Genomic DNA, 72,089 nt, shown 5'->3' with positions numbered 1-72,089 from the left:
GTGTTCGATAACTGGTGGCAGAAGGAAGGACAATATTTGGCCGAATGTCCCTGTTGGTCACATAGTTGACATTTTCCCCTATAATTACCAAGTCTTCTGAAGTGTGTGGGTTGACCAAAGAAGTGGTGTCTCGAATTGGTGGGAGAACCAAAGAAGGTTTGTCTTGGATTGATAGTGGAGCCAGACAACTGTGTGGTTGGTCTTGTGTTGGAGAGAAAAAATTTTCTTTGTTGTTTCCCTGTGCGATTGGCCATGTGTGCTGTGATAGAGGTGTCATCAGTTGAAAACTCAGATCAACGCAAATATGTGGCATGCTCTACTAGTTGTTCATATAATTCGGCAAAAGTGATTGAAGTGTCTCGGGTGCGAAACGCTGCAGAGACATCCTTTAGATCAGAGGATAAACCATTGATAATATATAAAATTACTTCATCATTATCAATTGGACTCCCAAGAAGTGCATATTCATCAGCTGCTCCTTTAATATACTGTAGATATTCAGTGACAGATCGTGTCCCTTGTGGGCGAATCAAACGTTCACGAAGCCTAAGCATACGAGAACGTGAGGGTCTAGCAAATGAGACAGCCAGTGTTGACCATGCGTCCCTTGAAGTTTTGCAGGTTGCAACTAGATGAGAAACATCATTGGAAAGAGAGGCCAAAATTGCTCCAAGTATGAGCTTGTCTTGCCGTACCCAGTATTGATATTCAAGATTTGTTGAGTTATAAGGATGTGTTGTTTGAGGACAAGGGTTCGTACCATCAATGAAGCCATAAAGATCATAGCCAATAAGAACAGCATCAAATTGAGCCTTCCAAGGAAAATACGTGTTTTCTATGAGTTTGAGAGGCACTTGCGTTGCTACATTGATCACAACTAGTGTTCTTGTTGAAAAAGATGGTTCGGTCATGATTGGAATAGTTGTTGAGGAAGAAGACGAAATAGAGGTTGAGGTGGATGAGAAAGATGAGGCCATGACTCGTGAGAGTTTGGTGCTCTGGTAACATAAAACACTTAAGAAAATTGAAAAGTACTGCTTGATTATTATTCAATAAAAGCTGAGTATAAATATTCTATTACGGACAAGAAAGGAGCTACAGCAGATAGAAACAAAATAATATTTAAAATACATGATAAAGCCTAAATACACGTGATAAGGATATACAAGACAAACAACACGAAAATGTTTAGTTAACTACACAGCTGTACATGAGAATCACTAATACCACCAACGAAGAGATGGCAAAAATTTCAAAAGCTGTATGTTCTTGCAGTTTTGGTTTGCCAGTCATCTCATCGATACCGCCTGGGATGGAAGCAGAGGTAGCAAAAGCAACAGCGGCAATAAGAGCAGCCACAACGGAGCGCGACTCTGAGGTTTTGACAAGCCATTCCGCACCTGCTTTCACCAGGCTTGTGTGGGTTTCAGTGAAGATCTCCTCTGCACTTTTTTCTTTATTGTTGCGTCGAAAGGAGACGCGAGGCATGGAGTATTTCACATACTAAAATGTAACGACACAATATGTTAAAATAACACATCAAAAAATATACACCTTAATGAAATTTTGATGTAAATTCACGCTTTTATTTTATTTTTTTAAATATTATGAAAACAACTTCTATCCTTAAAGAATACATGTGACTCCGCACCAAAAAATTCTATTAAGATATCCTGATAATGAGCGATTAACCGTAAAAGAACATGTATTTGTACTATATATATATATGATATTTTGTTATAAATTAATGAATTAATTACCTCGAACCATTTGATTTCCCACTGCATTTGTGCTGCAGCACCAGGAATTGGCCAGAGTTTATATTTAGAATAGACTGCGGCTACGTGCAAAGCACTGTTCCCTTCATCATCTATTTTCCGAACGGTGCTTTCTCGCAGGAAATTTTTCCTTCTCAAGAAGTTAAATAAATTCACATGCCTATTCGCCGCTGCCAACATTATTATATTCTTCCTAGATGCATCCCTGTCATTAATGGCCACCGGATATTCTTTAAGGATTTCCTCCACTATTTCTATTATCCCATGTTTGGCTGCAACTATTATTGCTGATTCACTTGCTGCTGATTTCCTCCGTTTGAGCTGAATCACCTCCCCTCCTCTGTGTCAAACTTTTTTTTGGATTTCACCTCCTCCTCTTCTATGAGGACTGCATATATAATATTATCATTATCAAAGCCAAAAGTTATTGGTGTATATATATATATATATATATATATTGATCAGCAGTAATTGTGAATTTTAATTACCACCTTTTTGAATAGCTTCAAATGTGATGCCTTCGTTTTCATCGAGTACTTGTTCGGGGTCCCGATTTGGACCTGCAGTGTCTACGTACTCATAGATAGTAGCCTTACTTAGGATCTTTTTCATGATTTCAACACTCCATTTATGCTTCTTTTTAATTTCTCGCATGTCTTCAATGTAATCATTTATCATTGTATATGTAGTTCCTACTCAGACACTAATTAACAAAGTAAAATCAGGAAGATTGTTTATATGTTCTAGTTATATTTATAGTTATTTATATTAATATAAAAATGCTTATAAGGCGCATCTATATCCTTACCTAGTCCAATAAGGTTCAATGTTGATTTGGTACAAAGATCGATAAAGTCGCAAACGATGGAAGTCTGTGCCTTGAGTTTAGAAATATCTGTGCACAGAAGATACATCATAATTTCTACTAGTTTCATGTTAATAAAATACCAAATTCTAAACAGAGGACTGGAATTGTTGAAACATTGTTGAGCTTTACCATGTTTACCGCTTCCATTATCGGATTCTTGGAACCTCTTTACATCATCTGTGCAAACAGATAATCAATTAATATGAGTAAAAAATCATCTCTAAAAGCATCTCCAACCATGCAAATAAAGAGCATAATTTTCAAAATAAAGATTATCTTCAAAAAAATTTAAAAATAAAGAATAATATTTTTTTATTCAACTTTAATAGCACTTTCTATAATTACTTTTTGTTTTGCATTTACCATAAACAATTATGATTTACATTTTCTCCTTTTTTTTCCCTCAGTATTTAAGGAAAATTAAATAAATAATTACTATTAATAAATATGATTATAATTGTGTATAGAAAATTGTAGATTAATAAAAAAATATATGTTAAATGATTTATATAGAGAGTTTGTTTGGCTCTTTAAATATAAAGAGCCAAATCCCATTATTTAGTTTAATTTATTTAATTTAAAGAGTTATCAAAATAATGCATGATTTTCTGAAATATAGAATATAAGGGTTTTAAAGAGTTTGTTGGGTGTATATTCTGATCACATTATATAGTTTTTTTTTTTTTTTGGACAATAAATCACATTATATAGTTAAAATGATCCTCATTTTTCTTTTATTATTTTTATAAAAAAAGGCCAGAAGTTACATCCAAAAATAGATAAATAAATAAATTATTCTATGATCTCTCACACGTTTGGACTGTTATTTATTTATTTATTTATTTTGTGAAAGCATTGTTAATTTAATTGTTCCCTGAGATTATTTTTTTCTTTTATTATTATCAAGGTGAGAGATTATTATTTTGGAAAAACAGTGCCTCTCGCACTAAAATATGTCTAATTATTTTTTGGACATGACTGTTTATAACTATTTGTGAGCATTTCTTATAAAAAAAAAAAAAAAAACTATTTCTTGGTCGTTGTGAGATTAATGTGTGAAATTTAATATAACTCTAGCACCATTAAAAAGATTATGTTCAACTATCATATTTACATTCCTAATTCAGGGAAAAAAAAAAAAATCATATTTACCTTCGTAAGATCTGATCTCCACCTGTAGTTCCAGCTCATCCGCCGAAAGAACTTTCAAATAATCATAAAAAATTATGATGTGATATAGGTGTAAAAATTAAAAATGTTAATTGTATAAAGCCTGCCAAATAGTGTGTAGAGATGGCTAAAATTACAATAATGTATGACCCACAAGTTTTATACTTGTTAGCTAGTTTTCATATGTACTTTTTATAATGCTCTTACATCTCTCAGTTGGCAAAGATACAAATCAATTGGGAATAATCATTGATGATTTGAAAAAAAAAAATCTCAAAAAAATAATATTCTTAAAAGAAGCACATATTCGTCTTATTAAATTTGAATTTTTATGCATTTACCCATTTCCGTTGTTCAAATTACCATCATTACTTTTTGGTGTGTTGATTATTTTTCAAAACCACAAATTACTGTTCATGTTTGTGTATTTTCAAAAATTTTACGATATTGGAAATCAAATATCATGTGGTATTTTTTTAATCACAAACAAATCTTTCAATATAGTAATAAGTTTGTAATTTAGCGAAAATAAAGGTTAAATTGATAATATTGTATTGGAATTGGAAAACTAAAAAAATTTAAGAGTTTGGTTAATTGTTTTGACTTTTGACTTTGATTGACCAAAGGATATCAAATATTCAAAAGAAAATTTCAAAATGTTTTAAATATAATTGTATCCTTCAATTTAAGACATAAAGTAGGCAAAATTGATTCAGATCATGAGTCATTAATTACTTACAGCAATAAATAAATCTGTTCAACTATCCAAGTTTGTTACCACTTGGGAAAGCAGCAGGCTTAGTGGCCAGAATATGGAGGGGAGTATAACCTTTCTCATTTACAGCTCCAACAAGCTCTTCATAATTATCAATTATCTTATCTACCAAATCTGCATTTCAACATTAGTATGCTTTCAACTTATCATATGTAGTTTTCCAAAATTTTGCTATGTATAAAGGACAACCTTGGTGGAAATCTAACTAATAACGGATTACATGTGATTGATTTATATTATATATCTTATAAATTATACGTAATTGGATATCAAATGCAGACCATGCATATAAATAATTATATTCTAAGTTGAATAATGTAATTAATTCGTCCGTTATAATAGAATTATATATATATATATATATAATAACAGATAGCGATTTAAATTAGATTAAATTAAACGGTGCTAGAGTCATTACCCAGATGTTCCCCTGCTATTGCAGCGTGCAGAAAAGTGTCACCATCTTTCCTTCTGGCATAGGAATAGCCATAACTAGTGCCACAGATAGAGTGTAAGTAGAGAAAAATGCTAGCTTTTCCATGTAAAGCGGCCAAGAAGAGAGGGGTTTCTCCTTTCTTGTTCCGAACACCGATTAGAGAAGGGTCAGCGTTCACCATCAAACGGCAAATAACCTCATTTCCCGTCGATGCTGCCACATGGAGAGGCGCATAGCCTGCGTCGTTTTGAATTGTGAGCACTTCTTTTGGTAAATTCTTTTCGGTAATCAGCTGCACAAGTTCTTTAACAGTGTAAACTTGATTTTCACCGACCGCTACATGCAGCGCTGTGGCACCTGATTTTGTGATCTTCAATTTTAGACGTCGGATATCTTCCTTGCAAAGATTCTCGACGTCTTTCCATTCACCTTTCATGGCAATTGTGAACAGATTTTTGTTGTTGCTGCTCGTCTCCTTCTTCTTACTCTCATTGGAAGGTGCTGCCATTATTGTTTTTTCCATCTATTCTATTCTTTGCTAATAGTGCATTAATCTGTAATATTTATAAGCGATTTTTTTTCTGCTGGTACACTTTGAAAGTGAAACCCTAGCTATTTATTGTTGAGGACATTCGACTATGCATGCTTGCTAATTAAATCATTTGATTTAATTTTCAGGTGCCATTGCCTAATTTCTCGCTAAATGTAATTTATATTTTTAGCAATTTTTGTTCACTAAATTTATATGACCTTATTTATTTCCCCAAAAAAGAAAAGAAAAAAAGAAAATTAGAGAGGCTTTGATTTATATATAAAATTAATTTATGTCGTTTTTTTCATTTAAAATATGTGATAAAGTTTCACAAATTTAAATCCTACTCCAAAGTCGTTCTATGCTTAGAGTAGATGACAATTATTCGATTTTAAACTCCACATGTTTGACGACCATATATATTCCTATAAAAATAAAAAGAAGAAAAAAAAAAAAAACTAGGAGAGGGTATATCTTTTATTTTAATTTTTCTAAGAAAAAGATAGCAAGCGCATGCAACATTGACTTTGCTTAATGGTTGATATAAGCATATTGCAATCATTACTTTTTTATTATTATTTTTTTCCATTTGATTTATTTTTTGATTACTATTTTATTATTTTTTTTCCATTTGATTTGTTTTTAAATTATTTGTTCCTTTCCTCCAGCATGTGAAAAGTTAATGAAAATCAGACTATTTGGGAATGTAATCAATATTAGGTTAATTAAGAGGGAAAAGAATAATTACTATGCATGGAACATATATATGGAACTTTTGGGTTGAAGGGGAAAGGGATAATTTTGCACTCTAATAACAAAGAATTAATTATTGTTGCATATGTACAAATGAGTTGTCATTCATTAATTAATTAGTGGATGGAGACGGGGCCATGGAGACAAGAGGATCCCCATTCTTTATTAAGTTTTTATTTTAGTGTTTTTAATACTTTAATTTGTTTAACATTTTGTTTTTGGGTGGCCTTATTGTCACGGCATTTTGTCTTTTGCCACGGTATTTTACTTTGCAATCTCAATTTGACCCTTTTAAAAGTTAAATAATAATAACAAAACGATAAAACTTTATTGGTCACTGTCTCTGTTGCCTATCGGGACAGAGCTTTTTATAAAAGAAAATTTGAGATCTGATACTCTTCCATGCCAAAGTTTTGGCGATCTGTATGCGATTTATTGGGTTTTTCATCTCATCTCCTCTCCTCGTCTTTTTGTTTTTCTTTCTCAGTTATCTCTACTGGCATGCAACCACCTCTCTATTTATTTTTACCCGGTGATAAAGCTGACATGAAATAGAAAGAGAAAAAAAATAAATAAATAAAAGTTAAATGTTAGAGATGAAGATGAAGGTACGATTTGATTTATGTGGGTTGGGGTATTTTTGGTATGTGAAGAAACAGTCGCGTATTTGGTTTTATTTGATTATTATACTTGTGTTTGACTTCGTATTGTTTTTCTTTCGTGTTTTTGGTATTTGGCTGGCTATGGCTACTGAAAAATGGGAAAGTTCAGAAGTTGGATAAATCAGTTTTTGGCCTTTCAGAATTCAGTTGGATGGGTCATGGGGTGGTAAGTTTGAAAAAAAGAAAAAGAAACAAGGTAAAATTGTGATTGCAAAATAAAATACCGAGGCAACAGACAAAATCCGCGCCAACTGTTTTTTAATCAAACTTCGGGGTCATAGACCTAAAACAGAACAACGTTATTATATTCATTGCAAATTAACTAATGCGGCCTCATCGAATAATCATCTGATAATCCTTTTTCAAGCACCTGCGTACAGGGAGACATTAATTACTATTATAATTTGGCCAACATTTTTGTTTTAATCAAATTTGGAGATAAAAGATCCAAAAACAAAAAATATTATTATATTCAATACAAATAACTAACTAATGTCCTATATATTTTTTTTTTTGGTAACTAATGCCCTACATCTTATTACTAATAACTGATGGATAGAGATTTACTGTCCCGGTTCAATTATTATTATTTTTTTCAAAATTTAAATTAGTAGAGGTGAACTATCGTATTATATATATATATATATATATTTTTTTTTTTTCTAATACTCTTAATACCACGTAAACTCGCCTCTTTTCAGATTTTTTTTTTTTTTTCTTTATATGTGATTTAAATATTTTTTTTTCATTGTTAGTCCCCTTACCTGTCTAGCAATGAGAGCAGTGCTAGCAACACTTGCTCTCACACTCGCTTGTGCACTCTCTTCTCGTTACGTATTACACGTGTCCTTTTACTTCCCCCAAAATCAATACATATACCATATGAAATATAGCCCACATTTCTTCATTTTAATTACACTAGTGCCCTTGACAGTTTTCTCTTTTTAAATGAATTTTTTTTTTTTAAGTTTATTTAAAGTTTTAAAGTTTTTGATAATATCATATGAACGAAATTGCCTTGGATGGAATTAAAGTTGGTGAGGCCACGTGTCTCTTGACTAGTAGAGATTTTAACATACACACTTATATTTTTTCAAAAAACATTCAAGATGATTTAGTATTAAAATTTTTATTTTTGTTAATAGTAGAATTATTAAATTTATTTTTGTTTTAATAACATTATTATCATTAAAAACTTTATTTATTAAATAGTGGATATCCAATATCCTAAGTGAATATCGTTATTTCTATTGGTAAAAGATGCAAGAAGAGGGAAATAATAAAACAACAGAAAAAAAAAAAAAAGATTTGAGAAAGTAAAGAATATATGAAAAAAGTTAGTTAAAAAAGAGAAAAATGAAAACCAATAAGTTTTTAAATGGTTGCTAAATGACGATCCAAACAGAAAATGGTTACCAAAAATTTTAATTTTGTTAAATTAATTTTCAAAACCAAAATGTAAAATTGTTAGTTATACTTTTATAATCAATTTTTCAAAAATTAAAAATCACAAATTTGGAGAACATTGTTATATTTTTTTATTTTTAAAAAAATATTGTAAAGACAAGAGTTGAAAAATTTTAATTTAGTAGATATGCAACTGATAATTTTTGAGATTTAGTTTTAAAAATTTGAAAATTTAATGATTTTAGTACTAATTCTTTTGAATTTTTTTAAAAAAATATAAATGTTTATATTAAAATCTCTAATAGGCAAGAGACCCGTGGCCCTTATCAACTTTAATCTCATCCAAGGCAATTTCGTGCATATGATATTATCAGAAAAACTGTAAAAGCCAAAAAAAAAAAAAAAGAAAAAAAAAGAAAAAAAAAGAGAAAACTGTCCGTATTTAAAAAAACAAAAAAACAAAAAGAGAGAGAGAAGAGAGAACTGTCAATAAGGGTACTTGTGTAATTAAGACGAAAAAATGTGGACTATATTTTATATGAAATATGTATTGATTTTAGCAAAAAGCAAAGGACACAAGAGAGTGCACAAGGGAGTGTTAGAGCAAGTGTTGCTAGCACTGCTCCTAGTAATGAATACTTGCCTCGTAATTTAAAATTTTTTACTTTGACTTAACGGTCGTTTCCTCTCTCTTCTCTTTCAATCCTCTTTTCACTTTCCCTGTTGATCCTGGCATCGATAATTAACTTGCGTTCTTAAGTTTAGTCTAGGCAGCTGAAGGGCGGTGAGTCCTAAGGGATCTAACGGATGAGGAAGGATTAGAACCAAGCTCAGTTGAAAAATAAATCAAACGATCCATACATATTTGAATTTCTTGTTATAGATTCAACTAAGATCTGTGACGGTTACAGCCACTTTTGCCTTTTCCTTCTTAATGAAGCATTTGACTCGGTCAAAGGAGGTGATAGCATGATTTCAACTGTAAACAGCTTGTGGCGGCAAAGCTTCCTCTTCCTTTTACATAATGCGGTTAAGGCTTATTATTATTTAAAAAAAAAAAAAAAAAGGCAACCAAATCATGGCAGCTTGCAGGAGAGTACAATTTCAATTAAATCACTTCACCATTTCTACTGCCATATTACACCGCTACTTTTACCACCTCCAACATCTATACATATTTACCATCCCTTTTTGTTAAAAAAAAGCCCGATCCCATTTATTGTAAGCCAATTTTATTTTTGGTGTGAGAAATATAAGAACAGAGAGAAAGAATTAGAGAGAGAATTAAGAAAAAGGTTTTTCCTAATTATACATGTTTTTCCTTTGTAAAGAAGATAATATGGTTTTTTTTTATTATAAAAAAAAAAATTGTAAATTATGCTTTTTTTTATTTTAAAGAGACTTTTGCTATAATAAAATATTTTTATAGTTCTCAATTATTTTGTATATATTTTATTTGAATATTTCTACATATAAATTTTTTATTTTTATAATTTCTATTTTAGTTGTAATTGTGTGTTTCATAATTTTCTAACAAGATTCGTTGCTTTTGACAGAAAAAACAAAAAAGTAAAAAAAGCACCCAGAACTATGGCAATTTAAAAAAATATATAATTTTTTTACTATAAAAATGTGACAAAATACGTATGTTTCAAAATGTAAAAATACAGCTTGTGAATGATAGAACACTTATCATCTAGTGATAAAATATTGTCCTAATAATATTAGTTGTTGTATGTATATCTTATTTTACGTGTAACTTATCTGCTGTTAAGATTGTGTATAGCAAGTTGTTAGGAGTTGTCTGTTTATCTCTTGTAACTGCACCTCATGTAAATTGAATTTAAACACCAATTTTTGTCATTAATAATATGGAGATTTTTTTTTGTTTTTGTTTTTTTGGTTTTTTCCAAAGTATCACATATGTTATATCTAGGTTGTTTCATTTTGATTTTCTCACTACAAAAATATATATGTGTGTGTATATATATATATTGGATAGATATAAAATTGGAGTACTATAATATAAAAATGGAGTTACAAAATTATCAGGCCTTACCAAGTTAACAATATTGGACCTATCACATATAAAATTGTCACATAAAGAAGTTCTAGTTGAATATTCAAAATTTTTAAAATTTATCATGTGATAAATAATTCTCAATTATATCTTGTTAATTCAAATGATAAAATTAATTACTTATGTGTCAATATTAATTTTATTTTAAGTAGTATAAACTTAGAAGCAAACATGTAATAATCCAAATGAAAAATTGTTACAAAAGGACTTCTTACCTATATTTTATTTATTTTAGAAAGGATGAGGCTAACATGTAACAGTCCAGACCACCAGCATGCGATATTGTCCGCTTTGGGCCCAGCTCGCACGGTTTTGCTCTTCCTGATCCCAGAACAACGGTAGATCACAAGAAAAAGCCTCGCAAGGAAAAGGTATCCACACCCACTTATATGGCATGCTTCGTTCCCTTTTCCAACCGATGTGGGATGTTACAATCCTCCCTCCTTAGGACCCAGCGTCCTCGCTGGCACACCGATCCGGGTACTGGCTCTAATACCACTATAACAGCCCAGACCACCCGCATGCGATATTGTCCGCTTTGGGCCCAGCCCGCACGGTTTTGTTCTTCCTGACCCCAGAACAATAGTGGGTCACAGGAAAAGGCCTCGCAATGGAAAGGTATCCATACCCACTTATATGGCATGCTTCATTCCCCTTTCAAACCGATGTGGGATGTTACAATCCTCCCTCCTTAGGGCCCAGCGTCCTCGCTGGCACACCGATCTGGGTACTGACTCTGATACCACTGTAACAGCCCAGACCACCTGCATGCGATATTGTCCGCTTTGGGCCCAGCCCGCACGATTTTTCTCTTCCCGACTTGAGAACAACGGTGGGTCACAGGAAAAGGCCTCGTAAGGGAAAGGTATCCACACACACTTATATGGCATGCTTCGTTCCCCTTTCCAACCGATGTGGGATGTTACAATTCTCCCTCCTCAAGGCCCAGCGTCCTCGCTGGCACACCGATCCGGGTACTGGCTCTGATACCACTGTAACAGCCCAGACCACCCGCATGCGATATTGTTCGCTTTGGGCCCAGCCTGCACAGTTTTGCTCTTCCCGACCCTAGAACAACGGTGGGTCACAGGAAAAGGCCTCGGAAGGGAAAGGTATCCACACCCACTTATATGGCTTGCTTCGTTCCCCTTTCCAACCGATGTGGGATGTTACAATCCTCCTTCCTTAGGGCCCAGCGTCCTCGCTGGCACACCGATTCGAGTACTGGCTCTGATACCACTGTAACAGCCCAGACCACCCGCATGCGATATGGTCCACTTTGGGCCTAGCCCGCACAGTTTTGCTCTTCCCGACCCCAGAACAACGGTGGGTCACAGGAAAAGGCCTCGCAATGGAAAGGTATCCACACCCACTTATTTGGCATGCTTCGTTCCCCTTTCCAACCGATGTGGGATGTTACAATCCTCCCTCCTTAGGGCCCAGCGTCCTCGCTGGCACACCGATCCGGGTCCGGCTCTGATACCACTGTAACAACCCAAACCACCAGCATGCGATATTGTCCGCTTTGGGCCCAGCCCGCATTGTTTTGCTCTTCCCGACCCCAGAACAACGGTGGGTCATAGGAAAAGGCCTTGCAAGGGAAAGGTATCATACCCACTTATATGGCATGCTTCGTTCCCCTTTCCAACTGATGTGGGATGTTACAATCCTCCCTCCTTAGGGCCCAGCGTCCTCGCTGGCACACCGATCCGGATACTGGCTCTGATACCACTGTAACAGCCGAAACCACCCGCATGCGATATTATCCACTTTGGGCCGAGACCACACAGTTTGGCTCTACCCGACCTCAGAACAACGGTGGGTCACAGGAAAAGGCCTCGTAAGGAAAAGGTATCCACACCCACTTATATGGCATGTTTCGATCCTCTTTCTAACCGATGTGGGATGTTACAGTCCTCCCTCTTTAGGGCCCAGCGTCCTCACTGGCACACCGATCCGGGTATTGGCTCTGATACCACTGTAACAGCACAGGCCACCCGCACGCGATATTATCCGCTTTGGGCCCAGCCCGCACAGTTTTGCTCATCCCGACCCTAGAACAACGGTGGGTCACAGGAAAAGCCCTCACAAGGGAAAGGTATCCACACCCATTTATATGGCTTGCTTCGTTCCCCTTTCCAACCGATGTGGGGTGTTACAATCCTCTTTCCTTAGGGCCCAGCGTCCTCGCTGGCACACCGATTCGGGTACTAGCTCTGATACCACTGTAACAGCCCAGACCACCCGCATGCGATATGGTCCGCTTTGGGCCTAGCCCGCACGGTTTTGCTCTTCCCGACCCCAGAACAACGGTGGGTCACAGGAAAATGCCTCGCAAGGGAAAGGTATCCACACCCAATTATTTGGCTTTCTTCGTTCCCCTTTCCAACCGATCTGGGATGTTACAATCCTCCCTCCTTAGGGCCCAACGTCCTCGCTGGCACACCGATCCAGGTCCGGCTCTGATACCACTGTAACAACCCAGACCACCCGCATGCGATATTGTCCGCGTTGGGCCCAGCCCGCACTATTTTGCTCTTCCCGACCCCAGAACAACGGTGGGTTACAGGAAAAGGCCTCGCAAAGGAAATGTATCCACACCCACTTATATGGCATGCTTCGTTCCCCTTTCCAACTGATGTGGGATGTTACAATCCTCCCTGCATAGGGCCCAGCGTCCTCGCTGGCACACCGATCCGGGTGCTGGCTCTGATACCATTGCAACAACCCAGACCACCCGCATGTGATATTGTCCGCTTTGGGCCCAGCCCACACGGGTTTGCTTTTCCTTACCCCAGAACAACGGTGGGTCACAGCAAAAGTCCTCGCAAGGGAAAGATATCCACACCCACTTATATGGCATGCTTCGTTCCGCTATCCAACCGATGTGGGATGTTACAATCCTCCCCCCTTAGGGCCTAGCGTCCTCGCTGGTACACCGATCCGGGTCTGGCTCTGATACCACTGTAACAGCCCAGACCACCCGCATGCGATATTGTCCGCTTTGGGCCCAGCCCGCACGGTTTTGCTCTTCCCGACCCGAGAACAATGGTGGGTCACAGGAAAAGGCCTCGCAAGGGAAAAGTATCCACACCCACTTATATGGCATGCTTCGTTCCCCTTTCCAACCGATGTGGGATGTTACAATCCTCCCTCCTTAGGGCCCAGCGTCCCCGCTGGCACACCGATCCAGATACTGGCTCTGATACCACTGTAACAGCCCAGACCACCCGCATGCGATATTGTCCGCTTTGGACCCAGCCTGCACTGTTTCGCTCTTCCCTACCCCAGATCAACAGTGGGTCACAGGAAAAAGCCTCGCAAGGGAAATGTATCCACACCCACTTATATGGCATGCTTCGTTCACCTTTCCAACCGATGTGGGATGTTACAATCCTCCCTCCTTAGGGCCCAGCGTCCTCGCTGGCACACCGATCCGGGTGCTGGCTCTGATACCATTGCAACAACCCAGACCACCCGCATGTGATATTGTCCGCTTTGGGCCCAGCCCACACGGTTTTGCTTTTCCTTACCCTAGAACAACGGTGGGTCACAGGAAAAGGCCTCGCAAGAGAAAGGTATCCACACCCACTTATATGGCATGCTTCGTTCCCCTTTCCAACTGATGTGAGATGTTTCAATCCTCCCCCCTTAGGGCCCAGCGTTCTCGTTGGCACACCGATCCGGGTCTGGCTCTGATACCACTGTAACAGCCCAGACCACCCGCATGCGATATTGTCCGCTTTGGGCCCAGCCCGCACGGTTTTGCTCTTCCCGACCCTAGAACAACGGTGGGTCACAGCAAAAGTCCTCGCAAGGGAAAGGTATCCACACCCACTTATATGGCATGCTTCGTTCCGCTTTCCAACCGATGTGGGATGTTACAATCCTCCCCCCTTAGGGCCTAGCGTCCTCGCTGGCACACCGATCCGGGTACTGGCTCTGATACCACTGTAACAGCTCAGACCACCCGCATGCGATATTGTCCGCTTTGGGCCCAGCCCGCACAGTTTTGCTCTTCCCGACCCCAAAACAACGGTGGGTCACAGGAAAAGGCCTCGCAGGGGAAAGGTATCCACACCCGCTTATATGGCATGCTTCGTTCCCCTTTCCAACCGATGTGGGATGTTACAAACAATTTTATGATAAGAACATTATTCTCAAAGATATAAACTTCGACATAAGATAATATTATTTTGTAGAGGTGTTCAATAAGATGTGGAAATGGGATGTCAATAACCAAATGACTTGGACTTGGACGTATTCAAATGGCAATAAAACTGCAATATATATAAATATATATATATATATATATATAGAAATATTCAACTAAGTGGTGACTGTCGATTATTTTTAGTCCATGTGAAAAAATGCAATCTTTTGACACCAAAAGACTGATGACATATAGGATGTCCTGAGCTCTATATATTGGTGAGTAGAATATGAATCCCATACTTTGTATCAACTCAAATGTTCAAAGGGATTCTTGAAAGTAGTCCGTAAAAGATCGATGTGAAACTGAGCCGCAGCAAAAATAGAAACCGGAAAGCATGTCAAAGCGTAGACTGGATACGCAGCATATTTTGAGTTTATCTCCGATCATGAAAAAATGGCCTGTGCAAAAACAGACCAACATGGCCGCAATGGAAACAAAAAGCGACGATAAGCCCAGTAAAAGCTTCATAGGAAGATTTGTATCAAAATCTTTTTCCTGGAATCGGGACGTGATGATGGCCAAGAACATAACCAAGGTAGTGATTGAGAAACAGAGCGCGAGGAGCGATGAGATGGAAAAGATCTGGAATGCCGGTTGTTTTTCAAAGATGGGCTTGCCACTTGTGTCGAGAGTACCTCCGGGGATGGCAGCGGAGGTGGCAAAAGCCACGCCAGCGATTAATGCAGCCACCACAGAGCAAGATTAAGAGGTTGATGAGCCAATCTCTGCCTTCTTTCATTAGATCCTCGTGGTTTTTTGAGAAAACTTCTTCTAGTGTCTCACCGGCTTGGTTGAGGTGAAAAGTGATGCCAGCTGGTATAGAAGCTTTAACAAACTGCAATATTAATAATATTGACCATTTAAAAACAATTCATATGAAAGAGAGTCCATATCGCATATGTTTTTAAATTAGATCGTATCCTATCAATCATGGGAAAAAATAAAAAAACAAAAAATTGGAATTGGAAGAAAAAGAAAGTATAATTAGATAGACTTATAGGAATTATATATATATATATATATATATACCTAGAACCATTTGATTTCCCACTGCATTTGCAGAGCAACCCTAGGAATGGGCCAAGGTTTATCTTTCTTATACGTTGCTGCAACATGTAATACGTTGTTCTCGTTTAAAGCCACTCTCAGAAAGGTGGTCTCAGTGAGAATATTTTTCCTTATCAATAAATTGTATACGTTGGGATGCATGTTCTCAACTGCCAATATCAATATATTTTTCATTTCTGCGCTCCTATCATGGATGACCGCAGGAAATACCTCCAGAAATTTCTCAATTATCTCCACCACCCCATTTTTCGCCACCATTAATAAGATCTTATCAGCTTTTGCCATTTTTTCGGGTAGCTTCTCCTCTGCTCAATTTGGCCAATATTATATATAAATCATACTAATCCAATTCAGATCCATACATTTTAATTAGTAATTATTAGTATTATTATTTACCTTCTTTCACTAACTTGAAAGTTTCCTCCATATCATCGTCTTCGTCTTCTTCCTCCAATGATAGTTTTCCCTTTTTAATTCCACCACCTATGTGTTTGTATATAAATTTAGAACGTTTGAAGAGTTCATTCATGACTTGAATCGACCATTTATGCTTCTTTTTCAGTTTTTGTAGCTCCCGTACAGTTTTTATTATCCTCTTTGTTCCTTTCAACGTAAATTAATTAGTTGGAGAAAGAAATTAGTTCTATATGAATATATAAAAATTTCGCAATATCAAAACCTTCATTTATTTTTATTATTAAATTGCTTTAAATGCTAAAATTTTTAAAAATATATTAGAAATTTATATCAATCCATAAAATACATTTTGTCCTCCTTCAATTTATATTTTATTAAGCTCTATAGTCTACAAATATATTTTTAAATCTTAATTAAGATAATTCAAAACTAATAATAAGGATTGTAATGGTTTTTCATTGGAACCATCTAATTGATAAGGAAAAAAAAAAGGCATAAATTTATATACAAATTTGATTCAAGAAAACTATCCCCCAATATATAATAGGATAACTGTTTCTCACGGATCTATATACATATTAGATGGGGATATTAACATAAATGTATAGCTTGAAACCCATACCTACTCCAAGAGTGATTAGCACTTTGACGAATTTGTAATAGCGAGCCGGAAATATGCCTTGCATTTCATTGCTAGGAATTGTTGACTGGGACCCTGTAGAAGATATATACTGATATTAACTAAGATATATACTTAAGTCAGAGTTGTAAAATTTTGTAATTTAGGCAAACAAGAAACCAACCAACGATATTGTAGGTCAACAAATTAAAAATATAATAATATTTTTATATTTTAATGTAATAATTTTAAGCTTTTTTTTGGACCACATAAGCTATTAATAATAAAATTTAGTTCTACTTAAATGAAAACAAAGCACCGAGTAAAAGTCTATAAAAGTCCAAAAACCAAAATTTTTTCTTCTTTGATAGGAGATTCATATATAACTGTAATTCTTTAGAATTTAATAATCAAATTGACACGACCAAAAAGTCATACCATCCTCGGCTAAAATCAATGAGTTGTGTTGTTGCGAATGGTGAAAGGGATTTTTTAAAACTGGTCTGAACAAGAGCAAAGTAGAGTGGGAAATTAACAATAAAACTCCTATAGAGGGGCTACTTTGTAACTGCATTGGGGAACCTTCTTATAAGTAGCCATAAAAGATCAAAGTACAACGGAAATTGCACAACGGCGAAGAAAGACACAGGCAGACACGTGACTGCATAGACGGGAAAAGCCACGTATTTAAGCTCATCTTGGAGCACAAAGAAATGGCCAGCACAGAAAGAAACAAGCATGGAGGCGATGGAGACGAAGAGCGATGTCAAGCCCACCAAAAGCTTCCCGGGCAGGTCACTCGCAAAATCCATTTCTTCGTATCGGGAAGTGAGGATGGCCAGGAACATCACCACGGCCATCACTGAGAAGCACAGCGCGACCAGCGATGCGATTACGAAAACTTCGAAAGCCGGTTGGTGTTCTAGGGTTGGTTTACCATTGTTCTTGTTGGTACACCCTGGAACTGCTGTAGAGGTTGCGAAAGCAACGATGGCGATTAGCGCAGCCACCACGGAGCAAGATTCGGAGGTGTTTGTTAGCCACTCGCCTCCAGCTTTGATAAGATCCTTATGGATTTCGATGAATATCTCTTTTGGAGTCTTCCTCTGGTTGTTGTAGTGGACGAAGTAGTGAGGTGGCATGGAGTTTTTCACAAACTGCGATTGCGAATATTGCATTATATATTTATTCACAACAAACTAACATGATAAATAAATTAATGCATGAATATTAATTGTTGAAATAAATTTAATATATATTTGCTTACCTCATACCATTTGATTTCCCACTTCATTTGTAATGCGGCTCCAGGAATTAGCCACGGCTTGTAATCTCCAAGAGTTGCTGCAAGATGCAAAGCACTATTCCCATCTTTATCCAATTTCCGAAACACACTGTCTCTCAGGATGTTTCTCTTCAGCAAGAGCTTATAAACATGAGGCTGCCTGTTTTCCACCACCAATAGTACAATGTTCTTCTTTTCTACATTCATGTCGTGGATGTCAACCGGGAAGAGTTCAAGGATTTTCTCCACCATTTCTGTCACTCCGTTTTTCGCCGCGATTAGTATGCCGTTTCCTTGTTTTTTCTTTCGGAGGTTTCCCTCTCCGGTTCCCCTGACATGTCCATATAATTAACTTCTTTTTATCTTTCTATGGTGATTGACTAGTTTTTAACTTGCCAATACACATTAGCCAACATTAAAAACTTGCCATAAAAAGACTATATATATCTGTAAAGAAGTAATCCTCAAGAGCTGAGGAGTTAAGAATTGATGTGCATCTGCTACTCAGGCTTGTGAATAAAGGAAGTAAGAAACGACACCGTTTTGATGTAATATGTTTACATAGCATTGAGAAGAACGACAGTGTTTTTAACTTGGTTTTAATGGTTTAAGTGGGACGGTGTCGTATTGGCATGACGGTGGGTTTATCAGGTTAACTGAATCACATGCAAGCCATGTGAGTTAGTTATGGTGGTTATGTGAAGGATTAAGTGTCATTGGTCCACGTCATTTAAAATGCCACATCAGCAACAGCAATGGTGGATATATATAACGCTCATCGTCTTCTTCTTCTTTACTTCTGGATTTGCAGAATTACAGAGCTAAGGTTGAGTTTGTGTTTCAGAGATTGAGAGAGAAAGTTAAGGCCTTCTTGTTTGTACAAACTCATCGAAGTGTTCTATAGGTGTAGGAACAATTTCTTTGTGAAATTGATCAGAGTTGAATGAGTGAGGGTGTATGTGGGCTTACGGGTTGGGTTGGGTGTTTTCTGAGTGATTTGCCATTATAGAACCTGTTAAGCTCTTGTTTTTCCTCATTTATCAATAATAGCAGAAGCTCAGAACCTGAACACGAGGACGTAGGCAATTGTTTTTGGCCGAACCTCGTTAAATCGTGTTTGCATTTTATTGGTTTTATTTTCTTGTTCTTTCTGATTTCCACAACAAGTGGTATCAGAGCCTGGTTCTTAGTCTTTTTGGGAAAGTTGGTGGAGATTCTTTATAAAGAATTGTGTAATTTCATATGATCAAAAATGGCCTCAAAGATTGAGGTGGAGATCTTCAATGGCAAAGGGGACTTCTTGCTTTGGAGGAAGAAAATGAAGGCTGTCCTTGTCCATATGAAGGTAGCAAGAGCCATAGATGGAACATTCTCTGCAGATCTTTCAGAAGATAAGAAATTGGAGATGGATGAGATTGCTCTAAGTATGATCATTCTTCACTTGTCAGACAGTGTGCTAAGAAAGGTAGATGAGGTAACCACCACTTCTGAAATGTGGCATAAACTAGAACAACTGTATCTGGTAAGGTCTTTACCTGATCGTATTCTTTTGTTTGAGCAGTTCTTTGGCTTTAAGATGGACACCAATAAAGATTTAGACTCTAATCTTGACATGTTTAATTGATTAATACTTGATCTTGCAAATTGTAAAGTCACTTTTAGTGATGAACACAATGCTGTGATTTTGTTAAATTCTTTACCCGAATCTTATAGAGAAGTTAAGAATGCCATAAAGTATGGCCGTGATTTCTTATCCTTAGATATGGTGCTAAGTTCTTTAAAATCTAGGGACAACGAAATGAAATATGAGTCTAAGGGTGAAGGGCTTAATGTTCGAGGAAGAAGTCAAACAAGAAATTTTGGTATTTCTGAATTTAGAGCCAAAAGTAGAGACCATTCTAGATCCAAGTCTAGAACTAGAGGTCGAAAGTGTTATTACTGTAAGAGGGAAGGTCATATAATGAAATGTTGCTACAAGAAGAAGAGAGATGACAAAAGTAAGATTCAGGTGAGTAGTGATCTTACTGCTGTCACCTCGAGTGAAGATTCTGGTGAGGTTCTTGTGGTTGATACTGAACTAAATAAGACTGAATGGGTTTTAGACTCAGGATGTTCATTTCATATGATTCCTATACTTGATGTTTTTCAGTCTTATAAGGACTATGAAGGAGGACAAGTTCTCCTTGGTGATGATCATTCCTGTAAAGTTGTTGGTATAGGTAATGTTCAATTTAAACTTGATGATGGTACTGTTAAGACTCTAAATTCAGTTAGATATGTGCATGGTTTAAGGAGAAATTTAATTTTCCTTGGAATGCTTGATGATGTTGCTTATACCACTAAAACTGAAAATGGAAAAATGAGGATTTCAAAAGGCTTTTTTGTTGCTTTTAAAGGTATTAAGAAAAATGGTCTATATGTTTTGCTTGGTGAGGCTGTTTCTGATTCTTGTAATGCTTCAATTCATACTTCTATGGATAAAACTTTGCTATGGCATAATAGATTAGGCCATATAAGTGAAAAAGGCATGTATTATCTGAATAAACAACACGTTTTTGGTAAGGATCAGATAAGCAAATTAGACTTTTGTGAAAATTGCATTTTGGGTAAGCAACATAGACTTAGCTTTAACTTGAGTTCAAATAGAGCTAAAGCTGTGCTTGATTATGTTCATGCTGATCTTTGGGGTCCTGCTAGAGTTTCTACTCAAAGTGGAAACAGATACTTTATGTCTATTATAGATGACCATTCTAGGAAAGTGTGGGTCATTTTATTGAAGTCCAAAGATGAGGCGTTCAATAAGTTTAAGGAGTGGAAACTACTTGTTGAAAAACAAGCAAACAGGACAGTAAAGGCTTTAAGAACAGACAATGGTCTTGAGTTCTGTAATAGGGAGTTTGATAATTTCTATAAGACTCAAGGAATTGTGAGACACAGAACTGTCAAGCATACCTCTAAGCAAAATGGTGTTGCTGAGAGGATGAATAGGACCTTGCTTGATAAGGTAAGGTGTATGTTAGTGTCATTAAGCTTGCCAAAGTTGTTTTGGGGTGAAGCAGTTATGACTGCCATGTATCTTGTTAATTTGTCATCGTCAGCTGCTTTGAATTTTGAGACACCTGAGTATGTCTGGTCTGGAAAGTTACCAAATTATAGTAATTTGAGAGTATTTGGATGTGCAACATATGCACATCAGTCAGAAGGTAAGCTTGAACCTAGAGGCATCAAATGTGTCTTTCTAGGATATCCTCAAGGTGTCAAGGGCTATAGGCTATGGATTAAGGACAGAAGTGGTTTTAAGGTCATTGTTAGTAGAGATGTCATTTTCAATGAGAATATTATGCCTTGTAAGAATACTAACAATGCAAGTACTGAAAGTGAAGAACAACAACAAATGTCAAGGCAAATGGACTTAGTAATGCCTGAGATTGATTTTCAAGACAATTAGGAAAGTGCACCGAAGGAATCATTATCAGAAGCTGAAGTTCATGGAACTCCTGAGCATTCAGAATCAGATTCAAATGAAGAAAGGCAAAGACAACAGCTTTCTTCACCTTCAAGAACCATTGCATCACCAGGATACCTATTGACTCGAGAGAGAGCTAGAAGGAGGATTATTCCAAATAAGAAATACAACTATGCAGATTTTATTGCATATGCTTTAGTTGGATTTCAAGAGTTCTCTGATAATGAACCTCATAATTATAAAGAAGCTATGAAGTCTTCAGAATCAGCAAAGTGGAAGCAGGCAATGGCTGAGGAAATGCAGTTACTTCATGATAATCATACATGGGATCTGGTGTTGGCTCCTTCAAAACAAAGAGTTGTTGATTGTATATGGATTTATAAAGTCAAGGAGGGGTTGACCAAGTTAGATCCAGTGAGATTCAAGGTAAGGTTGGTAGCAAAGGGGTTTACCCAGGTTGAAGGTGTGGATTATAATGAAATCTTCTCACCCGTGGTCAAGTATACTACTATTCGAATCATTCTCTCTTTGGTTACACATTTTGATTGGGAATTAGAACAATTGGATGTAAAGACTGCTATTCTTCATGGGGATTTGGAAGAAACTATTTACATGAAGCAACCAGAGGGATATGAAGTGACTAGAAAGGGTGGAGAGTTAGTATGCCTGCTAAAGAAGTCTCTCTATGGTCTAAAACAGTCACCAAGGCAGTGGTACAGAAGGTTTGATACCTTTATGGTGAAGGCTGGTTTTGTTAGAAGCAACTTTGACAGTTGCTTGTACTTCAAGGAGGTAGCAAGCTCAAATGCTGTATTTCTGCTTTTGTATGTAGATGATATGCTATTATCAGGACCAAATGCAAAAGTTATTGATTCAGTTAAGAAGTTACTAAGTTCAGAGTTTGATATGAAGGAGCTTGGTCAGGCAAAAAGGATTTTGGGCATGACAATTGAGAGGGACAGAAGAAATAGGAAGATGAAACTTCAACAGACTTCATATGTTCAAAAGATACTCTCCAAGTTCAACATGAGTGGAGTTAAGCCTGTTTCTGTGCCCTTGGGTGGACATTACAAGTTGTCAATAGAACAATGCCTAAGTAATGAACAAGAAAGAGAAGATATGATTATTGTACCATATTCGAGTGCTATAGGTTCAGTTATGTATCTTATGATAAGTACAAGGCTAGATTTGGCTTATGCAGTAAGTGTGCTCAACAGGTTTATGTCAAATCCTGGAAGGAGTCATTGGGATGCAGTAAAGTGGCTCTAAAGGCACTTAAAACTCACTGTGAATGAAGGATTGGTGTTTAAAGGTAGCAAAGATGGAATTGAATTGCTTGGTTATACAAATGCAGATTATGCTGGGGATCGAGATAAGAGAAAGTCAATTTCAGCATATGCATTTACTGTTTGTGGGAATTGTGTAAGTTGGAAGTCACATTTGCAAGCCATAGTAGCTTTGTCTACTACAGAAGTAGAATATATGGCAATAACAGATGCTGCTAAGGAAACAATATGGATTACAGGTTTGCTGTCAGAGCTTAGTATGTTACACAAGGCTGTCATACTCTATTCAAATAGTCAAAGTGCAATACACCTTTCTAAAAATCCTATGTTTCATGAGAGGTCGAAACATATTCAAATTAAATATCATTTCATACGGGATATGGTGGAAAGGAAGGAAGTCAAGTTGGAAAAGATACCTACAGAGCTTAATCCTATTGATATGGGTACTAAAGTTTTACCCCTGAGCAGGTTTAATTCATGTAAAACCTTGCTCAATATTGAGGTAGGCTAATGTTGATTTAAAGGAAGATTGCAAGGAGGGTTCACAGAGTTTCTGCTATAATTACACTCTTAAGGATTAGGTGGAGAAATGTAAAGAAGTAATCCTCAAGAGCTGAGGAGTTAAGAATTGATGTGCATCTGCTACTCAGGCTTGTGAATAAAGGAAGTAAGAAACGACACCATTTTGATGTAATATGTTTACACAACATTAAGAAGAACGACAGAGTTTTTAACTTGGTTTTAATGGTTTTAGTGGGACGGTGTCGTATTGGCATGATGGTGGGTTTAGAAAGTTAACTGAATCACGTGCAAGCCATGTGAGTTAGTTATGGTGGTTATGTGAAGGGTTAAGTGTCATTGGTCCACATCATTTAAAATGCCACATCAGCAACAGCAACGGTGGATATATATAACCGTCATCGTCTTCTTCTTCTTTACTTCTGGATTTTGTAGAATTACAGAGCTAAGGTTGAGTTTGTGTTTCAAAGATTAAGAGAGAAAGTTAAGGCCTTCTTGTTTGTACAAACTCATCGAAGTGTTCTGTAGGTGTAGGAACAATTTCTTTATGAAATTGATCAGAGTTGAATGAATGAGGGTGTATGTGGGCTTATGGGTTGGGTTGGGTGTTTTCTGAGTGATTCGCCATTATAGAACCTGTTAATGTAACAGCCCAGTCCATCCGCATCAAGATATTGTGATACGAACCTAGGACGACCTGCTCCTAAACCCGTATTATATTAGCCCGGATCTTTAATTAAGTTCAAGTTCTAATGGAATGGACCTCAACCCCTAACCAACCTGTGGTTAGAAACCTTGGTATAATGTAGAAGCCACAATAGGGGATGGAAAACCTATTGATAAGTCAAGCTAAAACAACCAATTCTCTAATGGTGTTTTAGGTGTTCTCAAAGAACAAAGAGATAATTAATCTCACAAGTATTTTCTCAATCAAATCAAAGTTGTATTATTATTTAAAAATAAGCCTTTAAATAGGCTACAAAGCCATGAAAAAAAACCCTAGAACATAAAGAAAACCAGCCACCACACATAAAGAAACCTAGTTAGCTGAAACTATACTTCCTTTCCTAATCTAAGTTTAATTAATTAATTCCTTTATATTAAATTAGGAATTAATTAATTTACAATGGAAAGAATAAAATAAAAACCTTCCTAAAGTTATTTTTCCAGAAAATAAATAAATAAAAGCCAAAAATTAATGGAAGTTTCTTAAAACAAAAAGTAAAAACAAATTAGGAAACTAAAAATGCTAGCCTTTTGATCAAGTTGACTTTGATCAATCTTTGACCTCTTTGAGCTTCAAATAAGCTTCTAGATGCTTTGTAGGATTCCAAATAAACTGAATATGAAGTCCCACACGTTGTCCATGCTTGGAAAAATAAGAAAAGGCTAATACAGTAAAATACAGTAAAGCCAGCAAGCAATACAACAAATTCGGCCAAATTGTTGATGCTGTCCGTACAAGCCCTTTTTGATTGCATTTGAGGCTGCTTTAACTTGATTCCATGACCTCTTAGGCATATGTATTGAACCCATAAAGAATTGGAACCATTTCATGCTTCCCGGACTCCAAAAATGTACCAAAACCGTCACCCGGGTCCGTATCAGCTTCCACCACTTGGATGCTTCGAATAGGCTTTGTATCTTCAAGTATGGACAAGCTCTGTTGAGATTGATTACCCTCTGTATAAATACTCCCAGGTTGCCCTTAAATCTCTTAATTTGAGCTCTTGTGATTGGCCTAGCCTTCATCCGTGTCGAGTCAGCACCCCAGCGAGTTATCGGTGGAGTGGGCTCGGGCGGAATCACATCATTCCCCTCCTCTTCAAAAGGATTTGTCCTCAAATCAAGATCATCACCTGCAGAAAAAGGAGTTAAATTAGCAACATTAAATGCAGCACTCATGTTATACTCACCCGGTAAATCAAGCTTGTAGGCATTCTTGTTATTCGGCTCCAAAACTTGAAAAGGTCCATCCATAGGCGGCATGAGCTTTGACTTTCTTTGATTAGGAAACCTTTCCTTTCGTAAGTGCAACAAAACCAATTCTCCTGGGTCAAACACTATTACAACAAAATCTAGAAATACATGCTCATTATGGTATAAATTACACTTTTTAAAGTTAGCAAACAATATTTCCCAAATTTTCAAATTGCCACTAAGTAAAGCTCTCAACAATGCAGATAAAGTTCTATTCAATAAAGACATCTTTAAATAAGTGTCCTTAAAATTCATGGTCAGCAATGATTTCTTATTCATAATTACTTTATTAACATCACCAAAGCTAAGATAAAAATTTATATTTTTCCTTTCTTGTCTTCCTTTTCCTTTCTCACTCACGGCCATCTCACCTTCCTCACTCTCGGCTTTTGCACCAATTTTTCACTCTTGGTTTTATTAAAATTTTTCCACACTACCTGAGTATTAGAAGACTTACCTTGGACAGCAAGCTCACCTTTTCCCTCTTGATTGGATGGTAGTCCACTTGGAATTTCATTTGGGAAGACATCTCCAAATTCCTTCAAAAGAAAAATTATTGAACTTGGCAATTCAAGTTCTTCAAAGTTAGTTTGATCATTAAAATAATTTTCTTTATAAATCATGACCAGAAAAGGTTTCTTACACTCAATAACCTTATTAATATCCCCTAAACTCAAATAAAAATTGCTACTTAACCTTTCTTTTCTTTCTTTTTTATTTTCCCCCTTGGATTGGCGCAAACCTTTGGATTTCCCTTCCTTCTCCAAGCTCTCGGGTTTGCCAATTTCTTTCCCCTCTCTTTCAGCTTTCCCTTGATCTTTCCACTCAATATGAGCCTTAGAAACCTTACCTTGATCAGCAACCTCATTCTTACCTTCTTGAAAGGATGGTGAAGCCGTTGGTGCCATACTTGCTTTTTCCTTGAGCGTTTCGGCTTCTCTCCTTTGTTGCATTTGTAATTGGTCTTTGTAAACCTCTTTAGGAGATAATGGTTCCAGCTTGACCTTCTTCCCTTTAAACCTGAAAACAATACTATTTTCTCGACCAAAATGAGTAGCATCTTTATCAAATTGCCATGGCCTACCTAATAGTATATGTCCAGCAATCATGGGTACAATATCACATAAAACTACATCCTCATATCTACCTATACTAAATTTTACTTTAGCTTGTTTGTTTACTTTCATCTCACCACTATCATTAAGGCATTGTAATCTATAAGGTTCTGGATGTTTAATAGTTGTTAAGCCTAATTTATCAACTACAATGTTACTAATTACATTTGTACAACTTCCACTATCAATAATCATACTACAAATCTTACCTTGAATTTCACATCGGGTGTGGAAGATGTTCTCTCTTTGAATTTCATCCTCATCTTTGTATGCAGCAAGTACTCTCCTAGAAAGCAAGTTTAATTCAGCATTGGATGCTTTCAAGGTTTTGGGTTCATCCTCCAAGTCCTCCTCCTCTTGCTTGGCTTCATTCTCACTTTCTTCACTTTCTGTTTCTAGCTCATCATTGCCCTTTAACACCATGATTCTTCTATTCGAGCATTGGATAGCAATGTGTCCTCCTCCTTGGCACTTAAAATACACAACATCATGAGTTCTAGAAGGTTTAGGATCTAATTTTACCTCATTCTTTGGTGCTTGGACAGATTTGGTTCTAGTCTCCTTCCTTGGCCAGTTTGAACTTTCTTCTTTGACTTTCGGCTTTAGCTTGCTTTCATAGATGGGATTGTTCCTCCAGCCATTTGAATTGGACCTTCCATTGTTGGAAACACCTCCAAACCATGATCTTACACCCCTCCTCTTGAATTGGTGCTCAAGCTTAATGGCAACATGCAACATCTCCTCCAATTCCAAGTATTGTTGCAAATCTAGTTGGTTGGCTATCTCACGATTCAAACCACCAAGAAATCTTGCCATGGTTGCTTCTCTATCCTCATTCATGTTTAACATCATCATGAGCATCTCCATCTCTTTGTAATAATCCTCCACGGACCTAGTTCCTTGAGATAAAGATTGAAGTCTTTGATGCAGCAACCTATGATAGTGTGATGGTACGAATCGCTTCCGCATGGCTCCTTTCATTTGTCGCCATGTAGTAATCAAGTCATCACCAACTCTCCTTCGGGTGTTTTGCTCATTGGTTCACCATTGGAGTGCATAATGGCCAAATTCCATTGCTGCCAATTTCACCTTCTTAGCCTCTGAATAATTATGGTGGTCAAATATCATCTCCATCTTTTCTTCCCACTCCAAATATGCTTCGAGGTCACTTTTTCCCATGAATGGTGGGATGTTGATCTTGATATTGCTAAGATTGTCATTTGTTTCTTCCCTCCTATATCTTCCACGGCCAGCTCTATCTTGGACAGCAAAAGTTTCATCCATACCTTCCTCAAAGTCTCCACCGAATGGCTCCTCATCAAATTCCTCTCTCGGTCTCTCGCGACCTCCTCGTCCTCGGCCTCGTCCTCCGTGGAATTCTTGCCTATTTCTTGTATTCGGCCTTCCTTGTGAGGCTTCTAGTCTTCCCACTCTTTGATTCACATGCTCAACTTGAGCACTAACCCGCTGTATTGACTCCAAAACAGCCCTCATGTCCACTTGGTCTCCACTCCCGGTAGCTCGGGCATCGCCATGGAATGCTACAGACTCTTCCTCATTGATCCTCAAGGGTGGATCCCCTCTTCTTATTCTAGAATCTGCCATGTTAGTAAAATGCTGCAAAAATAAAATAAATCCTCACAATATTCACTCCCTCACGTGTTTCACTCAAACAAGGTCTCGACACTCGTGTTTGCACACTAGTTTCGGCTTTTATCCTCTTTTAAGCTCACACACTCTTGCCTTTTTCCACTCAATGAATTATCTCAAAGTTCTAATTAAAACACCCACAAAACAGCAATTAGATCACTAGTATGCTTTAATTAAACTTATCAACAAAACAGTAAGCAAAAATAAACAAATACCGAATGGAATGAAAATACCTATTTTCAGTTTTTCTGGACAAAATAAAGCAAATTAATGAGAAACTTTGGAATTTTGAAGAACTGGACCAGATGGTAATATATTATGAGTTCAAGCATAAAATTCTAGAAAAAGAAATTCAAATACGAACAAGAATCAAAGAGAACAAAAATATAGAAAAGTTGTTGGTTGTTGTTCTTTGTAATTCAAGTTTTGTATCAATTCCTTTAACTAATTTTAGTCCAAATAATTTAAGCACCCAAAATCCAAATATCCAGGAGCAAAAATAATTTCCCAGCAACTCAAATATTGAATAAATAATCAAAAAACCCAGCAGCTCCAACAAATTTCCAGCAAACAAATCAAACTCCAACAAACCGAAATATATATATATATATATTTTTATTCGACTTTCCTCTTTTTTTTTTTTTTTTCTTTTCACTTATAGAACATAAACAATTGCAGTAGCAAGAATAATTACCAAAATTGCAATTCCAATTCCAATTCCAAAACAAACACCAAACCCGTGACCTCCAAATAAACACAAATGTGCAGTTTTTTTTTTTTTTTTTTAAATGTTGCCGCAAACTCTTTTTTTTTTCTTTTTTTTTTTAATATATGAATGCAAATATCTAAGACTAAAACAGCAAAGAAAAAATCAACAAAAACCAAATTAACAAGAACAATGATAAAAGACAACCAACAAACTAGGAAACAAAAATACGATAAAACTAGGAAATCCTAATTCAACTAGGAATGAATTTTTTTTTTTTTTTAAGACGCTGAACGTGTATAGGATGGATGCAACCTTAACCTAATGCTAAAATTGCAGAATAACACAAAACAAATAAAGCAAATAAAGATAGATCAAACCTGAACAAAACTTAGCTTTGATACCAAATGATACGAACCTAGGACGACCTGCTTCTAAACCCGTATTATATTAGCCCAGATCTTTAATTAAGTTCAAGTTCTAATGGAATGGACCTCAACCCCTAACCAACCTGTGGTTAGAAACCTTGGTATAATGTAGACGCCACAATAGGGGATGGAAAACCTATTGATAAGTCAAGCTAAAACAACCAATTCTCTAATGGTGTTTTAGGTGTTCTCAAAGAACAAAGAGATAATTAATCGCACAAGTATTTTCTCAATCAAATCAAAGTTGTATTATTATTTAAAAATAAGCCTTTAAATAGGCTACAAAGCCATGAAAAAAAACACTAGAACATAAAGAAAACCAGCCACCACACATAAAGAAACCTAGTTAGCTGAAACTATACTTCCTTTCCTAATATAAGTTTAATTAATTAATTCCTTTATATTAAATTAGAAATTAATTAATTTACGATGGAAAGAATAAAATAAAAACCTTCCTAAAGTTATTTTTCCAGAAAATAAATAAATAAAAGCCAAAAAGTAATGGTAGTTTCCTAAAACAAAAAGTAAAAACAAATTAGGAAACTAAAAATGCTAGCCTTTTGATTAAGTTGACTTTGATAAATCTTTGACCTCTTTGAGCTTCAAATCAGCTTCTAGATGCTTTGTAGGATGCCAAATAAACTGAATATGAAGTCCCACACGTTGCCCATGCTTGGAAAAATAAGAAAAGGCTAATACAGTAAAATACAGTAAAGCCAGCAAGCAATACAACAAATTCGGCCAAATTGTTGATGCTGTCTGTACAAGCCCTTTTTGATTGCATTTGAGGCTGCTTTAACTTGATTCCATGACCTCTTAGGCATATGTGTTGAACCCATAAAGAATTGGAACCATTTCATGCTTCCTAGACTCCAAAAATGTACCAAAACCGTCACCCGGGTCCGTATCAGCTTCCACCACTTGGATGCTTCGAATAGGCTTTGTATCTTCAAGTATGGACAAGCTCTGTTGAGATTGATTACCCTCTGTATAAATACTCCCAGGTTTCCCTTAAATCTCTTAATTTGAGCTTTTGTGATTGGCCTAGTCTTCATCCGTGTCGAGTCAGCACCCCAGCGAGTTATCGGTGGAGCGGGCTCGGGCGGAATCACATCATATTGTCCATTTTGGCCCAGGGTTCACTCCCTCTCTCCCCCTTGGCCTCAAGGTTTTGTCAAAATGCGTCCTGAAGGGAGAGGTATCCACAGCCTTATAAAGACCGCTTCGTGCCCCTCTCCAACCGATGTGGGATGTTACAATCCTCCCCCCTTGGGGCCCAGCGTCCTTGCTAGCACACCGATCCGGGTCCGGCTCTGATACCAACTATAACAGCCCAGTCCACCCGCATCAAGATATTGTCCTCTTTGGCCCAGGGTTCACTCCCTCTCTCCCCCCTAGCCTCAAGGTTTTGTCAAAACGCGTTCTGAAGGGAGAGGTATCCACAGCTTTATAAAGACCGCTTCGTGCCCCTCTCCAACCGATGTGGGATGTTACAAGCATTTTACTTCCCCTCATGGGAACGTGTCTTAAAGGGAAAGGTATCCACATGTTTATAAGCCATGCTTCATTTTCCTTTCCAACAAAACTGTGCGGGCTGGGCCCAAAGCGGACAATATCGCATGCGGGTGGACTGGGCTGTTACAGATAAGCTCTTGTTTTTCCTCATTTATCAATAATAGCAGAAGCTCAGAACCTGAGCACGAGGATTTAGGCAATAGTTTCGGGCCGAACCTCGTTAAATCGTGTTTGCATTTTACTAGTTTTATTTTCTTGTTCTTTCTAATTTCGACATCAATATCAAATTAAGTACCTCCTTTTCTATTAGTACTATTCTTTTGGTTATCAGTGCTCTGTCTGTTGGTTGATCTTGAGGAATCAGCAGAGTTAGGAGGAGTCAATGGCTGGACATCATATTCAAGCATGCCTTTTATAGCTGCAACATCTCCACCATCTGAAATTTCATAGGGTTTCGTTTCTTCACCATCGTCTTTTTGGGTTTCTTGAGGTGCCTCTCCCGTGTGTTCATATTCATACATAGAAGTGCTTTCCAGGAGTTTATTCATGACCTGAACTGACCATTTATGCTTTTCTTTCTTTTCCTTTATCTTCATTATGGCATTAGATCCTTTTAAAATGGCATTAAATATTGTAGAAAAACAAAGTCAGGAAATTTAGATGTATGTTGCATATGTGGTTGGGTTTGGATCTTTATCGAGTCCAAGAACGATCAAGATTGACTTGTATATAAGCTTTACAAACTCAATGCAGGTGGTGTAATTTGACGGACATATGTGTTGCCCTTCATTTGTTGGGGTTAGTTCTTTCCCTGTACATACAAATTGTATATAATATGAGTCAATGTGGCCTATTAATTTAACCCATTTAAGTTTAATTATGACATTTGAATCCAAGGACTCTGTTCAACAAATAAAAGAAACCAGCTATAATATTGTAGTTCATGCATGATTAAAATGGCTAAGAATATGAAATATTTGATTGCTACTGGTGTTTATATGTTTTATTTATTTTTATTTTTTTTCTGTGTCCATCTATCATCTATATGTGTATATATATATATATATATTCTAAACCACATTGTTAAGCATTCCTAGACGAACAAAGATTTTCTTTTTCATAAAACTTTTCATAGATCACGGGATAGTCTGGTTACAGAGCTTGCATTCATAATAACTTGACGAAACAGAGTCTAAACAGAGTGGCATTACATTGCTGACCGTTCTTCTTTCCATTGAGAGCAACGTTCGATCCTTCAGGGTTTTCTGCATGCTTTTGTTCTGTTTTTTTGGATCCCTGCTGTAAACCACTAAAATGAAAAGCAGATAAGTTAATTAGAGTACTCTACTTTCAGGGGAAAGAAAACAATTAGCATAATTGTGAGAACATTCCTACTATAAAAAAAAGCCTTCCCATTTGCTGATTTTTTACTTTTATTTTCAGAATTTCCAAAAAGCATGATAGTACCAATGTCAGAAAACAAAGAAACAAGATCAGAATCATACCAATTCGAAGAGCATTCCCCAGTAACTGAAAGAAATTTATGCAAATTTGATAGTTTTCTGGATGGTTAGGATTCTTTTCTTCCTTGAAACTTTTTATCAGTGATTCCCGGACATATGATGTTTCTTCTACTTTGAGGTCATCCACAAATATACCTTCCATATAATAAAGCACAGACAAAAATACCTTGTATTATACACACAAAGATAAAAAAAAAAAACAAAAAAAAAGAAAAAAAAAAGAAAAAAGAAAAAAGAAAAAAGAAAAAAGAAAAAAGAGAGATAAAACAGAAAATCTCTTCAAAGGAACACTCACAATGGTAAAGGATACTGTTCCATAGTCCAAGGTTGCTACCACTTTTGAAAGCAGAAGGTTTACTAGCTAAAACATGAAGTGGGGTAAATCCTCGTTCGTTCACAAAATTAACAAGTTCCTTATATAGGTGAATTATCTAAAATGCCAGATCTGTTAAGAAAAACAAACAATTTTCATGTTTATATTAATTCAGAGAATTTTAGCTACAGTAATTTTGCTGAACTATCTACAATTCAATTATATATTAATATAGAATTAGCATCTAGACAAATTGGCTCACCAAAGTAGTCACCGGCTATTACACAGTGTAGAATAGTCTTGCCACCCATTCTCCTACAATAAGAAGAGCCTTGCCCAGGTTCACAGTTTTGGTGAAGGCAAAGGGAAGCTTCCTTCTTACCGCGAAGAGCGGTCAAGAAGAAGGGAGTCTCTCTATCATTGTTGAAAGCACCTATCAAGGAAGGTTTAACAATAGCTATGCAACTGCACATCCTCATGTTCCCCATTGACGCCGCAATATGAAGAGGAGTATTCCCACTCTCATTCTTAGTCAGAAGTAGTTTTTCTGCATGTACAGGTCCTTCTCTGGAAATGATCTCTAAGAGTTGTTCCATGATATCTTCTTGGCCATCAGAGACTGCTACGTGTAATGCTGTGTCACCAGACCTTGTGATCTTCACCTCATGAGTCTTACTCTCTGCAGCATATATATGTATGACTTGTTTCCATTTGCCTTTCATCGCTATTTTGAACAAATCTCTCTTCTTGTTCTCCAATTGAAAACTCAAACTGGTTTGCATGGTAGAACCCTGCATGTTTCTTTCTTTCTATTGTTTCCCTTTAAATTACTTCTGGTAGAGTTGGAAACTGATGCTCATATCCGCATTTAACTGTTTTTCCTACATATATTCATAATTCATATACTCATTCCGGTGACAAAGTAGTCTAGTTCTATTTTCCAAAGATGATAAGGAAAAGATGGAAAAAGGAAAAGTTGTGGCATCCCTTAGAAACGTCTTCCAGAATCCCCCTTTGTAAAAGTTGCATTGTGAACTCTGCTTTGCATATCATATAATTTCCAATTCTAGAAATCACAACCGCTGATGCTTTTGTTAACAAAATAGGCCACACTTTTAGAAATTTTAAAGAAATAATATTAACTTCCATAAACAGAAATACTGGAAAAATTTACCAAAAACATTTAGAAAATAAGGATTCTACTACTTAATGATTCTTATTTCTATAGGCATAAAAACAATTATACACATAAAACAAAATATCATATACATAAGATAAGTGATAATAGAAATGTCAGGACCCGTCCAAAACCCCTCACTGGAACCCTGGACAAGCCATGATCTCAGGGAAACACCACTGAACATTCCAATGGAAAATCCAACAGCATCTCCCCTAAGGGAATGATTTACCACAAAATTTACCTGCACAAAGATACACTTGTATATGGTACCACCTTATCCCTCCCACCTTACTACAATAATTTCCACAATGGCAGCACTTCGATAACAATTTATATCAAACACATACGTATATATATACATATGAAATAGGAATAATCAACTAAATAAACAACCAATTATACCTTTAATCATTCACGTCCACCCGCACCACCCACTTATTGCCGTACATTTCAAATACTTTTCAAATATCGTGTTACAAAATATACTAATGTGTAATATAGGAAGAAAAGTAAAACAATCATCACATCAACAACAATAATAATAATAGGTATCGTTTTCATGATAAAAATGGTACTAATATCATCTGTCATATTTACTCCTAGGTAATCACTTGTCCAAGGACTATCACATAATTACAGTTGTCCCAAGGACTATCTCACATGCCTAAAAGCTACCACTTGTTCCAAGGACTATTATACTTGCCCAATGGCTATCTTTCTTGTCCGTAGGCTGTGATACTTGTCCGGATATACCATATGATAATAATAATATTAGTAGAAATAATATTAATAATAAAAATAAGAATAAATAATGGCAATAATAATAATAATAATAATTATTATTATAATAATGATGATATTATTAGTAATATGAAAATAATTGCAAACATAATTCTAATAAATAATAATCGTAATATTAATAACAAGAATAATATTAATAATAATAATGACAATAAAAGCAATTAAGTATAATGTTAGAAGATAGAATAGTACGAGGTCAAATAGTATTTTAAATTCAAAATATATTATGAAATACACACTCGTATCACGGGTATAAACGATACCCTCCAACATGCTGTGCAATCCATGATTCCAGCTGTCGTCGACACCCTGCTATCAATACAGTCTGGGGTGGTTGCCTAGATTGGCCGTCCAATCCTCTGGACTCGTAGGCAACATAGTTACTAGACTAGCTCTTCATGGACCACATCGGATCGTTGTCCCCGTACGGTGTGATACATACAAATATAATATATATATATATATTTACAAAAAAATACTTGATGCACATACTATATACCAGTGGTGTCCTACGGTGCCCAGCGTCCCAAAGCACCGTCTGACGGGGAGGTTAAAGAGAGAAACCGATATACGGTAGCGTGGCATCCCACCGCACCGTTGCTTAAACCATCATCCCGACCATGGAGGGGGGCGGCTATGGCCAATATCAAACTTGCCTGCCTTCGGTCCGATGACAACTCACGGGAGACATTACAACCTGCGCACTAATCACATCCATATCCACATGCGCGCTAATCACATCCACAACTACAGAACACCGATAAGTGTATGGTGCATCTAAAAACTATAAATTTTTATAGTATTATTAAAATAATAAGTTTCGATAAAATAAGATAAAATTAAGTTTATGAATAAATTAATTAATTAATTAATTAATACATAAATATATTTTATTTTGAAAATACTAAATTAATAAAATCAATTCATATCAAATATCATTAGAACCACATAAAATGTTATATATAAGTAAATAAATGAGAATACTTTTGTTATGCATCATAACCTCAATAACAAAATTAACAGTAATTTTGCAACAATTGAAAACTACAATTTCCTTAATTTCGAAGATATAAATTAAACGCTATACATAACTTTGGCACCATAATTTTAAAGAACAATTTTATTTAGGCATTACACACATAAATTACCATAACACAATATTTATATATATTTATTTACACATACACATGCTCATATACCTACAAAATACATGTGCATATAGTAATATATATATCAAACTAGCACATACCATGGAATGCACCAACACTTATATATCCGCATATGTATACATGAATGAAACACATATATGTTTGCAAACATACATATACATAAACCTATATACACAAAACCCGATTAGCCTTAACTCAAAAGTTGGGGTTTTTCTACATCTTGAGGATTAAATTAATTTAATCATTTCTTTGGCCTTTAAGAATCATTAGGAACTTAATGATAATTGACTGAAGACTTGTCTAATTTCTATCCAACTCTGGCACCCTCGGACAGTTCGGACCTCAACTTATTTTACTCATAACTTTCAAATCGTAGCTCCGTTTTTGACATGCTACTAGTCTACGGACTCGGATCGATGCGTACTTCGCAATGGTGCATCGGTCAACCTAGAATTTTTACCGAGTCAAAAAGTCAAAATTTGACCATTCTCGGTTAACGACAGTCAACTTGAGAAATTTCCGGTGTATTTCGGGACGGAGTGTTACAAGAAAACCCAATATGAGTTGAGCAACAATATAATTCTTTGGCCTAAAGATAATTTTTGCTCCGAACTGGTGTTGAATAGTTTTGTAAATAGCGAATGTCTTCCATATTACAATGGCTTTCTTCTGAGAATATCAGCATTTCAAATCCCCATAAACAGTTAACAAATTTTGTACACACTCTCTCTTAATGCAGATAAATGTACATGAATGAAACCAATTATTTTTAGTGTCTCTCTATATTTTAATCGTGGAAAACAGTCATATAAATAAATAAGATTTGCACCTATTAGTGAAGCAGTACAAGGCTTCATGTTACAAATGTAAGGATCTTTTTCATCTTAGAGTTGTCTTCTTCTATAAAAAAATTGTTTCCTACTTCATATAAATAACCCAATTAATTGACAACGAAATAATTAATTAAACATAATAATTTCTATTAACATAAAATTGCTAAATAAATCAAGAAGCTATTTAATTATTTGATGTTATATTCATTATATAAACGAGGAGTGTTTTTCTAAGACTTGGATTTGAAATTATGTATATCCCCAATATTCCCATGCGGTATGTTTCACACTAGAATTTAAAATTTTTTACTTGTGTAAATAAATCATAATAAAAGGGAAAGAGACGACAGTACTTCTTTAAGAAAGCAAAAATAAAGTAAATGGTGGAGAAAAAGTAAGTAACGTAGAGAGGATGACAAAATCTCTCTTTTCCTTTTTTTTTTTTTTTTTTTTTTTTTTTTTTTTTGGGTGAATATCTCTTTTTTTCACTTGATTAGTCCACAACTTCTCTGTTCAGCATTTCTTTTCCCTTTTTCTTTTGGGGTGAGTTCAATTCTCTCTTATCCTGTGGAGGGGTAAAAGAAATAAAGGCATATATTTTCCTTGTAATCATTTCATAACAAAGAAGGGTTTCATTTAGCTTGATTTTTCTTGAAATACGTTTTGTACGAGTTTTTAGTTCTGCAATCGATTTACATAATTGAAAATTCTGGTTCAATCGCCTTCTCTTTTTTCTACCCCCACTCCCTTTAATTACTCGGCAATATTCGAATTCAACTTTTATTATCTCAGTTAACCTCTAGGCAAGTTTTCTTGTTTTGTCCATTATTAATTTGAAATGTCCAATTGAATTCAATAACTTAGAGAGAAAGCACACCAAAAAGAAAATTAAAAAAAAAGAAAAAGTTAGATGGTAAACAGACCAAATGCTAAATCATTCATATCGATGTTGATAAAGGAAAAGTTAGTTTACCTTTTTATTTACAGCATAGCTATACTTAGCTCACCTCACCAAAGTTTCGAGATCCAAGTACTTTTTGACGGAAGAATCAGAGAAGTGAGAAGATGATAGCTTGTTTAACCATATATAAAAACTGTTTAGCAACTACAAAAACAGAAAAAAAAAAAAAAAAGTTTGATTTAAAAATATCATTTATTTTTAAAAAATATAAAATAATTTTATTCAGAATGAGCTTGATATACATTGTTGAGTTCTATTCCTATCCACTATGGTTTTTGGGATAGAGGATGATTTTACATATTATTAGTCTTATGACAAAAGGGACTTGTATTCCATTGCTTGGATTAGGTTGAATTGTTCTTTTGAGTTTTTTGGCTCCTGTAACGCCCAGTTTCTAGCTAATGGTCAAATTAAAGCTATACTTGCTAGAAAAGATTTCAGAGCTATTTGCCTAATATACTAACTCAAATTTCTTTCAATTAAATTCCTATCTACATATTGATAATATTGAAGAAGTGGAAAATGAAATTCATCAGAAACTATCACAACATAGCATATAAATATTGAATCATAAAACCCTGTTTCAAAATACATCAAAACACAAATCTTAGACAATTTCTTCTTCTTTTTTTTTTCTTTTTCGTTTTTTTTGAGATCATCTTAGAAAATAACTTATTTGGTAAAAATTTCACCCAAAAAAAAAAAAATAAAATTATTTGGTAACAAATTAACTTATTCCTCTGCATGTTTAAGCTTGCAGCTGACGTATTTAATACTGTGAACTAACGGTAATCAAACCGACTCTTGAAATTAGTCCGGAGAAGATCAAGATACAACGGAAGCTGGGCAACGGCGAATATGGAAATGGGAAGGCAAGTGGCAGCATAAACGGGAAAGATGGCATATCTGAATTTATCTTCTGTCACCAAAGAATGTCCAGATGAAAATGAAACCAAGACTCCTCCTATGGAAATGAAAAGCGAAGTTAATCCTAGTAAGAGCTTCACCGGAAGGTCTCTGGCGAAATCCCTTTGTTGGAACCGAGATGTGAGGATGGCCAAGAACATGATTAAGGCCGTGATCGAGAAGCAGAGGGCCACCAACGAAGCGATGGCGAAAATTTCAAAAGCTGTATGTTCTTGCAGTTTTGGTTTGCCAGTCTTCTCGTCGTTACCGCCTGGGATAGAAGCAGAGGTAGCGAAAGCAACACCGGCAATAAGAGCCGCCACAACGGAGCACGACTCTGAGATTTTGACAAGCCATTCCGCACCTTCTTTCACCAGGGTTGTGTGGGTTTCATTGAAAATCTCCTCTGCACTCTTTTCTTTGTTGTTGCGTCGAAAGGAGACGCGAGGCATGGAGTATTTCACGTACTAAAATGTTTGGACACGATATGTTAAAATAAGACATCAAAATATATACACCTTAATGAAATTTTGATGTGAATTCATGCGTTTCATTTATTCATTTTTTTTTTTTTTTTATATTATGAAAACAACGTCTATCCTAAAGGAATACATGTGAATCTGCACAAAAAAAAATCTATCAAGATATCTGACGAGTAATTAACCGTAAAAGAATATGTATTTGTATATATATATATATATGATATTTTGTTATATATTAAAGAATTAATTACCTCGAACCATTTGATTTCACACTGCATCTGTGCTGCACCACCGGGAATTGGCCAGAGTTTATCTTTAGAATAGACTGCGGCTAGGTGCAAAGCACTGTTCCCTTCATCATCTATTTTCCGAACGGTGCTTTCTCTCAGGAAATTTTTCCTTCTCAAGAAGTTAAATAAATTCACATGCCTATACTCCGCTGCCAACATTATTAAATTCTTCCTAGATGCATCCCTGTCATTAATGGCCACCGGATATTCTTTAAGGATTTCCTCCACTATTTCTATTATCCCATGTTTGGCTGCAACTATTATTGCTGATTCACTTGCTGCTGATTTCCGCCGTTTGAGCTGAATCACCTCCTCCTCGTCTGTGTTAAACTTTTTTTTGGATTTCACCTCTTCCTCCTCTATGAGGACTACATATATAATATTATTATTTCAAAGCCAAAAGTTATTAGGAGTTATATATATATATATTGTTTAGCAGTGATTGTGCATTTTAATTACCACCTTTTTGAACAGCTTCAAATGGGATTCCTTCATTGTCATCGAATACTTGTTCGGGGTCCCGATTTGGACCTGCAGGGTCTACGTAGTCATAGATTGTAGCCTTACTTAAGAGCTTTTTCATCATTTCAACACTCCATTTATGCTTCTTTTTAATTTCTCGAATGTCTTCAATGTAATCCTTTATCATTGTATATTTAGTTCCTACTCAGACATTAATTAACAAAGTAAAATTAAGAAGATTGTTTATATGTTCTAGTTATATTTGTAGTTATTTATATTAATATAAAAATGCTTATAAGGGGCATCTATATCCTTACCTAGTCCAATGAGGGTGGTCAATGTTGATTTGGTACAAAACTCGATAAAATCGCAAAACATGGAAGTCATTGCCTTGAATTTAGAAATCTCTGTGCACAGAAGATACATTATAATTTCCACTTGTTCATGTTGATAAAATACCAAATTCTAAACAGAGTAGGAACAGTTATGAAACAGTGTACTGGAATTGTTGAGCTTGACCATGTTTACCGCTTACATTATGGGATTCTTGGAGTCTTTCTATATCACCTGTGCAAACAGAGAATCAAATTAATATCTGAGTAAAAATATCATCCCTAAAAGCATCTCCAACAATGCAAATAAAGAGCATAACTTTCAAAATAAAGATTATCTTCAAGAATTTTAAAAAACAAAGAATAGTATTTTTTTTATCTAACTTCAATAGCACTTTCTATAATTACTTTTTGTTTTGCATTTTACCATAAACAATTATGATTCACATTTTCACATATTGTTTTTCCTCAGTATTTAAGGAAAGTGAAATAAATAATTACTATTAATAAATATAATTACAAGTGTGTATAGAAAATTGTAGAGTAATAAAAAATTATTAAACGATTTATATAAAGAGTTTATTTGGCTTTTTAAATATAAAGAGCTAAGTCCCATTCTTTAGTCTAATTTTTTAAATTTAAATTGTTATCAAAATAATCCATGATTTTCTGAAATATAGAATATAAGGCTTTTAAAGTGTTTGTTGGAGATGTATTCTGATCATTTTATATAGTATTTTTTTTTTTGGTACAATAAATCACATTATATAGTTAAAATGATCCTCATTTTTCTTTTATTATTTTTATAAAAAAGGCCAGACATTACATCCAAAAATAGATGAATAAAATAAATTACTCTATGATCTCTCACATGTTTGGACTATCATTTTTTTTTTTTTGGGCAAAAGCACTGTTAATTTGTTGTTCCTGAGAATATTTTTTTCCTTTTATTATTATCAAGGTGAGAGATTGGAATTTCCAATTATTATTATTTTGTAAAAAGAGTGCCTCTCACACTAAAATATGTCTAATTATTTTTTGGACATGACTTTTTATAACTACTTATTAGCATTTCTAATTTAAAAAAAAAAAAAACTATTTCTTTGTCATCGTCAGATCAATGTGTGAAATTTGATATAACTCTAGCATTATTGAAAAGATTATGTTCCACTATCATATGTAACTTCGTAATTCACCAAAAAAAAAAAAAAGAAAAAAAAAGAGAAAAAATCATATTTACCTTTGTAAGATCTTAACCCCTCCTTGAGTTCATCTGATCGCTTCTTCGCCTGGAGTTCCAGCTCATCCGCAGATAGAACTTTCAAATAATCATAAAAAATGATGATGTGATATAGGTGTAAAAATTAAAAATGTTAATTGTATAAAGCCTGTCAAATAATGTGCATAGATGGCTAAAATTACAATAATATACGACCCACAAGTTTAATTTAGACTTATTAGCTAGTTTCCGTATGTATTTTTTATTTTGCTCTTAAATCTCACAGTTGGCCAAGAGATAAATCAATTGGGAATAAACGTGATTTAAAAAAAAAAAAACTCTAAAAAAATATTAATATTCTTAAAAGCTACACATATTCGTCTCATTAAATTTGAATTTTTATGTATTTACCCACTTTGGTTGTTCAAATTACCACCATTACTTTTTAATGTGTTGATTATTTATCAAAACTACAAATATTTTACGATATTGGAAATCAATTAGCATATGGTATTTTTTTAATCGCAAACAAATCTTTCAATCTCATAATAAGTTTGTAATTTAGTGAAAATAAAGGCAAAATTGATAATATTGTATTGGATGTTAGGATCCATCCAGGATTCTTTTTAAATATTTCATTATTGGGTAAAGTGAGTCTCGAAAAAAATAGGCACGACTTTTACAAACCAGTAACTTTTCAACTGTAGGTCTAATTTAAACGTACTACTAGTTTACAGACTCGTATCGACAAGCACTATTACATAATGTATGAGTCAATATCAAAATCTATATAGATAAAAAGTTAACTACGAATTCATCGATCAGTCCAGATCGCATTTTATTTTGATCATAACTTGCTATTCCTCACTCTGAATTTGGCACACTACTAGTGTACGAACTCGTACCGACGAGTACTTTTCCATGGTATCTTAGTGAACACAAAGTTCCTCTCGCAGTAAAATGTCAATCATAGAACCTATTTGGTCAACCTCGATCAACTTTGGTCAAATCCAGTCAAAATTTCAAACTCAAGGTATTTTCTCGAGTTGGGGTGTTACAATCTACCCCTTTATAAAAATTTCATCCTCAAATTTAACATACCCAAATAGGAGCGGAATCAAAAATGACTTGCAACCATCATTGGACTATTTGGTTACGTTATCCCCTGACCAACCATAACTATATGGTGATGGCTAACTGTCCGGGGTACACAACTACACCATATGCCAAAAACTCCTAGGTGTAATAGAACCTAAAGCTATGATATCACTCTATTAGGACCCATCCAAAATCCCTTTAAATATTTCATTATTTGGCAAAGTTAGTCTTGGAAAAGATAGACATGACTTTATAGATCTATAACTTTTCAATCGTAGGTCCAATTTAAGTATGCCACTAGTTTACAAATTCCTATCGATGAACACTATCATATAGTAAATGAGTGATACGAACCTAGGATGACCTGCTCCTAAACCCATATTATATTAGCCCGGATCTTTAATTAAGTTCAAGTTCTAATGGAATGGACCTCAACCCCTAACCAACCTGTGGTTAGAAACCTTGGTATAATGTAGACGCCACAATAGGAGATGAAAAACCTATTGATAAGTCAAGCTAAAACAACCAATTCTTTAATGGTGTTTTAGGTGTTCTCAAAGAACAAAGAGATAATTAATCTCACAAGTATATTCTTAATCAAATCAAAGTTTTTTTCTTATTGAAAAATAAGCCTTTAAATAGGCTTTGAAAGAAACAAAATAAACCCTAAAAAATTAATTCAAAACCGGACTCCTATAGGAATTAGGAAACTTGGCCGAATTCTAATATGTCCTAAACTAAGTTTCCTAAACTAAAATTGATTAATTAATTCCTTTATTTTGAATTAGGAATTAATTAATTTAAAATGAAAATAATAAAATAATAACTTTCCTAAACTTATTTGTCCAGAAAATAAATAAATAAAAACTAAAAAGTAATGGTAGTTTCCTAAAACAAAAAGTAGAATAAAATTAGGAAACTATAATACTAGCTTTTTGACTAATTTGACTTTGACCAATCTTTGACCTCTTTGAGCTTCAAATCAGCTTCTATATGCTTTTTAGGATCCCAAATAAGCTGAATATGAAGTCCCACATGTTGCCCATGCTTGGAAAAATAAGAAAAGGCTAATACTTAGCCAGCAAGCAATACAGCAAATTCGGCCAAATTCTTGATGCTGTCCGTACAAGCCCTTTTTGATTGCATTTGAGGCTGCTTTAACTTGATTCCATGACCTCTTAGGCATATGTATTGAACCCATAAATCATTGGAACCATTTCATACTTCCCGGACTCCAAAAATGTACCAAAACAGTCACCTGGGTTCGTATCAGCTTCCACCACTTGGATGCTTCGAATAGGCTTTGTATCTTCAAGTATGGACAAGCTCTGTTGAGATTGATTACCCTCTGTATAAATACTCCCAGGTTGCCCTTAAATCCCTTAATTTGAGCTATTGTGATTGGCCTAGTCTTCATCCGTGTCGAGTCAGCACCCTAGCGGGTTATCGGTGGAGCGGGCTTGGGCGGAATCACATCATTCCCCTCCTCTTGAAAAGGATTTGTCCTCAAATCAAGATCATCACCTGCAGCAAAAGGAGTTAAATCAGCAACATTAAATGCAGCAATCATGTTATACTCACCCGGTAAATCAAGCTTGTAGGCATTCTTGTTATTCGGCTCCAAAACTTGAAAAAGTCCATCCATAGGCAGCATGAGCTTTGACTTTCTTTGTTTAGGAAACCTTTGCTTTCGTAAGTGCAACCAAGCCAATTCTCCTGGGTCAAACACTATTACAACAAAATCTAGAAAGACATGCTCATTATGGTAAAAATTACACTTTTTAAAATTAGCAAACAATATTTCCCAAATTTTCAAATTGCCACTAAGTAAAGCTCTCAACAATGCAGATAAAGTTCTATGCAATAAAGACATCTTTAAATAAGTATCTTTAAAATTCATGGTCAGCAATGATTTCTTATTCATAATTACTTTATTAACATCACCAAAGCTAAGATAAAAATTTATATTCTTCCTTTCTTGTCTTCCTTTTCCTTTCTCACTCAATGCCATCTCACTTTCCTCACTCTCGGCTTTTGCACCAAATTTTTCACTCTTGGTTTTATTAAAATCTTTCCACACAACCTGAGTATTAGAAGACTTACCTTGGATAGCAAGCTCACCTTTTCCCTCTTGATTGGATGGTAGTCCACTTGGAATTTCATTTGGGAAGACATCTCCAAATTCCTTCAAAAGAGAAATCATTGAACTTGGCAATTTAAGTTCTTCAAAGTTAGTTTGATCATTAAAATAATTTTCTTTATAAATCATGACCAGAAAAGGTTTCTTACACTCAATAACCTTATTAATATCCCCTAAACTCAAATAAAAGTTGCTACTTGACCTTTCTTTTCTTTCTTTTTCTTTTTCCCCCTTGGATTGGTGCAAACCTTCGGATTTCCCTTCCTTTTCCAAGCTCTCGGGTTTGCCACTCTCTTTCCCCTCTCTTTCGGTTTTTCCTTGATCTTTCCACTCAATATGAGTCTTAGAAATCCTACCTTGATCAGCAACCTCATTCTTACCTTCTTGAAAGGATGGTGAAGCCGTTGGTGCCATACTTGCTTTTTCCTTGAGCTTTTCGGCTTCTCTCCTTTGTTGCATTTGTAATTGGTCTTTGTAAACCTCTTTAGGCGATAATGGTTCCAGCTTGACCTTCTTCCCTTTAAACCTGAAAATAATACTATTTTCTCGACCAAAATGAGTAGCATCTTTATCAAATTGCCATGGTCTACCTAATAGTATATGTCCAGCAATCATGGGTACAATATCACATAAAACTACATCCTCATATCTACCTATATTAAATTTTACTTTGGCTTGTTTGTTTACTTTCATCTCACCACTATCATTAAGCCATTGTAATCTATATGGTTCAGGATGTTTTATTGTTTTTAAGCCCAATTTATCAACTACAAGGTTACTTATTACATTAGTACAACTTCTACTATCAATAATCATACTACAAATCTTACCTTGAATTTCACATCGGGTGTGGAAGATGTTCTCTCTTTGAATTTCATCCTCATCTTTGTATGCAGCAAGTACTCTCCTAGAAAGCAAGTTTAATTCAGCATTGGATGCTTGCAAGGTTTCAGGTTCATCCTCCAAGTCCTCCTCCTCTTGTTTGGCTTCATCCTCACTTTCTTCACTTTCCGATTCTAGCTCGTCATTGCCCTTTAACACCATGATTCTTCTATTCGAGCATTGGCTATCAATGTGTCCTCCTCCCTGGCACTTAAAACACACAACATCATGAGTTCTAGAAGGTTTAGGATCTAATTTTACCTCATTCTTTGGTGCTTGGACAGATTTGATTCTAGTCTCCTTCCTTGGCCAGTTTGAACTTTCTTCTTTGACTTTCGGCTTTGGCTTGTTTTCATAGATGGGATTGTTCCTCCAGCCACTTGAATTGGACCTTCCACTGTTGGAAACACCTCCAAACCATGATCTTACACCCCTCCTCTTGAATTGGTGCTCAAGCTTAATGGCAACATCCAACATCTCCTCCAACTCCAAGTATTGTTGCAAATCTAGTTGGTTGGCTATCTCACGATTCAAACCACCAAGAAATCTTGCCATGGTTGCTTCTCTATCCTCATTCATGTTTAACCTCATCATGAGCATCTCCATCTCTTTGTAATAATCCTCCACGGACCTAGTTCCTTGAGATAAAGATTGAAATCTTTGATGCAACAACCTCTGATAGTGTGATGGTATGAATCGCTTCCGCATAGCTCCTTTCATTTGTCGCCATGTAGTAATCAAGTCATCACCAACTCTCCTTCGGGTGTTTTGCTCATTGGTCCACCATTGGAGTGCATAATGGCCAAACTCCATTGCTGCCAATTTCACCTTCTTAGCCTCTGAATAATTATGGCGGTCAAATATCATCTCCATCTTTTCTTCCCACTCCAAATATGCTTCGGGGTCACTTTTTCCCATGAATGGTGGGATGTTGATCTTGATATTGCTAAGATTGTCATCTATTTCTTCCCTCCTATATCTTCCATGGCCAGCTCTATCTTGGACAGCAAAAGTTTCGTCCATACCTTCCTCAAAGTCTCCACCAAATGGCTCCTCATCAAATTCCTCTCTCGGTCTCTCGCGACCTCCTCGTCCTCGGCCTCGTCCTCCATGGAATTCTTGCCTATTTCTTGTGTTCGGAATTCCTTGGGAAACTTTCTAGCCTTCCCATCCTTTGATTCACATGCTCAACTTGAGCACTAACCCGCTGTATTGACTCCAAAACAGCTCTCATGTCCACTTGGTCTCCACTCCCGGTAGCTCGGGCATTGCCATAGAATGCTACGGACTCCTTCTCATTGATCCTCAAGGGTGGATCCCCTCTTCTTATTCTAGAATCTGCCATGTTAGTAAAATACTGCAAAAATAAAATAAATCCTCACAATATTCACTCCCTCACGTGTTTCACTCAAACAAGGTCTCGACACTCGTGTTTGCACACTAGTTTCGGTTTTTACCCTCTTTTAAGCTCACACACTCTTGCCTTTTTCCACTCAATGAATTATCTCAAAGTTCTAATTAAAACACCCATAAAACAGCAATTAGATCACTAGTATGTTTTAATTAAACTTATCAACAAAACAGTAGCAAAAAGTAGGCAATACCGAAAGAATCCAACAAATCCTAATTTTTCGGCTTTCTAGTCAAGAAAACACAAAATAATGGGAAAACGTTGGAATTTTTTAAAACTGCACCAGATGGTAGTAGATTATGAGTTCAAGAATAAAATTCCAGAAAAAGAAATTCAAATACGAACAAGAATCAAAGAGAACAAAAATATAGAAAAGTGTTGGTTGTTGTTCTTGTAATTCAAGTTTTGTACCAATTCCTTTAACTAATTTTAATCCAAAAAATTTAAACACCCAAAATCCAAATATCCAGCAGCAAAAATAATTTCCCAGCAACTCAAATATTGAATAAATAATCAAAAACCAGCAGCTCCAACAAATTTCCAGCAAACAAATCAAACTCCAACAAACCGAAATATTTTTCTGTTTTTTTTTTTTTTTTATTCGGCTTTACCTCTTTTTTTTTTTTTTTTTCACTCACAGAACATAAACAACTGCAGTAGCAAGAATAATTACCAAAATTGCAATTCCAACTCCAAAACAAACACCAAACCCGTGACCTCCAAATAAACAAAATGTGCAGTTTTTTTTTTTTTTTTTGTTTTTTTGAATATATGAATGCAAATATCTAAGACTAAAACAGCAAAGGAAAATCAACAAAAACAAAAATTAACAAGAACAATGATAAAAGACAACCAACAAATTAGGAAACAAAAATACGATAAAACTAGGAAATCCTAATTCAACTAGGAATGAATTTTTTTTTTTTTCTTAAGATGCTGAACGTGTATAGGATGGATGCAACCTTAACCTAATGCTAAAATTGCAGAATAACACAAAAACAAATAAAGCAAATAAAGATAGATCAAACCTGAACAAAATTTAGCTCTGATACCAAATGATACGAACCTACGACGACCTGCTCCTAAACCCGTATTATATTAGCCCGGATCTTTAATTAAGTTCAAGTTCTAATGGAATGGACCTCAACCCCTAACCAACCTGTGGTTAGAAACCTTAGTATAATGTAGACGCCACAATAGGGGATGAAAAACCTATTGATAAGTCAAGCTAAAACAACCAATTCTCTAATGGTGTTTTAGGTGTTCTCAAAGAACAAAGAGATAATTAATCTCACAAGTATATTCTTAATCAAATCAAAGTTTTTTTCTTATTGAAAAATAAGCCTTTAAATAGGCTTTGAAAGAAACAAAATAAACCCTAAAAAATTAATTCAAAACCGGACTCCTATAGGAATTAGGAAACTTGGCCGAATTCTAATATGTCCTAAACTAAGTTTCCTAAACTAAAATTGATTAATTAATTCCTTTATTTTGAATTAGGAATTAATTAATTTACAATGAAAATAATAAAATAATAACTTTCCTAAACTTATTTGTCCAGAAAATAAATAAATAAAAACTAAAAAGTAATGGTAGTTTCCTAAAACAAAAAGTAGAATAAAATTAGGAAACTATAATACTAGCTTTTTGACTAATTTGACTTTGACCAATCTTTGACCTCTTTGAGCTTCAAATCAGCTTCTAGATGCTTTTTAGGATCCCAAATAAGCTGAATATGAAGTCCCACACGTTGCCCATGCTTGGAAAAATAAGAAAAGGCTAATACAGTAAAATACAGTAAAGCCAGCAAGCAATACAGCAAATTCGGCCAAATTCTTGATGCTGTCCGTACAAGCCCTTTTTGATTGCATTTGAGGCTGCTTTAACTTGATTCCATGACCTCTTAGGCATATGTATTGAACCCATAAATCATTGGAACCATTTCATACTTCCCGGACTCCAAAAATGTACCAAAACAGTCACCTGGGTTCGTATCAGCTTCCACCACTTGGATGCTTCGAATAGGCTTTGTATCTTCAAGTATGGACAAGCTCTGTTGAGATTGATTACCCTCTGTATAAATACTCCCAGGTTTCCCTTAAATCTCTTAATTTGAGCTCTTGTGATTGGCCTAGTCTTCATCCGTGTCGAGTCAGCACCCCAGCGGGTTATCGGTGGAGCGGGCTCGGGCGGAATCACATCAATGAGTCAACATCAAAATCCATATAGATAAAAAGTAAACTTCGAACTCACTGATCAATCCGGATCACATTTTGTTTTGACCATAATTTTCTATTCTTAACTCTGATTTTGGCAAACTACTAGTCTACATACTCGTGTGGATGAGTACTTTTCCATGGTACTTCAATCAACACAAAATTTTTCTTACAATAAAAAATCAACCATAAAACCTACTTGGTCTGTCAGGACCCGTCCAAAATTCCTCATCGGAATCCTAGACAAGCCTTGATCCCAGGAAAACCCTACCGGACCCTCCAATGGAAAATCCGGCAGAATCTCCCCTAAGGGATGGACTTACCACAAAATCCTGCACTGAAAACACACTTCTATATTCATCCCCTTATTCCTCCCACATTACTACAATGTAATTCCACAAATTTCAGCACTTCAAAATAAATAACAGTAACTTAGTGCATAATTAATACATTTATGTCCGAGACAGTATACAGAGCTTCATGAAGTAATAATAAGTATAGAAATTACACAATAAGGATGAAAGGAATATTACAATAAAATAAATGGAGACGAGGAGGACTTCTCACTTTACGGCAGCGATGAAGATCAAATTCGCTCCGGATGAATACCGACAAAACCTGGTACCTAGAGGAACGAAATTTAAAAAAATATGAGATGCTAATCATCTCAGTGAGTGACCCTATCTACTACACAATTATAATACCACGATAATTAAGTAGATAAATAATAATTAATTGGAAATAATATTTTCTCTCAAAACCCTTACGATTCTCTCGGTTGGAAAAGTTTCCCTTGTAAAACATTTTCACAAAACCCTTTATTCATAATCCCCGAAAACCAAGGAATCAATTTATTCAACCAAATATCAAATAATATAATAAATCAAGCATTCAAAATTTATAATAAAAAAAGAAATTAATTTATTGAATAATTAAGTAAAGGGAAAATTAAATCAACTTAAAATCCCCATTCAATGATTAATAAAAACAGCATTAATTATATTCTTTATTCCAATGCAATCTCAAAATATTTATTTTTAAATCCCAGTTCTGAAAATCACTTAATGCACCCACTATATACTAGTGGCGCCAACAGTACCCAGCGTCCCGAGGTACCGCCAGACAGGAGGTTATAGAGAGAAACTGGCATATGGTCGCATGGCGTCCCACCGCGCCGCTGCAAACAGGCGTCCCGGCCATGGAGGGGCGGCCTACCCTCATCCAATGGTAAACACAGGATAACCCCATAAATCATCTGCGCGCTACTCACACCCACCCGCGCACTAATCACATCCGTGTGCACACTAACCATATCACATATAAACAGAACAACAGTACGTGTATGGTGCATCTAAAAATCATAAATCAATACATCTCAAAATTCCAAATTTTCCATAAATATACCGGGTTTATTCCATCCAGTTAAACCCGTAATTTTTCCACAATTCCTTTATAATCATCGTCATAAATTCATCGCATAAATTCCATAATTTTTAAATCCACCAGCTCTCAAATCCACCAATTTAAATATTCAAAATTTTCCAATGGCATAAATATTTCTGAAATATAATAAATTAAACCACATGATATTCCATGGGCATAATTATAAAAATTGAAATCACCAACTTAAATAAATATTTTCCTTGAAATATTTAAAAATCAAATCATGTCCAAAAATAATATTAAAATCCAAATATAATTAATTACTTGAAACCACCTTGCTCATGCATGATAAATGCAATTATATCACAATAATAAACAGAAATTCATTAATAACCCAAATTTTCGTTTAGCACCAATAAACATATGCATACATATATAATAATATTTTTCTCACAATTATTTTTAAATTCCACACATGAGCAAAAATTCCAGATATCAAATTAACACCAAATAAATATAATTAATCACCCCAAAATAATTTTAAAGGTGGGTCACTCACCTCGAGCACGCAATTAAACCATGATCCACCATAGGATCGATTCCACAATTCACACGTGCTCCTAAATTAACAATTTTACACAGTCAAATAAAATAATATTTTATTCGGGTAATTAATACCCGGTACCCGGGGGCCTAACACAAACGTTATCCAAAATACGCAAATTATATGTCTATGGAAAGCTTACAAGATGAGGAACGTGAAACCAACCTTCGTCGGACCCATTTTGACCGGCGGTGGCCGGAATTTACCCGTGAAGCGCCGGCCGAAATTCAACTCCTCGTATCTCGCAAACCGCTTCGAATTTTGGAAATTGGAGGCCATATTTGGGATCAGAAGACCCAAAATAGGGGGAAAGGAGGTTTAATTTGGACTGGGTTGGCCGGAATATGGCAGAATCGTCGGAAAATTTAAATTCGCCGCCGCCGACTTCACCGTCCCGATCTGGGCACGTAGCCGGCCGGTCGGCTGCCAAATTTGGCTGGTGAGCTCGCCGGCATGTGGTCTTGGACGGTGGCCGGCGCATGTGGCTTGTGGTGGCCGGAGAAAGATGAACACGGGAGAGAGAGAGGGATGGCCGGTGGGAAGGAAGAAAGAAGGAAAGAAAGAAGAAGAAGAAGAAGAAGGAAAAGGCTCGGGTGGGGTTGGGTGTTTTCCCACGTGGGGGAAAAGAAAAAAAAGAAAAAAGAAAAGAAAAAGAAAGAAAAAGAAATAAAAGAAAATAAAATAAAATAATTAAATAATATTAAAAATAATATTATTATATAAAATAACGATAATAAAATAATATGGTATTAAGCATGGTTGACATGTGGCATCTCATCATGGTGACACATGGTCACATTTATTAAGTCACACGTGGCACATTGTTACATGTTTAAAAATAATATTAAAATAATACAGTGTTTAAAAAAACTCTACAGGTTTATAACTTTCAAACCACATGTCCAAATCGGACGTGCCGCTAGTCTACGCACTCGTATTGACGAACACTTCACAACCATGTATGAGTCAAAGCTCATTTTCCCATAAATAAAAAGTCAACTCCGGCACCCTTGGATAGTTTGGACCCCAGCTTGTTTTGCTCATAACTTTCAAACCATAGCTTTGTTTTCAACGTGCTACTAGTCTATGAACTCGTGCCAACGTGTACTTCGTAACGGTACCTCAGTCAACCTAGAATTCCATCTGAGTCAAAAGTCAACTTTCGACCCCTTGGTCAACGGTGAAAGTCAACGGTCAATGGTCAACCTCGGTCAAAGTTGGAAAATTTCCGTTGTACTTTGGGACGGGGTATTATATGGACAACCTTAATCAACCTTGATCAAACCCGATCAAAATTGCAAATTCTAGGCATTTTCTCATATCAGGGTGTATGTTGGAATTGGAAAACTAAAAAAAAAAAATTAGAGTTTGGTTAATTGTTTTGACTCTGAGTGACCAAAGGATGTCAAATATTCAAAAGAAATATCAAAATGTTGTAATATAACTTTGTTCTTCAATTCAGACATGAAGTAGTCAAATTGATTCAAATCATGAGCCATTAATTACTTACAGTGATAAATATATCTGTTTAACCATCCAAGTTTGTTACCACTTGGGAAAGCAGTAGGCTTAGTGGCCAAAATATGGAGGGTAGTATAACCTTTCTCATTTACGGCTCCAACAAGCTCTCCATATTTATCAATAATCTGATATGCCAAATCTGCATTTCAACATTAATGTGCTTTCAACTTATCATATGTAGTTTTCCAAAAATTTGCTATGTATAAAAGGCAACCTTTGTGGACACCTAACTAATGGCGGACTATATGGAATTAATTTGGAATATATATCACAAATTATATGTAATTGGGTGTCAGATGAAGACCATGCACATAAATAAATTTTCTAAGGTGAATCAAATAATTAAAGTCCGTACATGACTATATATATAATAAGAGATAGGACATTAAATTAGATTAAATAAAATAGTGCTAGATTAGTTGTTACCCATATGTTCCCCTGCTATTGCAGCGTGCAGAAAAGTGTCACCATCTTTCCTTCTAGCATAGGAATGGCCATAGCTAGCAGCACAGACAGAGTCTAAGTACATAAAAATTCTAGCCTTTCCATGTAAAGCGGAAGAAGATAGGGGTTTCTCCTTTCTTGTTCCGAGCACCGATTAGAGAAGGGTCAGCTTTCACCATCAAACGGCAAATAACCTCACTTCCCGTCAATGTTGCCACATGGAGAGGTGTATAGCTTGCGTCGTTTTGAACTGCGAGATATTCTTTACATCCTTGCTCTTGGGTAATCAGCTGCACAAGTTTTTTAGCAGTGTAAATCTGTGGCACCTGATTTTGTGATCTTTTGTTTTAGACGTCTGATATCTTCCTTACAAAGATTCTCGACTGCTTTCCATTCACCTTTCATGGCAATTGTGAACAGATTGTTGTTGCTGCTGCTATTCTTCTCTTTCTCAATCTCATTGGAAGTTGTTGCCATTATTATTTATCCTTCTCTTCTATTCTCTGCCAATGCTAGCATTAATCCGAAATATTTATAAGCTTTGCAATGTGAGAGTGAAAGCCTATCTATTTATTATTGAGGATGTTCGATTAGAACTAGTGCATGCATGCATGCTTGTTAGTTAAGTCATTGATTTAATTTCCTTCAAGTTTAATTTTTAGGGTGCCATTGCCAAATTACGCGCTGAATGTAATTAACATTTTTAGCGATTTTTGTTCTCAAAATATATATGACCTTATTTATTTCAAAAGAAAAAAAAGAAGGAAAAAGATGGAGAGGCTTTGATTTATACATAAAAGTTAATTTATGTCGTTTCTTTCTTTTAAAATATGTGATAAAGTTTCACAAAACTTAAATCCTACTCCAAAGTTGTTTTATGCTTTAAGTAGATAACAATTATTCGATTTTGAACTCGACATGCTTCACGACTATATATTCTTTCCTTAAAAAGTTAAAAAAATAAAAAAGTAAAAACCTAGGAGAAGGTATATGTTTTATTTTAATTTTTCTTAAGAGGAAGATAGCAAGCACAAGCAATATTGACTTTGCTTAATGGTTGATATAAGCATATTGAAATCATTATTTTTTTAAAATTATTTATTCCTTTCCTTCATCAAATAATGCAGCATCAGATGCCTGTGAAAAGTTAATGAAAATCAGATTATTTGGGAATGTAATCAATATTAGGTTATTTAAGGGGGAAAGAATAATTGCTATGCCTGAAACATATGGAACTTTTGGGTTGAAGGGGAAAGGAATAATTTGGCACTCTTACAAAGAATTAATTATTGTTGCATATATACAAATGAGTTGCTGTTCATTAATTAATAGGTGGATCGAGGCAGGGAAATGGAGACAAGAGGATCCTCATTCTTTAATTATTATACTTTCTTTTAATGTCCTTAATATTTTGGTTTGTTTAACATTTTGTTGTTGGTGACGTTATTGCCAAGGGTTTTGTCTTTTGCCACGGAATTTTACTTTGCAATTTCAATTTGGCCCTTTTAAAAGTTAAAGCTTCAATTTTATTGTTCACCGTCTCTATTGCCTATTAGGAGAGAGAGCTTTTCATAAAAGAAAGTTTCAGATCTGATACTCTTCCATTCCAAAGTTTTGGTGATCTGTATGTGATTTATTAGGTTTTTCATCTCCTCTCCTCATCTTTTTGTTTTTATTTCTCAGTTATATCTATTGGTTTGCAACCAACTCTCTATTTATTTTTATCCAGTAATAAAGCTGACATGAAATAGAAAAAGGAAAAAAAACAAAAAAATGTTAAATGCTAAATGTGCTACGTAGAGATGGAGATGGAGGCACGATTTGATTTATGTGGATTAGGGTATTTTGGGTATGTGAAAACCAGTCCCGTACTTGGTTTTATTTGATTATTATACTTGTGATTGATTTTGTATTTCTTTCTTTGTTGTTTTTGGTACTAATGTTGTGTTGGCTAGCTATGGCTACTGAGCAATGAGAAAGTTCAAAACTGGATAAATTTTTTTGGCCCGAATGCAGATAGATGGGTTGTGGGGTCGTAAGTTAAAAAATAATAATAATAAATAAATAAATAAACAAATAGGATAAAAATAATAATAAATAAATAAACAAACAAATAAAGGGTAAATTTGAGTTTTTATAAGAGAAAAAAAAAATCCGTGGCAAAAGACAAAATTCCGCCGACTATTTTTTTCATCAAACTTCAGGGTCATAGACCAAAAACAGAATAACATTATTATATTCATTGCAAATTAACTAATGCGGCAATATCGAATAATCATCTAACAATCCTTTTTCAAGCACGTATGACTTCTTAATTAATTTTCACCTCTGCGCACAGGAAGTCATTAATTACAATTATAATTTGGTCAGCATAATCGTTTTAATCAAACTTTGGGGTCAAAGAACCCAAAACAGAAAACATTATTATATTCAATGCAAATAACTAGGTAATGCCTTGTACCTTATTACCAACAATGAATAGAGATTTTTTTTATCCTAATTGGATCATTACTTGTTTAAACTAACGAGAGAGATGGACTATTATATTATTTATATTTTTTGTTTTAACATTTCTTTTCTCATATAGATTTGTCTTTTTTGAAATTCTTTTTAGTTCTTTATATGTGTTTTATTTTATTTTCAATTGTATGTTCTCCTGCCTGTCTTTCTAATGAATACTTGCCTCGTAATTTAAAATTTTGTACCTTTATTTACTTGAATTAACGTTCCTTTCCTGTGTCTTCTCTTTCAATACCCTTTTCACTTTCCTTCTTGAATGTCGGGCCCCCAGTTGAAACTGAATAAGAAAAGAAGGGAATGGCGCGCTAAATGCCTACAGTAAATCTACTAGATTTCAATTTAGCATGACGAAAATAACAATTTGAAGAACACCTTTTATTATGGACAAAACTGATTTCTATTTACAGCATTTATACCTCTCTGCTTCACTCTAATGTATCTGTTCACTCATGACTCACCTTTTTGTGACTATTTACACACACTTATGCATATCAGTAGATAACTAGTGTAACACCTCGTTTCGAAGTATGCCGGAAATTTCTCAAGTTGACCGAAGTTGACCAGGTTTGACCGTCGTTGATCAAGAAGTGTCAAACTTTGACTTTTTGACTGTGCAAGAATTTGAGGTTGATCGAGGCACCGTTGCGAAGTAAGCATCAACCCGAGTTCGTAAACTAGTAGCACGATGAAAATGGAGTTACGGTTTGAAAGTTATGAGCAAAACAAGTTGAGGTCCAAATTATCCAAGGGTGCCAGAGTTGACTTTTTATTTTTGTGAAATTGAGCTTTGACTCATACATGGTTGTGAAGGACTCGTCGATACGAGTTCATAGACTAGTGGCACACCTAATTTAGACATTTTGTTGAAAAGTTATGGACCTGCAAAATTTTACCAATACCATAATATTTTAATATTATTTTTGAATATGTGAACAGTGTGTGTGCCACATGTCAAAATCTGGCCAACCCATGAGTGCACAGTGACACCCACGGGAGGCATTTTGATTGGGCAAATGGTTGTGTGGGGCGTGTGAGAAGTGAGGTGGAGGGGAGAGAAAGAGGAGGGAGAAAGAGATGAGAGAGAGTCACCAACGGCCACCATAGATCCATCCTTTTCTGGCCACTCCCGATCTACACACACTGGACCACCGTGAAGCCAGCCTAAAAACCGACCAGCCAGCCAAAAATCATGGCTAACAAACCGTCGATGCGCTAGGATCGAGGTGATTTCTGACTGTAGCATCGATTCATTCTCCGGTCGATTTCTCTCAAACCAGACCTTCATTTGCCTCACCGCCAGTCCCGTTGAGTCACCTGTCCTTCGATCTACCTTTTCTCCAAAAATTACAGCCAATGGCCACAGGACGCACCGCCGGCGGTGATGGATTCCGATGACCATGGTGGCTCATTGGAAAACTTGATTCCGGCAAGTTCCCGATCACACCGCCCACTTTTCCCACTAATTCCGACCCCTTGAACCCAAATCTAAGGTCAGTTTCCTCCAATTCATGGCAGTTTGTGAGATTTGAGGACCTAAAGACCAAAACCTTCATGGCAAGATCTCCGGAAGGAAAAGATCAATCCTTAATCCTCATGTTGTAAGCTTCGTTTCAATATATTATTTGCGAACTTTGGTTAACGTTTGTGTTAAATCCTCCAGGTAACCGTGTATAATTTATCCAATTAAAATTAATTTATTCGGTTTGTGTACTGTTAATATTCTAGGAAAATGTGTGAATTGTAGAATCGATCCTATGGAGGATCTTGGTTGAATTGCGTGCTCGAGGTGAGTGACCCACCTTCAAAATTATTTTGGGTTGATAAATTGTATATATTTTTATGTTGATTATATGTTTGGAAATTATATTTCATGTGTTAAATATTTAGTAAATTTATATTTGGAATTTTGATGCCAAAATTGCATGGAATTAAGTATTTGTGCATTTTGAAATATTTTGATTTAAAGAATTTTATGGATATGGGATTTTGTTAATAATTGTTAAATTTTATTGTTGGAATATTGTGTAATTAGAAATGCTTCATGTGAATTTTAATATATGTTTAATATTTGAAGGAATTTCCATTTAATTTTACAATGCCACTTAATGTTTTAAGGTTTTTAATAAATTATTGTTGAGTTTGATGTTGATTTTATGATGCATAATAAATGCGTTTACATGATTTTAAGGATATATGAATTTCATGTGGTTTTAATATTATTTTTGACACAGTGGTTTTAATGATTCAAGAAAAATATTTGTTCAAGTTGGTGCTTCCAAAATATATATATATATATATAGTTATGTGGTTAAATGATTAATTGATTGATTTTATAGTATTGGAAAAATTGTATAATTATATTGATGGATTTATGATGAGGATTTAAGAGAATGTGGGCTTGAAAAGTGGTATAATTCCCACGGTGAAATTTGAAAAACTGGATATTTTAATAATAAATTTAATTATTTGTTTTAGACGCACTCATACAGTACTGGTGTTCTGTACTGTAAATGTGGATAAGCGCACAGGTTGTAATGTCTCTCTTGAGTTGTCATCGGACTGAGGGCAGGCAAGTTTGATATTGACCATAGCCGCCCCCTCCATGGCCTGGATGACGGTTTAAGCAACGGCGTTGTCGGGACACCAAAGTGACTGTATGCAAGTTTTTCTCTTTAACCTCCTGCCAAACAATGCTTAGGACACTGGGTATTGTAGGACATCACTGGTATATAGTGTGGTGTGTTAAGTATTTTTCAGATATAAATTTCAAATCCCAAAGTTTTAAAGTCGTATTTAAATAAAGTGTATTTAATTTGTTTTATCACTTATTTCCAATTCATATTTTTCTAAAATGTGTTTATTCATATTTTATGTTAATTATTTTAAATCAATGTTTCAAAAATGCATTTTACCTTGATTTTTACTATTTAAATGGATTTGGTGTTTTAAAATAAATTCTTTTATATTTTTACCATTTACTTTAAATAGATGATTAAATTGATTTAAGTATTTCCTTTATTAATTAAATGATTTATTCTACTTATTTTAGATTGATTGTTTAAATGTATTTTAGCACGTTTTATTATTTGTTTTAATTTGAGATTTTAACATGAATTTTATTTATATTTCATAATCTATTTCAAGTTGCAGTTTAAAATTAATTAAAAGTTTTCTTTGATTATTCCATGGATTTAACTAATAAAATTTTGTAATTTATATATTGAGTTTATTTTTGTTTTATGCCAAATTTCTTTAATACAAGTTTGTTTATGATTTTATTTTATTTCATCTTATAATATCTTATTCTAAATTTAATAATTGGTTTTTAAAGTGTTTTAATGTAAACTATTGGGTTCTAAATTAATATTTGTATTTTATATGCATTCTAAATTATTGCATTCCATTTAATTTAATATTTCCTTGATTATTTTTTATGTAAATTTATTATGATTTTGCTTATTTTATTTATGACATTTTGTGTATAATTTAATAATTGTTATTAAAATTATTCTTGTTTCTTATTATATATTCTAGATCTTTAATTTAATGTATTTTATTTATAATTTATTTAATTAATTATTTCTTTATTTTTTGGGGTACAATTATTGGGTTTTGTGAAAATATGTTAAAAAGGGAAACTTTTCCAACTGAGTGAACTGTGAGGGTTTTGAAAGAAAACAATATTTCAACTACTTACTCGTTATTTGATTATTTATTATTAATTAATCAAGTTCATCTTATCATTATATTATTATTATTATTATTATAACTATGTCGTAGTTAGGATCACTCACTTAGATGATTAGTATATCATGTTTTTAAATTCTGTTCCCTTAGACCCAAGTTATTAGATGTTGATCGTCCGGAGGCGAGTTCGATGTCTTGTTCGTTGCTGAAAGTTCAAGGAGCCTTACTTTTCTTTGCTATCTTGTATTGTTTCTTTTATCCTTTGTTGTATTAAATTTCATATTTAATTGTATCTTGGTAAAGCTTTATATACTGTCTTGGATGTTTATTTATTAATTATGCACTGATTTCCTATTATTCATTTGAAGTGCTGTAAATTTGTGGAATTAAATTGAAGTAAGGTGGGAAGAATAATGTGGTGTATATAGAAGTGTGTTTTCAGTGCAGGGAATTTGTGGTAAGTCCAACCCTTAGGGGAGGTTCAGCCGTATTTTCCATTAGAGAGTCCAGTAGGGTTTCCTTGGGATCAAGGCTTGTCAAGGATTCTGGTGAGGAATCTTAGATGGGTCCTGACAACTACTGGTTAAAGACTTCTTATCTAACAAGGATGCTTATCCTTATACACCTTCTTGTGATGAAACCAGATAAAACCATATCAGTTACCCAACAACTATGGGTACACATGTTGATCTGCAACCAACAATAGGATGGCCAGCTCATATCAATAGCTACCAACAGCAACAACAGCTACCAATAGCTACATGTCTTACTAGACCCCACAAGTTTCATGTTCTGTCAGGCCCCCTAAAGTTGGGGAGTGGATTAGAATGCACTCCCAGCTTGAAATGAAGATCAGCAAATGATTGTTTGGACAAGGCGTTTGTAAAAACATCTGCTACTTGTTAAGAAGATGGTAAATACCGTGCAACCATTGTGCCATCAGCAACCTTTTCCTTTACAAAATGATAGTCTAGCTGAATATTTAGTCTGTTGATGAAAAACTAGATTAATAGTCATATGTAAAGAATTCATGTTATCACATAAAAGCTAAACTGGTTTGGATAAGAAAAGTCAATGTCTTGAAGAATGTAAGACAACCAAAGCAATTCAGCAGTTGTTGCAGCCATAGCTCGATATTCTGCTTCAGCACTTGAACGTGAAATAGTAGATTTCTTCTTTGAAGACCAAGACACACAATTATGTAACAGCCCAGACCACCAGCATCAAGATATTGTCCGCTTTAGGTTCATCGGGTTCAGGCCTAAGGCCCTCCTAGCCCCAGCTACCTAGCCCTTCACGGATTTAAAACGCGTCTTAATGGTTAGGGGTATTCCAGGCCGTAGCCCCCCTTCATCTGCCAGTCCCACTGGCCCAGGCCTCCCAGGCCCAACCAAGATATTGTTCGCTTTGGAAGCTAGGTGGTGAGCCCAATCCTACACCTCACGGTTTTACTTCCCCTCATGGGAACGCGTCTTAAAGGGAAAGGCATCCACACGCTTATAAGCCATGCTTCGTTCCCCTTTCCAACCGATGTGGGATCTCACAATCCTCCCCCCTGGGGCCCAGCGTCCTCACTGGCACACCGATCCGGGTACTGGCTCTGATACCATCTGTAATAGCCCAGACCACCCGCATCAAGATATTGTCCGCTTTGGGTTCACCGGGTTCAGGCGCAAGGCCCTCCTAGCCCCAGCTACCTAGCCCCGGCTACCTAGCCCCTCACGGATTTAAAACGTGTCTTAATGGTTAGGGGTATTCTAGGCCGTAGCCCCCCTTCACTTGCCAGTCCCACTGGCCCGGGCCTCCCAGGCCCAACCAAGATATTGTCTTCTTTGGAATCTAGGTGGTGAGCCCAATCCTACCCCTCACGGTTTTACTTCCCCTCATGGGAACGCGTCTTAAAGGGCAAGGTATCCACACGCTTTTAAGCCATGCTTCGTTCCCCTTTCCAACCGATGTGGGATCTCACAATTAGCTCCTAGGTAAACACAGTAACCTGAAGTAATTCTACTTGTAATGGGATAGCTAGCCCAATCTACATCTGAGCAAGCAAACAAAGTAGGGGAGCTTTGTGCCAAAAATCAAATCCTATAGTTTAAGGTTCTACATAAATAATGTAGGATACTATCAATGTAATAGCCCAGTCCACTCGCATGAGATATTGTCCGCTTTGGGCCCTACCTGTACGGTTTTGTCTAAACGTGTCTCAAGGGAAAGGTATCCAAACCCTCTTTTAAGGCATGTTTCATTCTCCTTTCCAACCGATGAGGGATCTCACAATCCACCCTCCTTGGGGCCCAGCATCCTCGCTGGCACACCAATCCGGGTCTGGCTCTGATACCAACTGTAACAGCCCAGTCCATCTGCATAAGATATTGTCTGCTTTGGGCCCCGCCCGCACAATTTTAAAAGGCCTCTCACTGTTTAGGAGTCCCACCCCTTCACCTGCCAGTCCCACTGGCCCGGGCAACCAGCTCTGATACCAACTGTAATAGCCCAGTCCACACGCATGAGATATTTTCCGCTTTGTGCCCCGCCCGCACGGTTTTGTCAAAACGCGTTTCAAGGGAAAGGTATCCACACCCTTTTTTAAGGCATGCTTCATTCCCCTTTCCAACCGATGTGGCATCTCACAATCAGGATCCATTTAGGATCCCTTTTCGAAACCCTAGACAAGCCCTGATCCCCGAGAAAACCCTATCGGATCGTCCTATGGAAAACCCCAGTAGCATCTCCCCTAAAGGTAGGACATGCCCCAAAAACTTCCTGCGCAAAAACGTACTCCTATGTGATACCACCTTATCTCTCCCACCTTACTACAATAATTCTCAAAATTTACAGCACTTCGATATCAAACTATCTATAGTACATATTTTAGAAATAATTTAAGAACACAAAATAGCTTTAACTATTCACATCCGCCCACACCATCCACTTAGTGCCGTACATTTCTAATATTGTTTTACAATTATACCGATGTGTAATATAGAAAAAAAAATAAAACAATCACCACATCAACAATAATTGTCAGGACCCGTCCAAGATCTCTCACCGGAACCCTAGACAAACACTGATCCTAGGGAAACCCTACCAGACCCTCCAATGGAAAATCCGACAGAATCTCCCCTAAGGGTTGGACTTACCACAAATTCCCTGTACTGAAAACACACTTCTATATACATCACCTTATTCCTCCCATCTTACTACAATTTAATTCCACAAATTTGCAGCACTTCAAATGAATAACAAGGAATCAATGCATAATCAATTAAATAATACATCCAACATAGTATACAGAGAGTTAATAAAGTTCTAAGTATGATAATTAATACAACAGAGTAAAAAGAAAATTACATAATAAGAAATGAAGAAAAGAAGACTTCTTGGATTTCCAGGAATGATCAAACTGTTGAGCTCACCCTGATCGAACAATGTCTACCACCTGAGCCTAAGGGAACAAAATTTAAAATTATGAGATGCTAACCATCTCAGTGAGCGATTCAGTCTATTAACTACTTATAATTAAGTAACTTAGTAATAAGTAAATAAATAAATACATAAATGGTTTAGTAATAATAGTTGAAAATAATTTTTCTCTCAAAACCCTCACAGTCACTCAGTTGGAAATATTCCCTTTTTAAAACGTTTTCGTAAAATCCAATATTTTATGCCCCAAGATTCAGAAAATAATTAGTCGAATAATTTACAAATAAAACACAACAAATTAAGAATCCAAAATTATAATGGAAATAATAATAGAAATGAAAATAAACTTTTATAACAATTACTAAAAGATTAACCACATATCATGAACAAATAATACAAAAATATCAATGAAACTCATATTAATACAATTCAAGAAATAATTAAATAATTAGAATAAATCAATTAATTGAACAATTAAATAAAGAAATAATTAAATAAAAATAAAACATCCATTTAAAATAAATGGTCAGAATAAAATTAAATGAAAGAAAATATGATATATTAGAATTGATTTCAAAATACAGGACAACCCATAAATCATCTGCGCGCTACTCACACCCATCTGTGCGCTAATCATACTTATGTTCACACTAATCATATCCACATATATAGAACACCAATACGTGTGTGGTGCATCTAAAAACTTGTAAATCATAAAATCAATATTTCTATGAAATACCATTGGGTTTATTTTATCCATTTAAACCCATAAATTTTTCACATTCCTTTTCATCATAAATCCATCGCATAAATTCCATAAATTTCAAATCCATCAACTCTCAATTCCACCAATTTAAATATACAAATTTTTCAATGGCATAAATATTTTTGAAAGATAATGATTTAAATCAATATTTCTTCCTCAAATCTTCAAAAACCAATTTGAATTAAATATGTCATTTAAACCTCATAAAATCCACAATAATAAAAATTCTTATAAATATACATTTTCAAACATATAATAAATCTATCAATGAAATTAACAATAATCTAAAATAAATAGTCCTTCAACTCCTCAAAATTCAAAATATAATTAAATTCCACAATTCATCAATAGATAAATATATTTTTATTAAACATAAATAAATTAAAAATTAAATTCAACAACAATTCAAGTAAAATTAAATTTACAATTTCTTTAGAATTGAATTTCATAAAAATAAAATCTCCATAATTTATCAAAATCAAAATATACTTTAAATTATTCAAATATTGGCATCAAAATTTAATTCACATTTTATCACATAATCAACATAGAATAAAAACATTCAAAAGTTAGAATATCCCAAAATATAATTAATTTAACACCCGAAAATGATTTTGAAAGTGGGTCACTCACCTCGAGCACGCGTATCAATCAAGATCCTCCTTAGGATCAACTCCACTACCCACATGTGCACCTAAAATATCAACATTACATAAAATCAAATATATTAATATTTTAATCGGGTAACTCCCAAATGGGTACCCGGGGAGCGAACACAAACGACAACCAAAATTTACAAGTGATATACCGAATCGAAGCTTGCAAAGTGAGGATTACGAATCTGATCTTACTTTCCGGAGATCGGACCCATGGTGGCCGAAATCTTGCCGGAAAGCTCTCGGATTTTAGGCCTTCGATTCTTACAATCTGTTAAGAATTGGGGAAAGTGGACATCGAATTTGGGTTCACGGGGTCAGAATTAATGGGAGAAGATGGGCGGTGCAACTAGGAACTCGTCGGAAATCGATTTCCTAATGAGCTGCCGTGGTCACCGGAAACCATCACTGCCGGTGGCCACTAACCATGATTTTTGGAGAAAATGTAGATCGGAGGATGGGTGAACAGATGGGACCAGCAATGAGGCAAATGGATGCTGGGATAGGGAGAAATCTGGATTTGAAGCAATTGGCACCGCTACGGGAAAAAGCCTCGATTCGGGCGCGTCGGTGGTCGGCTAGCCGTGGGATTTGGTGGGCTGGCCAGAAATGACGAGGCGAAGGTGGTGGGGTGGTATGTTTATGAAAACGATGGTCGGAATGGAAGAAACGGTGATGGCCGATGGCACCGCTGCGGGAAAAAGCCTCGATTCGGGCGCATCGGTGGTCGGCTAGCCGTGGGATTTGGTGGGCTGGCCAGAAATGACGAGGCGAAGGTGATGGGGTGGTATGTTTATGAAAACGGTGGTCAGAATGGAAGAAACGGTGATGGCCGATGCTGGTGGTCTTTCCTCTCTCTCTCTCTCTCTCTCTCTCTCTCTCTCCTCCCTTCCTTCTTTCTCTTCCCCCCCCCCCCCTGGTGCCGCCGCCCACATGTGTTTTGGCCAAAATAAAAGCCACCCGTGGGTGACACTGTTCACTCATGGGATTGGTTGAAAACACGACACGTGGCACACACTGTTCACTTAAGTCAAAATATATTAAAATATCATGGTATTTGGAAAACTTTGTAGGTCCGTAACTTTCAAGCCACATGTCCAAATCGGGCGTACCACTAGTCTATGAACTCGTATCGACAAGTACTTCACAATCATGCATGAGTCAAAGCTCAACTTTGTACAAAAAAAAAAGTCAACTCCTACACCCCTTGGACAGTTTGGACCTCAACTTGTCTTGCTTGTAACTTTCAAACGGTAGCTCTATTTTTTATGTGCTACTAGTCTACGAACTCGGATCGATGTGTACTCCGCAATGGTGCCTCAACCAACATGAAATTCTATCATAAACAAAAAGTCAAAATTTGACCCTCTCGGTCAACGGCAGTCAAACTCGATCAACGTGAAGAAAATTCTGATGTTGTTCGGGACGGGGTGTTACAATAATAGTAATAGCAATCATTTTAATGATATAAATAGTCTTAATATAATTTGCTTAAAGGCTACCATATTACCATATATGTCTGAGGGCTATCATATTTATCCAAAGATAATTACCTGTCCAAGGGCTATCACATAACCACAACTACCCCACAAGATTATCTCACCTACCCAAAGGCTACCACTTGTCCAAGAACTATTATACTTGCCCAATGGCTATCTTTCTTGCCTGTAGGCTGTGTGAAATTTCTCCGAAGATTTCGTATGATAATAATAATAATAATAATAATAATGAAAATGATTGTAAACGAAATCATGATAAATAATAATAACAATATTAATAACAAGAATAATATTAACAATAATGTTGACAATAAAAGCAATTAAGTATAATGTTAGAAAAATCAGATTATGAATAGTTAAGACAATATAAGTAAAATTAAAATCATATTATAAAATATACACCCACATCAGAGGTATGAATGATACTCTCTAATATGCTACGTGATCCATGATTCCCGCTGTCGCCAGTACCTTGCTACCAATACAGTCCGAGATGGTTGTCTAGATTGGCCGTCAGATTCCCTAGACTCATAGGCAACATAGTTATGAGGCTAGCTCTTCATGGGCCACATTGGATCGCCGCCCTATGCGGAGTAATACATACAAACATAGCATACATATATATATATATATATAAAGATATTTGATGCACATACTATATACCAGTGGTGTTCGATGGTGTCCAGCATCCCAAAGCACCGCCTGACGGGAAGGTTAAAGAGAAAAACTTGCATATAGTTACCTGGCATCCCAACAATGCCACTGCTTATAACCATCCTCCCGGCTATGGAGGAGGGTGGCTTATGTGCACTATATGAAATTTGCCTGCCCTCAGATCCATAGCATCTCACGGGAGAGTATAAACTTGTGCGCTCATAACAATTCGCCCACGCATTAGTTACATCCATAACTACAGAACACCGATACATGTATGGTGCATCGAAAATTGATAAAATTTTATAATATTATATAATATAATATTATAAAATTTGAATTTTAATAAAATACATTTAAATTTATGCACTTTTATCAAATCCATAAAATTTCATGCATAAATAAATAATTAAACACATAAATATAATTTTGATCACAACAATTCAATATAATCAATTCCTCAACCTTCAAATCAATTCATACCAAATATCATTAGAACCACATACAATTTCACATATAATTAAGTATATAAAAATACATTCTAATAGGTGCCATAATCTCACAGTAAAATTAACAATAATTTAATAGCGTCTTAAAACTACAGTTTCCTAAATTTTCAAAAACATTATTTCAAGGCCATACTTATTCAATTCAACATAAATTTGACATCTTCAATATAAATAATAATTATTTAAATATTAAACAGATACATTTTTCATATTACCACATTAAAATAATAATATTTTATTCTAAAATGACGTCTTTCAAAATACTCCACCATAATTCACAAATGAGGTACCTATAGAAATCTAATGAGACAAAGGACACATTTATAACCTTCATTGGCCACAACTTCACAAGTGGTGGCCAGAATTTGATGGTGAAATTTTGACCGAGCTCCCTCTCCACATATCTCACAAATGGCTTAGAATTTGAGCAAATGGAAGTCATTTTGGGAACCATGGGATCAAAAGCTAGGGGGAAGGACCAACCACACGACCGGTAGCCACCGAAAAATCAGCCAACCAAGATCATGCTGGTGGTTGGCTTCGGGTGCCGATCCGGTGCATCTATCGGCTGGCAATTCGGCACCCGAGCTCGCCTAGCAGTGGGCCACCATGTCGTCTGGTGCGTGTGGCCGTGCAACGGCCGGAAGGGATGCAGACAGGGAGAGCCTGATGGGAAAGAGAGAGAAAGAGAGAAGAAGAAGAAGAAGAAGAAGAAAGAAGAAGAGAGAGAGAGAGAGAGAATTTTCCCACATGGGGAGAAGAAAAGGAAAAGAAAAAGAAAGAAAATAAAATATAATAATAATATAATAATAAAATAATAACAAAATAAGGTAATATTTAATTATGGATGACATGTGGCACTTACTTGTCATGACACATGGAACTTTTTATAATGTTACACGTGGCGCAAATCAAATACTCTTTGAATAATCCACTACTTGGTAAAATCAGTTTCAGAAAAAATAGGTGTAACTTTACAGATTTGTAACTTTTCAATCATAGGTTTGATTTAAGCATGCTGTCAGTCCATGAACTCATATTGACGAGTACTTTACAACCATGTAGGAGTCAAACCCCAAATTAAGCAAGAATAAAAAGTCAACTTCGGCACCCTTTAACAGTTCAGACCTCAACTTGTTTTGCTCATAACTTTCAAACTGTAGCCTCATTTTCGACGTGCTACTAGTCTACGGACTCAAATTGATGCATACTTCACAAGGTGCCTTGGTCAAGCTCCATTTTCGACATGTTACTAATCTACGGACTCTAATCAAAAAGTCAAAGTTTAACTCTTCTCCATCAACGACGGTCAAACCCCATTAACCTCGATCAACGTGAAAAAATTCCGTTGTACTTTGGGATAAGGTGTTACAATGCGCTTGATTGCTGGAAGATTTCCCTTGGTAGGACTCTGAAAATGTTGACAAACCTTGTTTATAGCATATTAGATATCTGGATGAGTAAAGGTTAGGTACTGCAATGCGCCTACAATGTTGCGATACTTTGTTGTATCCACAGATTCAGCTGTATCTGGCATATTTGGTGGTTTGACAGATATGGAAGTGATCATAGGTGCTGCACCAAGTGTATTTGCATGCTTAAGAAGGTCCTGTGTATATTTCGATTGAGACAAGAAGAGTCCCCCATTGAAATGCTTGACTTTAATGCAAAGGAAGTAATGAATGGCTCCAAGGTTTTTAAGAGCAAATTGTGTGCCCAAATAATGAATAATCTGGCTCAAAAAGGCTGTGTTTGATCCTGTTATAATGACATTATCTACATAAATTAAAAGAAGTACAATATATTTACCATCATTGTAAATGAACAAGGAAGGATCAGCTCCACGGTAAAGAAAACCAAACTTTAAAAGACATTGAGAGAGTTTGTCAAGCTAAGCTCTTGGTGCCTATTTTAAACCATAGAGTGATCTTTTTTGAAGACAAACATGAGAAGGTTTGAGGGGATCATGAAAACTTGAAGGTTGTTCCATATACATTGTCTCCTTTAAGTCACCATGAAGGAAAGTGTTTTTAACATCTAGTTGCTTAATTTCCCACTTTGACATTAGAGCAACATAAAGAATGAGCCTTATAGTTGTAGGTTTTACCACTAGACTAAAGGTCTCTTCATAATCTAATCCTTCAACTTGTGTAAATCCTTTTGCAACTAGCCTGGCTTTGTATTTGTCCAAAAAACCATCTTCTTTAAATTTTGTGCAATAAATCCATTTTGATTCAACTACATTTACATCAACCGGATAAGGAACTAACACCCACGTATGATTGTTATGCAATGCTTTAATTTCTTCTTTCATAGCAACAACCCATTCTCTTGATTTAAGAGCTTTCAGTTCGGGTACTGGATGACACCTATTAGTTAAAAGGCTGGTGTGAGAAGCAAGGGATAGATGTAATTCATTTTGTCTTTCTTGATGCATGCATAACTGATGCCGAGTTAACATTAGGTGACTATGTGTAGATGGTGGGACTAATGGAGGATTATTGTGGATGGGCAACTCAATAAATAATTGGAAAGAAATGTCAGGTGGAGTGTGTAAATCTATTGGAGAGGGCTGATCTTTTATGGGAGGATTATTGGGGAGTTGTGATGCACTTTTTATGGTAGCTAAAGATCAGTCATTGAATTGGAGTGGGAAGTATTAGTGGGTGTCACATGAGAGTGAGAATCTTTGGTGATTGACTCTTGCTGAAATTCGGTGGCTATCACATGGGGATCTAAGGTCTCTACACGTGATGTTATAGAATTTAAAGACTCACTTGATGACTCACAACAGCTAACATGAGATGGCATAATTGTATGATGTTGAATAGGTGTTGACATTGTAGGAGCATTGACATTTTTCAGTGTGGGTGCTTGAATCCATTCATCCATATTTGGAAATTTAGTTAGAGGTAGTGGGTCCTGCACAATAGTTCCAGAAGAGCCTTTGTTAGATACAAAAGGAAAAACTTCTTCATCAAAGACCACATGTCTTTTAACAGCCCAGACCACCCGCATGAGATATTGTACGCTTTGGGTCCGGCCTGCACGGTTTTGTCAAAATGCGTCTCAATGGTTAGGGGTCCCACCCTTTCACCTGCCAGTCCTACTGGTGCGAGCCTCCTAAACCCAACCAAGATATTGTCCACTTTGGAAGCAAGGTGGTGAGCCCAAACCTTCCCCTCACGGCTTTCTGCGTGTCTTAAGGGAAAGGTATCCACACCCTCTTATAAGGCATGCTTCGTTCCCATTTCCAATCGATGTGGGACTTCACAATCTATCTCCCCTTGGGGCCCAGCATCCTGGCTGGCACACCGATCCGGGTATTGGCTCTGATACCAACTATAACAGCCCAAACCACCCGCATGAGATATTGTACACTTTGGGCCTGGCCTGCACTGTTTTGTCAAAACACGTCTTAGTGGTTAGGGGTCGCACCCTTTCATCTACCAGTCCCACTGGCCTAGGTCTCCAAGACCCAACCAAGATATTGTCCGCTTTGGAAGCAAGGTGGTGAGCCCAAACCTTCCCCTCACAGTTTTCTATGCGTCTCAAGGGAAAGGTATCCACACCCTCTTATAAGGCATGCTTTGTTCCCCTTTCCAAACGGCGTGGAACTTCACAATCCACCCCCCTTGGGGCCCAGTGTGCTCGCTGGCACATCGATCTGGGTACTGGCTTTGATACCAACTGTAACAGCCCATACCACCCGCATGAGATATTGTCCACTTTGGGCCCAGCCTGTACGGTTTTGTCAAAATGCTTCCCAATGGTTAGGGGTCTCACCCCTTCACCTGCCAGTCCCACTGGCCCGGACCTCCCAGACCCAACCAAGATATTGTCTGCTTTGGAAGCAAAATGGTGAGCCCAAACCTTCCCCTCACGGTTTTCTACGCGTCTCAAGGGAAAGGTATCCACACCCTCTTATAAGGCATGCTTCATTCCCATTTCCAACCGATGTGGGACTTCACATGTCTAGATATAAGATACTTTATGAGAAACAGGATTAAGACACCTATAACCTTTGTGCAAAGTGCTGTAACCAATGAACACACAAGGATATGTCTTCATGGTAAATTTATGTTCACCTTGTTTTCTTAAGTAAGGGTAACACCTACAACCCAAAACCCAAAGGCCATTATATTCTGACACACGTCCAAATAGTTTGTAATAGGGAGTTTCCATTTTTAGCACACTCAAAGGTAGCCGATTTATAAGATAAATGACAGTGAAGAAAGCTTTAACCCAATATTTTAGTGGTAGATTAGAATGAAACATCATAGTCAATCCTGTCTCAACAATATGGCGGTGTTTCCTTTCAGCAACACCATTTTGTTGAGGAGTTCTTGGACATGAAAATTGTTCTTGTATGCCACATGAAGCTAAATGAGTTGTGAAAATTGTTGAAATAAATTCTCCTCCATTATCGCATTGAAAAATTTTAATTTTCCTTTCAAAACAATTTTCAACAAGTTTTTGGAAAATAATAAAGTTATCATAAAAATTTGACTTTTTCTTCATAGGATATAGCCATGAGAAACGAGTGCAATCATCCACAAAAATTGCATATTATCTGAAACCTTGGTTTGAGATTACTAGAGTTGGTCCCCATAAGTCACAATGCATGTTCTTTAAAGGAAAATCCATTACATTATTGGAAACACTGAAAGGGAATTTACATTGCTTTCCTAATTGATAGCTACTACAAACCTAGGACTTTAACCAACTTGAAACTAAAATATTTTTATTTTTACTCAAAACTTGAAGAATTCTTGAATTTGGATGTCCTAGTCACTGATGCCATAGGCCAGAAGGAACCATTCCTTTCTGTACAGCATTTAATGCTTCTAGGTACCCATTATCAAGTGCATATAGACCACCTCTCCTACTCCCCTTTGCTCTTATCCTCTTGCTTTGATCCTTTATTACAAAGTCCAAAGAAGAAAATTCAACAGTATATTCATTTTCAAAAGTTAATTTACTAATAGACAACAAATTTTTCTTCAATTTTGGGACCACCAAAACATCATCCAATTTCATATTAGTTAAGCTAGTGGGAATAATAGTCTTTCTAGTATGTGAAATAGACAAAGAATTTCCGTTTCCAACAAAATTTTTATCATGACCAGTATAAGGACTTTTAGATACTAGATTACCTTCTTGATTTGTCATATGAGCATTAGCACCTGAATTAGCATAAAATATGTTGTTATCTGCTCCTTAGAAAGCTGTATAAGCTTGCTGTACATTTCTTGATTCATCGACAAGGTCATAATGGTTCCAACACTTATCTGCTGTATGATAAGGCCTTGTGTAAATCTGACACACAACAGCATTATTAGGTATGGGTTTTGCATCTGTTTTACCTCTAGAAGTCTGTGGATTTTGATTTGTTTAATAGTTCCAATTGTTCATAGGAGATGAGAATGTAGACCGGCCAGTTGGACTGAAACCTTTTCCATGAGAGGAAA

General features: G+C 35.8%; 4 protein-coding genes and 1 long non-coding RNA gene across 6 annotated transcripts; all 5 read right to left on the bottom strand.

Annotated features, from left to right (window-relative positions):
- Positions 1 to 1,141: 1,141 nt before the first annotated feature.
- On the bottom strand, positions 1,142 to 2,162 carry LOC132805380 (uncharacterized). The gene is made up of 2 exons (XM_060820152.1): positions 1,761 to 2,162; positions 1,142 to 1,503 (listed from the first exon to the last, which is right to left on the bottom strand). The coding sequence occupies exons 1-2, from the start codon at positions 1,956 to 1,958 to the stop codon at positions 1,189 to 1,191; spliced, it is 513 nt and encodes a 170-aa protein (XP_060676135.1). The 5' UTR covers positions 1,959 to 2,162; the 3' UTR covers positions 1,142 to 1,188.
- A 96-nt stretch (positions 2,163 to 2,258) lies between these two features.
- LOC132805411 (uncharacterized) lies at positions 2,259 to 5,535 on the bottom strand. The gene is made up of 5 exons (XM_060820337.1): positions 5,010 to 5,535; positions 4,595 to 4,705; positions 2,776 to 2,823; positions 2,587 to 2,673; positions 2,259 to 2,470 (listed from the first exon to the last, which is right to left on the bottom strand). The coding sequence occupies exons 1-5, from the start codon at positions 5,533 to 5,535 to the stop codon at positions 2,259 to 2,261; spliced, it is 984 nt and encodes a 327-aa protein (XP_060676320.1).
- A 25,483-nt stretch (positions 5,536 to 31,018) lies between these two features.
- Positions 31,019 to 33,289, bottom strand: LOC125420581 (uncharacterized). Its single transcript, XM_060820336.1, has 3 exons — positions 32,830 to 33,289; positions 32,237 to 32,389; positions 31,019 to 31,341 (listed from the first exon to the last, which is right to left on the bottom strand). Exons 1-3 carry the CDS (start codon positions 33,287 to 33,289, stop codon positions 31,019 to 31,021), a joined length of 936 nt encoding a protein of 311 aa, XP_060676319.1.
- A 4,772-nt stretch (positions 33,290 to 38,061) lies between these two features.
- On the bottom strand, positions 38,062 to 39,558 carry LOC112492988 (uncharacterized). The gene is made up of 2 exons (XM_060811521.1): positions 39,151 to 39,558; positions 38,062 to 38,884 (listed from the first exon to the last, which is right to left on the bottom strand). The coding sequence occupies exons 1-2, from the start codon at positions 39,346 to 39,348 to the stop codon at positions 38,294 to 38,296; spliced, it is 789 nt and encodes a 262-aa protein (XP_060667504.1). The 5' UTR covers positions 39,349 to 39,558; the 3' UTR covers positions 38,062 to 38,293.
- Positions 39,559 to 48,501: 8,943 nt separating this feature from the next.
- On the bottom strand, positions 48,502 to 53,478 carry LOC125420580 (uncharacterized). Of its 2 annotated transcripts, XR_009640833.1 has the most exons (4): positions 52,884 to 53,478; positions 52,447 to 52,596; positions 51,102 to 52,283; positions 48,502 to 50,952 (listed from the first exon to the last, which is right to left on the bottom strand). It is a non-coding gene; the product is annotated as an uncharacterized LOC125420580 (long non-coding RNA). The 2 variants fall into 2 exon arrangements; XR_009640832.1 differs by having other exon boundaries at positions 51,102 to 52,596.
- Positions 53,479 to 72,089: the final 18,611 nt, after the last annotated feature.

The sequence above is a fragment of the Ziziphus jujuba genome, chromosome 9 (assembly GCF_031755915.1).
Source record: "Ziziphus jujuba cultivar Dongzao chromosome 9, ASM3175591v1".
Lineage (NCBI taxonomy): Eukaryota > Viridiplantae > Streptophyta > Magnoliopsida > Rosales > Rhamnaceae > Ziziphus > Ziziphus jujuba.
This window is presented reverse-complemented; position numbering and strand designations above follow the sequence as displayed.

Bases quoted from the DNA above. Each gene is read 5' to 3' on its own strand.
- LOC132805380 (XM_060820152.1), bottom strand. From the start codon at position 1,958: ATGTTGGCAGCGGCGAATAGGCATGTGAATTTATTTAACTTCTTGAGA. The intron at 1,504-1,760 runs GTAATTAATTCA...GTTACATTTTAG, and splicing joins GGGAAATCAAATGGTTCGAG to TATGTGAAATACTCCATGCC.
- LOC132805411 (XM_060820337.1), bottom strand. From the start codon at position 5,535: ATGGCAGCACCTTCCAATGAGAGTAAGAAGAAGGAGACGAGCAGCAAC. The intron at 4,706-5,009 runs GTAATGACTCTA...GTTGAAATGCAG, and splicing joins AATAGCAGGGGAACATCTGG to ATTTGGTAGATAAGATAATT. The intron at 2,471-2,586 runs GTAAGGATATAG...GTGTCTGAGTAG, and splicing joins ATTGAACCTTATTGGACTAG to GAACTACATATACAATGATA.
- LOC125420581 (XM_060820336.1), bottom strand. From the start codon at position 33,289: ATGAAAGGCAAATGGAAACAAGTCATACATATATATGCTGCAGAGAGT. The intron at 32,390-32,829 runs GTGAGCCAATTT...ATTATATGGAAG, and splicing joins AATAGCCGGTGACTACTTTG to GTATATTTGTGGATGACCTC. The intron at 31,342-32,236 runs GTATGATTCTGA...CCATTTTAAAAG, and splicing joins GGGGAATGCTCTTCGAATTG to GATCTAATGCCATAATGAAG.
- LOC112492988 (XM_060811521.1), bottom strand. From the start codon at position 39,348: ATGTTGGCAGCGGAGTATAGGCATGTGAATTTATTTAACTTCTTGAGA. The intron at 38,885-39,150 runs GTAATTAATTCT...CAAACATTTTAG, and splicing joins GTGAAATCAAATGGTTCGAG to TACGTGAAATACTCCATGCC.